Source organism: Polypterus senegalus, chromosome 16, assembly GCF_016835505.1.
Source record: "Polypterus senegalus isolate Bchr_013 chromosome 16, ASM1683550v1, whole genome shotgun sequence".
NCBI lineage: Eukaryota > Metazoa > Chordata > Cladistia > Polypteriformes > Polypteridae > Polypterus > Polypterus senegalus.
In genome coordinates, this window is record NC_053169.1 from 13,628,425 (window position 1) to 13,700,513 (window position 72,089).

A 72,089-nucleotide genomic window follows, 5' to 3' on the forward strand; every position below is an offset into this window, starting at 1 on the left:
TTAGATTCCACAACACATCTAACTCCCTCTTCTTCTAAGGTCTTCCACACTTCTTCTGGAATTTCAACCAGTCCTGTTGCCTTTTCATTTTTAATTCTTTTCAGGGTGTAGTTCAAATTCAGATAGTTCTGGGGTCTATTTATGTTAATCGGTTTCGTAGATTGTAGATTATAGTTTTTATGTCTTCTGCATTAGATCCCACAACACATCTACTCCCTCTTCTTCTAAGCTCTTCCACATTTCTTACTGGTATTTCCTCGACTCCTGTTGCCTTTTCATTTTTCATTCTTTTCAGTGCCTAGTTCAATACTTAAATAGAGCCCAGAACTATCTGAGTATTAATTATGTATATCGTTTTCGCAGATAGTAGATCATAGCTTGTAGGTCCTCAGCATTAGATCCTACAACACATCTACTCCCTCTTCTAAGCTCTTCCACGCTTCTGCTGGTATTTCATCTGCTCCTGTTGCCCTTTCATTTTTAATTCTTTTCAGTGCATAGTTCAAAATATAATTAATGCTCAGATAGTTCTGGGCTCTTTTTATGTTAATCAGTTTCATAGATTTTCGATCTCATTTTTTAGATTGTAGTTTGTAGATCTTCTGCATTAGATTCCACAACAAATGTACTCCCTCTTCTAAGCTCTTCTACACTTCTGCTGGTATTTCATCTGCTCATGTTGCCTTTTCATTTTTAATTCTTTTCAGTGCATAATTCAACATTTAATTAATGCTCAGATAGTTCTGGGCTCTTTTTATGTTAATCAGTTTCGTAGATTGTCGATCGTAGTTTGTAGATTGTAGTTTGTAGATCTTCTGCATTAGATCTCACAACACATCTACTCCCTCTTCTTCTCAGTTCTTCCACACTTCTTCTGGAATTTCATCCACTCCTGTTGCCTTTCCATTTTTCATTCTTTTCAGTGCATAGTTCAATATTTAATTAATGCTCATATAGTTCTGGGCTCTATTTATGTTAATCGGTTTCCAGCTATTTTATTCACTCATTACGTAGTTAGTAAAGTTAGTGTTGGCATTTTAGCTGAGAACTTGTCACTACTCTCTTCACTTGCCTTGAGTGAAGAGCACTTTACAAAAAGTAAACTGAACTAAATTGAATTACCTGGTGATTCCAAAGTGGCCTCACATCAGTGTGTGTTTGTGTGTGAATAACCCTGACCATCCTGTCCAGTGTTGGTTCCCGCTTTGTTCCTGTTGCTGCTGTGATGAGCATACACCCTCCACGACCCCGAGTTCGATTAAGTAGAAATGTAATTTACCTTTGCTAGTAGTTTATTCATTGTATTTAGTACTTTATTACTTTTTCTTCTTTGCTGGATATTCAAAAGATTGATTTGGTTCTTAGGAAAATACTTTTATGTTGAAGGAAGAGAGACGTCAAGTATATTGCCTTTCACATCAAATATTGACTTTCATCAGCAGTATTAGATTATAAGCTCTTTATAATTAAAAAGGGTTTCTCTTCTTATTATTCAATGAAAGTTCAGATTATTTTAGCTTCTGCATTTTTCAAAATCCATAGCAGAGAAATTAGTTTCAACAAAGGGCAACTGTAGAATTTTGATAGAACTTTGGTAGAAGTTTCAAAATGTAAGTATACACTCGCTGAGCACATTTTTCAGACCACTATACAAATTTGGGTTAGGGCCTCCTTTAGCTCTCAAAAAAAGCCAGCAGCTCTTCATGACTTGGATTGCACAAAATGTAAGAAACATTCCTTTGAGATTCTGGTCCATGTTGACACGATTGCATCCTTACAATTTCATCAGATTTGTTGGCTGTGAATCTCCTGTTCTTTAAACTTCCTAAAAGGTCTGCCTGCTACTATAAGAGATGGCCCTTCAGTGTCAACCTTCAAATCCTCACAAAGGACTTTAGTTTAGCACACCCTGACTAGAGCTGCTGATTAACTGTGCATACTGCATCTCTGTTGCTAGTCATTAACAATAAAACATAAGTAATATGATAGTGTCAGAGGTGCCATGGGGCGACGACCCGGCCGGGAAGCAATGAAGGACAGGAAGAGGGCATGCGCCAGCCTTGGCTCACGTGGGGGCTGCCACCCTGGTTGCTTTGTACAGAGCCTGGTTGCTTTGAAGCTCCACCCTGTAGGGGCCCATGGTCACCGCCAGGGGGCGCTCCCATGCCTTTGGAGCCCCTGACCTCAGCACTTCCGACACATCTGGAAGTGCTAGGGGGAAGAAGAGCAGGGACACCCGGAGTGCTTCCGGGTATGCAGCCGGAACTTCCACCACACAGGGACGTGTCGGCGGGTGATTGCCGGAACCCACCTGGAGCACATCCGGGTGATAATAAAAGGGGCCGCCTTCCTTCATTCGAGGCAAGAGTCGGGAGTGGAGTGGACTGAGCTGGAGAAGAGAGAAGGAGGCGGTTTGAAGAGAAAGGTATTGTGTGGCCAGGACTTTTGGGGACTTTGGGGGTTTGTGGTGCACTTTTGAACTGTATATATTTGTAAATAAACGTGTTTGTGGGTGAAATGAACGTGTCCACCTGTCTGTGTCTGGGCCAGTCTCTACAATAGTTATAATTTGATAGATATAATTTATTACTAACCCTCCCCTTGTAGCAAGTTTACATAGTGTTAACATCGCGTTTGCTTTCTCTACTGCCGTCACTATAATTCAGGGACTGGATAATGATAAAGCAATATATCCCTTCGGGCATTATAATGGATGACCAAGTCATGAGAGGACTCCATTGGGCAGGAATTCTAGCTACCCAGGGCAGGGTCATGTTTCTATAGTTACCAAAGTAGAAAATGGGACATTTTAGCGGGAAACTTTTTCTTTTTTTTTAAGGAGGATGGCTGACCAATGGGGGAGGAGGAAGCAGCAAAGCAAGGAGCTCGGCTATCTAAGTCTAGGAAGTCAGTGAGATTGCACTTCACCCAGGGACGTCTGCTATTCAGAAGAAATGAGACAGCAAGGTGAATCCCTGAGAAGATGCAAGGGTTTCGTTTAATGGCCCAGTGGTTCTCCAGGTGCTCCCGTTGATGAATTGGACTTGTTCTTAAATTCCTCGGGATAGCAAGAAAGCAGCCATATCCACCTGCTGTCCATTTTTTTCCCACTATGCTTTACATAGTGAGTAGGGAGCCACTTCAACCACCACTAATGTGTGGCATCAACCTGATTGATGCAATGGCAGCCATTTTGTGTCAGTAGGCTCATCACACATGAACATGTTAGGTGGTGAAGTCGTGAGAGAGATAGCCAATTAGTGACAGGGGGTAATTAGGGGGCCAGAATGACCAGGCCATGGTGGGTAATGTAGCCAGGACTCCAGCATACACCCTGCTCTTTATGAAGGATGCCCAGGGACCACAAGAAAATCAGACTTCTCATCCAAAGGACAATGCCATTTTTTACAACGCAGATTCCACATCACTGCAGTGGGGCATTGGAGTGCACATTCAGACCACAGGGTAAGCGCCCCCTGCTTACCTCATCAACACATCTTCCAGTAGCCACCCAAGATTTTCCTGGTTGGTCTCCCATCCAAGTTCTAGCTGGGCCCAAACCAGCTTCAGGTGGATGGCCTCTTCTGAAGTGTTGGTGGTATGGTTGGTATGGCTGTTGGTGCCCTCAATGCAGGATTATCCTACCTAACTGTCTCCAGAGTGGGCAATTTAGCAAGGATGTCGGGATCCATCCTAGTCTTTATGAAGGATTCCCAGGGATCTTTGATTATCACAGAGAGTCCGCTCCTCAGTTTTAGGTCTCATCTGAAGGATGATGACACTATTTTTATATCACTGCAGTGGGGCATTGGGATCCACATTCACACCGCAGGGTAAATAATGCCCCCCTGCTAGCCTCACCAACACCTCTTCCAAGCTTTTACAAGATGGTCTCCTATCCAAGTACTAGCCTGACCCAAAAAATGCTTATTTTGAGGTGGAAGATCTCTCCCGAAGTGCATGTGGTATAGCTGTTGGTGCCCTCAAAGCAGGATTATCCTGTCTAACTGTCTCCAGAATGGCCAAACCATGGTGGGCAATTTAACCAGGACATCAGGATCCATCCTAGTCTTTAGGAAGGATGCCCAGGGATCTTTAATGATCACGGATAGTCCACTCCTCGGTTTTAAGTCTCATCTGAAGGATGGCACTATTTTTCTATCACTGCACTGGGGCATTGGGATCCACATTCGGACCATGGGGTAAGCGCCCCCTGCTGGCCTCACCAACACCTCTTCCAGCAACCCAAGCTTTTTCTAGATGGTCTCCCAAGTACTTTTCCCGGGCTTGAACATACTTAAGCTTCAGGTGGATGAGCTCTTGTGAAGTACACGTGGTGTGGTGTGGCATGGCAAGGGCACATAATTCATTTAATGTAGTGAAATCGACACAATGCAAGTCACCTTTATTTAAGATCAGCACACTTTCTGAGGTCTGAAAATCACTGCAAGAGGAAGTCTGCAAATTTTGTGACAAGCCATTTTTTTATTATTATTATTATTTCATTTTCAGATCCTATCTAAAAAATAACTCAAATTGGTTTACAGAAAAAACATATGGCCTGTTTTGCACTGCATACTTATTATATTTTCCACCGCTGTTTTCTCTCATGATCAGTTTTCCTCACTGAAGGAAACATATGCCTTTGCACATTTGTGTTGTAATAGCCAGAGAAGGTCAGGGGGAGAGAAAAAGGTATAAATGAGGAGCTGCTAGAAACAGCATGTCCTCCCTGGAGCATTCCTCAAGAAATCATTCACTGTCTTGAAATTTGTGCTGAGCGAAATAACAAATACACAGAATATGCATATATATTGTGAACGAAGAGCACCGTCCTGGCATCTCTCTGGCCCTGGAATAATGCCAGGACGGTGGAGCTGTCCAAAAGGTGAATTGATTTTAATAAATAAAAGAGTCAAATCAATAACAGGGGAACTCACACTTGGAAAGTCAAACAAAGCCGTGTCCCTCTTAAGGGGTCCCAGCTTCCACCCGCCTTGAACTCTTATCTGACCCTGTGCCACCTGCCCGGCATCACAAAACAATTTCCAGCTCATCGCGCCTATGTTTCAGCCAGGGTTTGGTCCCAAGCTTGTATCTCATTAATATTTGATTGTGCTTTTAATTTTCTTGAATTATTATTTTTTGAATATTTGCGTTATTTTAGTTATGTTTGATAGAATGCCCAGTTCTACTCTTAATCTATATAAATAAAAGTCAAATACCACTGACTCACTCATCACGAAATCTCCCAAACCATGAGGACTTGGGACTTGAAATCTGGAATGTAAGTTACCCTCGGCCCATAGGTGCTCACTAAGAAACGGTTTTAAAAATTTTGTGATCCAAGCGCGTTCTGTCTGTATGTCTGTCTGCTTTGCACATGAAAATTACTTAATGGATTTAGATCGGGTTGTTTTCTATAATTCGCTTGAACTTTCTGGTTGATTTTACGACTTCTCTCATCTTGCTAATTACCAGAGTTTGCTTGCGGTACCGATATATTTATGCAAATCCAAGAGAGTGGCTAAGAGTCGAGAGCAGGGGGTCAGGGCCTTCCTCATTCACTAGCCAGCCTCTGTTCGAGTTGGTCTTCCTCGCACCACTTGTTGGAGTGCACTTAGCTAGCGATACCCGTTTGTTCAATACACATTAATATCTACAGATTGTTAAGGATTAAGGAGCTCCATGTGTTTTAGAGGGTAGCTGCTGATTGCCAGAGATATCACGGCCATGTGCTTTTCTCCCCATGCAGGGAATGCTTTCCCATCAGAGCTGAACACAATCAGATACAGTCCCAACGTCTATTGATTTTTAAAGCTTGTCCTGTTTTATTACTATGTGGGCGCAGCCACGGGGTACAGCTAGTAAACTATATGTGATGCGCATAGAATTATCATAATCTTCAATGAACCGACAATCTGTATTACTCTTTTCTTTCTTATTTCTTTTCCAGTTCTTCTGGGGTGGCGTTTTGCGCCACCGCCACCCGATCAAAGTCCTGTGCAGCCTCCTGTGATGTCTGAATGAAAGCGGATGCCCCAACGGTCCTTTAGTCCTCTAAGGCGAAGCCTGGAAAAGATGAAGAGCAATTTAAGAACATTTATTTTAGATAGAATGCCCAGTTCTACCCTTAATAAACAAGATACATGTGGTAATAAGATGATAAGAGATGGTGAGAGTGTTGGGGCCCCCTTGGACAACTCCTGTCTAATTGAAAATAAAGGATGTGAAAACGGAGAAGGAAGTCTTCTCAGACCAGAGTCCTATTCTGACTGTCGAGGATCTTCTGGTCATAAGCTGCCGGGCAGGAAGAGGCGGGTCTGGGTAGGAGGGCACTGGAAGTGACGTTATTGGGGAAGAGCCATCAGTCTTCTGGTCTGCAGAGGGAGGAAAAGAGAGAGCTTTATCGCACAGTGCCACCCCCTGGATTGGTGGAGAATTACCATCACCTGAGCCCTTAAACTCACCCATGTGCATGTGCATGACAATAAATACAGTAGATACACAGAAATAGAAGGCACTATATGATAGATAGATAGATAGATATGAAAGGCACTAAGATAGATAGATAGATAGATAGATAGATAGATAGATAGATAGATAGATAGATAGATAGTGAAAGGCACTATAATAGATAGCTAGACAGATAGACAGATAGTGAAAGGCACTATATAATAAATAGATAGATATGAAAGGTACTATATGATAGATAGATAAATAGATAGTGAAAGGCACTATATAATAGACAGATAGATCCTAATGCACAGAGTCCGATATTTGGTATCCTAATCTAAAATAAATGTAATTCAATTCCAAACTTTTACATTATATTTTATTAAAATTTAATAAAACATATCATAACAATTCTGACTAAAGTATGGCATTATGGTATTTTAAAGTCAACATATCTGGATCTGTAGAAGAAAGCCAGCTCTTCAGTGACATTTTCCTTTTTTTTTTAACATACTTGTAAGCTTACCAAGAGCTCTTCTTGTCTGGGATGATAGCCCCTGTTGTACAGAGAGGTTTAATTATGTCTACTTGTAGATAGGTGGAAATTAGAGACATCAAGAAATTGTACTGTGTGGCTGTTACATTTGGTTAAATATACTTATAAGGGCTCTTTTAATTTAGTGGGGTGAGTAACTTATTACTGTTATTGACTGAAACGTATCTGAGGAGAGCTGCAGTGAGGAGTAATGGTCTGATTTACAGAGGCTGTGGTGCTTTTTTTTTATATATAAAAACAAGTAAGAGATTTAATGATGTTTTAAAGTTGTTTGGCGCAAAGTCATTATTGCTACTTACTAGTCAGTCAGTGTACTGAACCTTTCAACAACAACAACAACATTTATTTCTATAACACATTTTCATACAAACAGTAGCTCAAAGTGCTTTACATATTAAAGAATAGAAAAATGAAAGACACAATTATAAAACAAAATAAATCAACATTAACATCAAATAAGAGTAAGGTTCAATGGGCAGGGGGGACAGAAAAAACAAAAAAACTCCAGACGGCTGCAGAAAAAATAAAATCTGCAGGGATTCCAGACCATGAGACCGCCCAGTCCCCTCTGGGCATTCTACCTAACATAAATGAAACAGTCCTCTTTGGATTTAGGGTTCTCACGGAAGGGCTTGATGATGATGATGATGGTCACGTAGACTTCTGCCTTTTAATCCATCCATCATTGTTGGTGCCTCATGAAGCTTTGAGTAGGTGGAGGTGGCGCAGGCCACCACCACAAAGAAACCGGAAAAAGAAACAGAAAAGAGAGTTGGGGTCAGTACGGATTTTAGAGCCACCATGAGTAGTTATTTTGAGGAGATTGAACATACAGAGTATCAGGATTAAGTTAAATTAAGATTAAAATGAAGTTATAAAAAGGCCATATTAAAGTAATGTGTTTTCAGCAGTGTTTTAAAGTGCTCTACTGTATCAGCCTGGTGAATTCCTATTGGCAGGCTATTCCAGATTTTAGGTGCATAGCAGCAGAAGGCCGCCCGCCTCACCACTTCTTTTAAGTTTTGTTCTTGGAATTCTAAGCAGACACTCATTTGAGGATCTGAGGTTACGATTTGGAATATAAGGTGTCAGACATTTCGATATATAAGATGGGGCGAGATTATTTAAGGCTTTATAAACCATAAGCAGAATTTTAAAGTCAGTTCTGAATGACGCAGGTAACCAGTGTAGTGACATCAAAACTGGAGAAATGTGTTCGGATTTTCTTTTTCTAGTTAGGATTCTAGCAGCTGCATTCTGCACTCGTTGCAAACGATTTATATCTTTTTTGGGTAGTCCTGAGAGGAGTGCGTTGCAGTAATCTTGTCGACCTTTGCCTTCATTTTTGATTTTTCTTTATTTGGATTATCTCCTTATATTTTCTAACTTATCTTCTGTTGTTAGCAGGGTTGGACACATTTTAGAAAGAAAAAATAAAAGATGGACTAACTGAGATTTGAGTTTTCAGCTCCCATCAGCTCAACCTGGTGACAGTTGTACCGACAACATGCTGATCATTCCTTTTGTACAATCTTCAGCTCTTCTTGAAGGACTTCACAAGCATACTTGGCACAGTTGGTAGATACAATTCCTCCAGTGTGTCCTGGGTTTGATTCTTTGCCTGGCACACCTTCATGAGAGATGCCCTATCTGTAAGGCCATAGCACTTCAACTGTCCATAGAATCAATCCAGAGAAGGCTTTGTGTTGTCCTCCGATGTCCTTCTGCATTGTTATGCTGTCATGGAGGGTGAGCAAGGCAGCTTTGCCCAAAGACCTGACTTTGGCTACATGAACATGAGTATAAGTTTTTGGTATACCCAGAGTTCATTGCCATAAGTGAGAATTATGGTGCAGGAAGCCAGTCAGTAACTGGAAAAGCCTTTTCTGAGAAGTTAACCTTTACCTCAGTTTAGATCAGCCTTTGCAGAACTGATGCCACAGCACAGATGTCTTGGTCAATCCCATGATTACTGTTATTCCCACTCAAAAAGAGGACCTTTAGTGCTCTTGAATTGCTCCACTCCCTGACCTTTTCCAAGAGTGCATGATGACCTCAGACCAAAGAGGACAGCTTTATCTCCAGACAGCAGAAGTATAACCTGTAGATTCCCAAACTGGATGCATAAAAACCCTTGACTGCTGATTAATATTGATAAGTTTGAAGTTACCGTTAATTACAAACCAGATCATGCATTAAGATCTCAAAATGATATTAAGATTCCAAATACAAACAAATCTAGGAGGCTCTGCCCCCTACTCAGTTCGCTCACTATTATCCGGGGACGACTGTTGGGCACCCGCTGTCTCGTGGTTGAGCTGCTTGATGGGTGTTGGGGTGCCGCTACATTAGAAAAAGTATAAAGAAGAGTATGCAGGGCATGGGCGAAAAAACGGTTAGGTCCTTAGTTATTATAATATAAATGCTTGAGTATTTCACTACAAGGGGCGGCACAGTGGGTAGCGCTGCTGCCTCACAGTTAGGAGACCGGGATTCGCTTCCTGCGTGGAGTTTGCATCTTCTCCCAGTGTCTGCATGGGTTTCCTCCCACAGTCCAAAGACATGGAGGTTAGGTGCATTGGCGATCCTAAAATGTCCCCAGTGTGTCCAACATCTCTACTTTCTCAGGAGTCTGAGGTAGGCCCAGATGTCACTTACTACCTTGAGCAGCTTCTACAGGGGTGCTGTTTAAGGTGCGCCACATCCTGATATGATAGCTGCTCATTTCAGGACCACAGAGCTCTGCCACGTGTGAGAAAACGGCACAGAAGATCACAGGCACGCAGCTTTCTGTGATTCACAACATCTATGGCCATTCGCCATCTCAGGAAAGTGAAAAATGTCAGGCGGGACCGCAGCCACCTTGCATTACCTTTTTTCGCTTTTCTTCACTCTGGGAAGCACCTGAAGTCCGTCCTGATGCAAAGTTTCACATTCGGAAACAGTTTTTACCCAACTGTGATAAGGCCCATGAACAATCGGTAACCTTACCACTTCATTAATTTATGGTGTTCAGGCTTGTTGGTGTTTTATCTTCACTGTCTGTGTCGGCGTGCTCGAGTAACCAGTTCATTCTACATAGGACTTGCACTTGTACATATGACAAAAAATCATTGAATCCTTGAAAAGTCTCTTTTCTCTCAGCTTTTATTTAGGCTGAAGACTCATAACTTTAGTCTGGTATACCCTGACTAGAGCTGCTGAGTAGATGTGCATAGTTCACCTCCATTTCTTATTGATTTACAATAGTTATGAATTATGCTGAGGTGTCACCATTGCACGGCTGCTCTCGGATCCCAATCCGGGTGGTTTGTCATGTGGTGGGAATGGCAATCAATCAACTAACCCTCCTCTGCTCTGTTTCCCCTCTTGGTACCCTGCTGTGGCACTTGGTGCCAATGCTATATGCCAAGCTGCTTTCCTCTCTATAGTAAACACATCTGAGATACTTGGAATCAATTAATTGAAAGATTTTGCCATCAGATTAGAAGGCCCAACATCGACTGTACTCTAGAGCAGGGGTGCCCAATGCGTCAATCGTGATCGACCGGTAGATCGCAAAGGTAGTGCAGGTAGATCACGCTGCATTCAAAAAATTTTTTTTTTTTAAATGATAGTCTATCATATATCCTCCCTATGGCATTTGCCACTTGATTAACATACAGCTCGCCCAGTCATGTGGTCATCCCACACTCACGATCAAACGCGCGAGCTACTGCAAAACTCCAGCTGTGATCTAGTTAGCCTTCCAATTTATCTCGAGTAAAGAAGGGATAAAAAAAAATGTTTGGGAAGGGTATGGGCTGGATGTGGAATTGGAAGAGGAATTTTTCTCACAATGTCATAATCGAAGTGCGTTTGTCTGATCTGTCAATCTATCATTGCTATTCCAAAGAAGGAAAATGTGGAAAGGCACTTTCAAACTGTTCATAAAAACTAAGAAACTGACGTCCTTCCAAAAAGCGATCTGAGAAAGAGAAAGGAGAGGGAACTAAAATCGCAGTTAATCGGACAGCCGTCATTTTTCACTCGGCTGAATTCAGAAGCAAAGTCACTCGATCATTAAGCATAGGAATTACCTCTCAGACAGTCTTGGACTCACAATCCCTCCTAACCCATTATCAGCTGTGTTTGGGGTTCTTCCAGAGGGTCTTAAAGTGGAGAAAGACAAACAAACTGTGATTGCATTCACTACACTGTTGGCACGCAGACTTATTCTGATAAACTGGAAGAACCCAAACTCTCCTCTTTTAAGTCAGTGGGAAACTGATGTGTTATACTATTTAAAATTGAAAAAAATCAAATACTCAGTTAGAGGATCTGTGCAGACTTTTTTCAAAACATGGCAGGATCTAATCAGTAATATTTTGAAATGATTTCATAAAGCACATAGAATTTGTTGATTTAGGTATTTTTAAAAGCCTTAAATTTTACACCGTTTGGCTTGCTCTCTCTCTCAAGGGTGGGGATCGATCTGTTCTTAGCATAATTCTTTTTTTTTTGTTAAAACTTGATTGCTATGTATTGATTGTAATAAAATTAATAAATAAAAAAAAAAAAAAAAAAATAGGAAGTCCTTCCAAGAGCTACCTCCTTGACTGCATTATTCGGCTCTACTTATTTATGCGAGTCAGCCTTTCCCCACATGAAGATAATTAAATCCAAATACTGTAGTGACCATAAATGTATTGAATTGTTAATGTGCTATAAAGGTTATTCAGTTATGCAAGGTATGACAACAAACCTTTTATGTATAAATTATACTCAGTATATATATATACAGTTAACCCTCGTTTATCACGGCAAATCCATTCCAGACTCTACCGTGATAAATGAATTTTCGCGAAGTAGGATTCTTTATTTATAAATCAAATATTTTCGCAGTTAGAATATAGAAAACCTGTTTACGACCTTCTAAATATGTTTTTTTAACATTATTAGAGCCCTCTAGACATGAAATAACACCCTTTAGTCACCATTACACTCGTATTACCCAATATATTAGACAAAATAAGAGAAAATAAGACATATTAGACGTTACAAATATCATATTACTAGACGCACTCGCCTTTTAAGGCGGCCAACTTTTATCCTCAATTTTTGTGCGCTCCATGTGTACATCAGGCATGTAAGTGTAGAGAATGAGAACATCAAAGTGTCCATTCATAACATCTCCCGTTTTTTTTTATCCCCTCAAGTGCCTGTCCAAAGTCGTACAATGTCAGCCCGAATCTGTACCGCTAAAGACGGAGTTTCATGCACTAAATAAGCTATAGATGAGAATAAGCAAGCACCATCTCCCCTGATATTTACTACGCGGTGAGGCATTTGTACTCCATCAACATTAATTATTTCCAGAGACATAATTTTGTCTATTTTTCCAGCGCATCGCGCACAAAAGCAAGGGAACGGTGACAGCACCAGAACTCTGCTCACATCGCCGTCGCCGTACCTCAAGCCGCAAGTAGTAAGTCGATAATAAGCTACGCTTTGCACTCACGGGACGGAAGGACAATCCCGAACGCTTTTATATAGTAGATTATTGTACTGTACATTTAATTGCACACAACCACTAACCTATGAAGGCACAACCTCAGTAGGAGAGTCTTCAGAGGTGGTGCAGTATCTTCAGCAGGTGCGTCGTTGTCTTCTTCCGCTAAAGGAGTACCAGGAGTAGGCAGTGGGTGTCTGGGTGCGCGGCTGAAGAACATTTTGATAGGCAGTTGTTGGCGCTGTCTTTTCATATGTGTGAGGAGGCTTTTGTAGGGTATTGCCATCTTTAATCATATCCAAGAGTTTCACCTTTCTCCTGGACAGTAAGCATTTTCCTCCGGCGCTTAGTTTTATTGTCAGAAGGCTTAGAAAAAACAGCACGTTTAGGAGCCATCGTAGTCCTCAGAAAGCGCATGCGTAGTGACGTAAGCGTGTATGAGAAAAAAATCACGATAGAGAGAAGCCGCAAATGTCGAAGCGTGATATAGCGAGGGATCACTGTATATATATATATATATATATATGTGGCACTTATAATGTAGGTAGATCATTTCAACCTGGTCATTTTAGAAGTAGCTCGCAAGCCGAAAAAGTGTGGGCACCCCTGCTCTAAAATGGCCAGCAAGGGGGTGGGCAGCTGTTGGGTGGAGGTCTCCAGGATTTGGACATGCTGAGCATGCAGTATTTTTAGAATTACAGTCCTTCCCCTTGTTTGTTGCTATTTACTTTGTTTTTTTATCCTTAATTAAAAGTGGCTTCCACTTTGGTGGCCCAACACCCTAATGCCGTGTGGTCTTTTGTCTTAAACTAACCAAAAACGCTCGATGAACTGAATTGTCCTCTGCCATTCCTCAAACTTGTTACGCAGAAGGCTGTGGCCATTAAAAGGGTCCCGGCATGGATTTCAAAACAATTCCCAACATCACTCAAATTTGCAGCCTTTTCCAGGCTTCCTTAACTTTAAGGCTTAAAGCTCTGTTCATATTGTCTACGTTATTTTTTTAATATCAAAGGTCTCCAATTTCAACACTTTCAATACTGAGAAAGCCTAAAGTAATTTTAGGATGTATCTTATTTTCTATATTCCTGTTTCCATTGTGTTTAAATGTCTGCCTGAAACTTACACTTTCTGTAATGAATTTCACTTTATAAATACAGATGAACAGAAAATGAAAACAATGTGAAGAATTTAGCAGGAACTGAAAGTCAAGATCAAAGGTACACTTTACCAGGTTCCAGAAAAAGTCGGATTTTATGCACCTTCACACAGAGAAATGCTCTCACTTTAAAATCCACCATCAAGAGTTTGCATGTTCTCCCCGTGTCTGCGTGGGTTTCCTCCCACAGTCCAAAGACATGCAGGTTAGGCGCATTGGCGATCCTAAATTGTCCCTAGTGTGTGCTTTGTGTGTGTGTGAGTGAGTGCCCTGCGGTGGGTTGGCGCCCTGCCCGGGGTTTTTTCCTGCCTTGTGCACTGTGTTGGCTGGGATTGGCTCCAGTAGACCCCTGTGACCCTGTAGTTAGGATATAGCGGGTTGGATAATGACTGACTGACTGATTAATAAAGAACATCACACTTCCTCTGCCCCTGTTGCAGCTCAATTTATTCACTTACAGTAGACCCGGGGTGTCCGACTCAGGTCCTGGGGGGGCTAGGGTGACTTCAAGTTTTTATTCCAGCCCCTTTTTCTTTAGTAAACCAATTACTAATGCTAATGGAACATTTTGCCGACTAGACCTGCATTTTAATAGTTTCACATTTTTTCTTTCACAGGCAGCCAAACAATAATTAGACACAAAACAAGCCAACAGGTAACCGGGCTAACTTAGACTGCATTTCAACCTGTGTTTTTAATATAATATATGTCTCCATAAAATGTCTGAGAATTAGGAAGTGAAGGTCTGAGAAATAAGGACCTGCTCTGGTCCAAAAAATATTTGGATGGTCATCTCAGAAAAAGAAAATCACTGGCGTTGTACGATGCGCAGGCCATTAAATTAAATAACTGGTGTCATTAAAGGGGAAATAAATAGAAAGATAGATAGATGTGAAATGCACTATAATATATATATATATATTAATTTATAGATAGATAGATAGATAGATAGATAGATAGATAGATAGATAGATAGATAGATAGATATGAAAGGCATTATATAATTATATAGAAAGAGATGAAAGGTGCTATATAATAGATAGATAGATGTGAAAGGCACTATATGATAGATAGATAGATAGATAGATAGATAGATAGATAGATAGATAGATAGATAGATAGATAGATAGATAGATAGATGTGAAAGGCACTATATGATAGATAGATAGATAGATAGATAGATGTGAAAGGCACTATATGATAGATAGATAGATAGATAGATAGATAGATAGATAGATAGATAGATAGATAGATAGATGTGAAAGGCACTATATGATAAATACAGTAGATAGATATGAAAGGCATCATATAACTAATAGATAGATATTAAAGAATAAGACATACACTCCTTGAGGACATTATTAGAAACACTCTACCATTGCTGAGTAGGTTCTCCTTTGGCTTTCACAACAGCCTGGGTGAAGATAGAAGCCAGAAGCAGTTCACTCCTCCATACAGCAGGTGGCACCGTCCCTCTTAAGTCATCTCGGTTTGGACACCTGCAGATATTTGGAGTGCAGAAGTGCAACCCTTGGGTTTGCCCTACAAAACCTGGAAGTGCTATCAACAGTTCATGCTGTGTTTCCGGAAGCATTCCTTCAAAGGAGTCTGCCACCTAACCCCAGTGAGTCGGAAGGTAGTTGGCGACACTCCCCAAAATAAAACTCTTTATTTGATCCTGAGACTGTGATGGGTGCATTTGTGTCTGTGGTTTGGTGCTCAGTGACACCGACTTGTGGTTACAATGGATAGTGTGGAGAATCAGCCTGGTCCCAGACAGACACGGGACACACAAGTCCAAAACACATGCGTTTATCCCTTTTCTTTTACAGCACCGCTCAGTGCACAGATCAGCCACAACAACAGACTCAGTCCTTTTCCTTCTTTTCTTTCTTTTCTCATTTCTTCTCTCCTTCTGCCTCTCCCGCAAGCTCTGTCTTCTACCTCCCGACCTCGAATGGAGTGAGGCGTCTCCTTTTATGTTGCACCTGGATGTGCACCCTGATGATTTTCACTTCCGCCATCCCAGGATTTAATAGATGGCCAGGCACCCCCTGGCGGTTGAGCTTCCATGCTGTTTTCCCGTGGCTCTGCCACCAACCAGGACAGCTGCCCTCTCGTGTCCCGGAGAAGATATTGTTTCTCTCCTGGTCCTTCCCTTCTCCAGGCGTCCCAGCCGTCCATTACACTGCCCCTCCTTCAGCTGAGGCTCATAAGGCGATGCGGCCCGTCCCACGAGGGCTGTTTTTTTTGCAGTCTACGGTCTTGTCCTGTGACATAAAAACAGGGAAAGGGTGCGGAGATGCTGTGCCGAGGCCCCACCTCCAGGTGTGCCATAAGGACAGCATCTCCACCCATGGCCGATATCGTGGCACTCGTAACACCAGCGTTCCCGTATAAAACCTCAAATAGAAAATAAGTTCACTCAAAATCTCATGAAGGATGTCCTGGTATAATTATTAGTTCTGAGGAGTGTTATGCTGCAATAGATTCTCTATGAATGGTAGGAAAATAAACCCACTTGTCCCTTTATGCCACACATTCAAGTGCACACCCACACTGGGCCAGCTTAGAGCAGCCAATGAAGGAACTTAACAAACTGATTTTATTTTATATTTTGCAGCTTTCCAACAGTATGGAGCAGAGGCAGATTACGTTGCACTTTAAGGGTCACACGGTGAACCTGCTGGCATGCGGGTCTTGACTATCATACAACACGTCCCGTACAAACAGGCACCCCTTCCTTTAAAATCTTTATTTTAAAAAGTGCTACTGAAATAACCTTCATGATCGGAATAACTTACAGCCATCAAATCTTTCAAAATATCTCCAACTATTCAGTCACAAAGATTTACTTGGTGCAGCATGCAATGGAATGAAGCCAAAGAAATGCCATCGCAAACATGTGGTTGTAGATACTGCTTTAAAAGACTAATAAATCCAGATGTATGCCCTATCATGGCAGGTGCGCCATCTGTCATCATTGAAACCAATTTCTTCAAATCTAATTAAAAGATTTTTGCAGCATTCCTGAATTCATCATGAATGTCGACACTGTGAGAGACGTTTCTCATCACCCTGGTTAGCTCTTTGTTCGTTTTTACTTTTTTCGGATAGGCAGAGAATCAATGCTGATATTTTATAGTGCCTTTTTATAATGAACTCTATACTATGTGACTCATCCATTCATCCATCCATTATCCAACCCACTATATCCTAACTACATGGTCACGGGGGTCTGCTGGAGCCAATCCCAGCCAACAGAGGGCGCAAAGCAGGAAACAAATCCCGGGCAGGGCACTAGCCCACTGCAGCTATATGACTCAGATTTGGGAAATCCACTTAACCCAATTCTGAACACAATGGTGCCAGACTATTATGGGACCACTCAGGCCTACACCCACACACTCCTGGTCACTGCCTTTGTGCGACACGTGTGCACTCCCGGTGTCCAGTTTTTGTCTGAGTGCTGCCCTTTCCCGCTGTTACACACGTGCACATGGGAGGCAGCTAGAAGGACCAAAAGAAGGCAATTCCATGCCAGGCCAGGGGGTGGCGAGGTGCAGTAACCCTTTCTCTTTTATCCTGCAGACCAAACACGGGAAATTCTGCCTGGGACAGCTGACATCACTTCTGGTTCTGTCCCCTCTGACATCACTTCCGGTGCTGGGCCCGCTGACATTACTTCCCCTGACCCGCCTTAAAACACAGCCAACTTCCTACTGTAAATCAGTTCTGTTTTGGACTCAATCTTTTTTACAACCTTTATTTGAGTATATGGGTGGCTGCCCCAAATCTTTTTCATGTGTCACGGCATATTATTGCACACTGCACATCCTAAAAACATGCTTGTTAGGTTGACGACCAACTCTGAATTGCCTGTTGCCAGTATGAATGTCATGTTGGACAGACACCATCTCTCTCTGGCTTGGTTCCTGCCTTGGTCCCAGTGCTACAGGGGTAGGCACCAGCTTTCAGTGACTCTGAACTGGGTAAGCAAATTAGAAAATGAAAGGAGGAGTGAATTTGTTTGTAAAATGGTAGCCAATAGTTCTAAATTTCATTACACTGTTGGTTAATTCTTACTAACTGACTAGAATGAATGTGAAAATGAACACTGCATGCCTCTTTAGACAAATTGTTAATTAAACAATTGTGTATACCTGTAATGGTATTAATTTTGTTACTATACTTTTGTGATGCACCACCTGCTGGAATGACAAATGCTATGCATTTTATTACTACAAATGTTAGGGTTATGCTACCTGTTTGAATGATAAATACAATGCATTTTATTACGGCAAATGTTAGTGATGTGCCATGTATTGAAATGACAAATCCAATGCATTTTACTACTACAGATATGTGTGATGCACCACCTGTTAGAATGACAAATGCAATACATTTCATTACTATAAATGTTACTGATGTGCCATGTATTGAAATCCAATGCATTTTATTACTTCCACTGTTTGTGATACATCATCTGCTGGAATGATGAATGTAATGCATTTTATTACTACAAATGTCTGTGATGCACCACCTGTTGGAATGACAAATGCAGTGCATTTCATTACTACAAATATAAGGGATGTGCCACCTGTTTGAATCACAAATGCAATGCATTTTAATACAACAAATGTTATGTGCCATCTATTGAAATGACAAATGCAATGAATGTTATTTACTGCAAATATTTGTGATACACCACCTGTTGGAATGACAAGAGCAGTGCATTTTCTTACTTACAAATGTTTGCGATGCACCACCTGTTGGAATGACAAATGCAATGTAGTTTATTAATACAAATGCTCTGTGCCATCTTTTGCATGTTCCACCTATTTGAATCACAAATGCAATGCATTTTATAATAACAAATGGTATGTGCCATCTATTGCAATGAGAAATGCAATGAATGTTATTACTGAAAATCTTTGTGATATACCACCCATTGGAATAACAGATGCAATGCATTTTCTTACTACAAATATTAGGGAGGTGCCACCTGTCTGAATGACAAATGCAATGCATTTCTTTACTACAAATGTTGCTGATGCGTTCCAATAGATGGTGCACTGCAAACCTTAACACTAAGGGTGTACTCACACTGGCAATTCGTTCCGTGCCCGAACACTTTTGTCCGCATGTAACCCCACAAAGTCTAATGACTAGTGTGATCAGTCTGTACTGTGTCCTGGCTCACTTGGAAGAGGTGTGCTCAAGTATAGGTCAGTAGCATTTGGGAACAGCGGGATCACTAAATGTGCCCGAGCATGAAAAACAGACATGACTTCATTGATGAGACAAGTCAGATAATGCAATTCTCATTTCTTTCAATACCATTTGAGTTAAAAAACAGGTTTTTATTCTCACCTTCTCACTTATTCTCATGCATGGGCACAGTTATTGAACAAACAGGCCTAGTGTGAGTACACCTTCAGATCTGCATTGATTACTTAGATTTAAACCCACCTGAGATGGACAGCAGTGCTAGAAACATTACACTAATATTTGTTTTTATATTTGCATATATCCCACTATCCATCAGCTTATTTGCATACATCCCATCCACCCACTCCTCTTGAATAACACTTAATTATTCCAAAGAGCTCATTCTTGTCACAGACTCACTGACAAAACCTTTGTCCATAAAAGACACCTGCCTGTTAAACTCAAATACACACAACCAGAACTAACATTAGCCTTCCCAACTGCCTTTACAATGCAGCTTATTCATTTAAAAATTGCATCTTATCTAAATAATCTTACATTGCTATATTAACAGATCACACAAAATTAAATATTATGTCTTTATCAAATTATGAAAGCACCATTTTAAACCATAATATGCATGGAAATAAACCAATAAAGCCAAATTCCTAAAGAAACCCCAAAATAAATGTGTAACAGAAAGACAAGGTATTGTCAAAGACAAAAGAATTAAAATTAGCTGAAAATAATATACAAGAAATAAATAATGCACACTTAAATTCAATTAATTCCATCAATTCTTAAATTAATAAATTAATAAATTCTTCAATTCCATCCGGGGGAGTAAATGCTAACATTACTCAAAGTTATTGTCTGTTTTTACATGCATTTTTATTACTATTTAATTTAATATTGTTTTTTGTATCAGTATACTGCTGCTGGATTATGTGAATTTCCCCTTGGGATTAATAAAGTATCTATCTATCTATCTATCTATCTATCTATCTATATTATATAGTGCCTTTCCTATCTATCTATCTATCTATCTATCTATCTATCTATCATATAATGCCTTTCACATCTATCTATCTATCTATCTATCATATAATGCCTTTCATATCTATCTATCTATCTATCTATCTATCTATCTATCTATCTATCTATCTATCTATCTATCTATCTATCTATCTAATAAGATATATACAGTATGTATAATTAAGAGAAGTGCAGTGCTTAAATGTAGAATTGTTTTTTAAGTCTCTAAATGTGAGTTCAGTGATAAAGTCAGCTGGCCAGGGTGAAGAGATAAGATAAAATAGAAAATTTGAGTTAAGCTGAAAAAAAAAAAATGCACCCCCCAGGGTCTACCAATCATAAATGCTCTTAAGTCGCTCCTCATCGTTTCCAGGCTTCGTCTTAGAGGATTCGATGCCGTGATTTACGTGGACCACTGGGACATCCACTTTCATTCAGAAGGCTGCACAGGACTTTGATCTGGTGCTGGTGGCACAGAAGGCCACAACTGATGAACCGGAAGAGAAAACAGAGAAAAGTAACGATTAATAAAGATTGCACGTTCATTGAAGAGTATGCTGTTTCTATTCATAGCTAGTTTATTAAGGGTACAAGGTTAGGAAGAGGACAAATGAAAAAATCTGGAGTGGTCTCCCCTTGACTTTTTTGTATACTCAGATAATGGAGATAGATATTTGAGGAGTAAACTGCAAGACAATGATTATGTTTTTATATTATGTACATTAAAAAACACCAAATCAAATTAATAATATATTGAACAATTATTATAAAAGTAAAGCTTTACAGGGTGGAATGGTGGCGCTGAGGCTAAGGATCTGCGCTGGTATCCCAAAGGATGCCGGTTCGAATCCCCGTCACTGCCAGAAGAGATCCTACTCTGCTGGGCCCTTGAGCAGGGCCCTTAACCTTCAATTGCTCCAGGGGGGCTGTACAATGGCTGACCCTGCGCTTTGACCCCCAAGGGCTATACAAAAACTAACAAATTCCTAATACAAGAAATTGTATAAGGTGAAATAAAGAACAAAAAAAAAAAAACGCTGAATAAATCGGACTTTGCAGCTGCATGAATAAAAGGTAACCAGGTAAAGTACCACTTTCAGTTACCGGAAATAGCTCAAAAGTTGACAGATATCTACATTTTATAGATTCAAATAATAATTGTATAAAAAATTTGGTTGACCTAAGTGAAAGCATATTCAACTTATGGTGTTTACACACACAAACACACACACACAGACACAATTCCAGAAATGGTATTTTCAGACTCAGGGAGGTCTAAAATATTAAGATTCATCAAATCTTGAAATCAAATGTTTGAACGATTCCAATACATTCTCTATACTTTGTGTATTTTTTGGACTCAGGGAGGTCTTAAACGTCGAGATTCATCAAAATCTAGAAATCAATTCTTGGATGATTCAAATACATTGTCTATACTTTGTGTATTTTTTGATTCAGGGAGGTCTAAAATGTCGAGATTCATCAAAATCGAATATTTGGACGATTCCATTTTTTTTCCCAATACTTCAAATAGGAGAAAGTAAAAAATGGTGGTTCAGGAGATTTTTAAAATGATTCTTGGTGTATCTCTATTAGTAACATATTTTTGGGGCCTAAAAGGAAAAGGTCACCTTGGCACTTCTTTTTTGCTTGGCTCTTGGATTATCAATATTATTAATTCATGAATAATAATAATAATAAGAAGAAGAAGAAGAAGAAGAAGAAGAAATGCACCTACTAAATATACACAGAGATATAATAAAGTAGCAAGTTATGTACACTGGACTATGTGCAAGATTCTAGGGGTACAAGTGCTAGACAAGTATTATGAACACCAGCCAGAAAAGGTCATGAACATCAACGCTATCACGTGGGATGTTCCAATAACAACAGACAGAACAATCCTAGTGAATTGTCCTGATATTCTACTGCATAATAAGAAAGAGAGAACCTTCCTGTTGATCGATATAGCCGTCCCAGACAACTTGATCATCATGTTAAAAGAAACTGAGAAGATCAGTAAATACAAGGATTTGGAAATCAAGATTAGCAGGATGAGGAACTGTAAAACTAGAAATGTGCCAGTTATAGTTGGAGCATTAAGTGCATTAAAGAAAGATAACAATGAAAACTTGAAGATGCACCCAAGCCATCCATTAGCTAGTGAAGTGCAAAAGATCACACTTATGGACACTGCACACATCCTTAGAAAGGTGTTAGGGTAAATCATTTTGGCTTCTTGTTGTAGCCTTGATTTACCAGCTAAAACCGCAAAGATATTATGTGAGAGGAAACAAACACTGAAAAATAATATTTCCTTATATTTAATTTAATTAATAATAATGCAATTAATTTAATTAATAATTTAATAAATAATAATAATGTTTCCTTATATACCGTATATACTCACGTTTATGTTCTCCTGCGGATAAGCCAGGGTTTGATTTTATCGTATAATTTCAGGTATATTATAATGTCAGTCGGATAAGTCGAATGTGGAACACTCACGCTATTGGTCCAAGAGATTAAGATATGCTAACGTCCACCTGAGAGAGTAACCACGGAGCACACTGCCTTTTTATTTTCTATGCATTGTGCCTACATGACCACACAGTAATACCCGAACCATTCCAAAGCAACGTTTTCTCTGTTTTGTGTTTTTCGTATCTCACACCCTCATACACCTTTATTGTAAGAGCATCATATCTATGATGGAGCGTTCGATCAGAAGAAAACATGAAGCTGGTTTTAAATTAAAAGTCATTTAAGTGCGAAAGAAAATTATTAACTGTGCTGCAGCAACAAAATTCAATGCGTCTGAGAAACTGGTGTGAGATTGGAGGAGGTAAGAAGATGTAAAAAAAAAATATTTTTGAAAGGGTGTATAAGTCGGGGTCTGATTTTATGATCGATTTTTCGGACCCGACTTATACGCGAGTATATACGGTAATACCTTTCTCACTACCCAAAGCGCTTTTTACATAGTGAGTGGGAAGCCACTTCAACCAATAGTAATATGCAGCATCCACCTGAATGATGCAATGGCAGGCATTTTGTACCACAATGTTTTCCGCACATTAACTATTATGAAGATCTAAGGTTACAACTTGGAATTTAAAAATATAGGCAGAAGCAAGATTGTTTAAAGCTTTACATACCATCAGTAGCATTTTAAAGTAAATTCTAAAAGACGAGGTTAACCAGTGTAACGATACTAAGATTGGTGTGATGTGCTCAGACTTTCTTTTTATGACTACAATTCCGGTTGCCACATTCTGGACCAACTGCAACTACCTGATGTCTCTCTTAGGTAGTCCAGTTAGGAGGGCGTTACAGTAATCTAGTCGACTAAAAACAAAAGAGGAGAGAAGAGTCGACCATCCTAGTGGAATCAAATTTGAACCTGGGCTCCTACATGACAACATACTGTGAAAATGACCTAAATTCAGGCAACCAAATTATTTGGGGTTCCATCTTGGCAGAACCCCGTTTAGTATAGACAAAGAAATGAAATGATAAGGAAAGCATTTAAAAGGTGAAAAAAATAACATTGCCATTGCCATCCAAACTAACAAGAATGCTCAGTCTACCAGTCGTGGGTCCACAAATGAAGGCCGACTTGATGACTTGGAAATGCTTCGGAAAAGACTGTTGCATCTTGGGTAGGTGAGGAAGTGATGCTATTCATCCTCCAACAGAACTGCAGAGGTAAAGGGAATTCGAGTTAACAACAGTGCCCCCTCTTGACTTCGGGTGGTATTGCTTACCAGGTGTAACCCTTGGAGACGTCCCCTACACGCATGCTTGACTATACTAATGTTCCCTTTATTGTATGCCATTGTTTTTGTTATATTGTCGCTCTATAACGTATCTTTTGTGCTGTTACTAATATGTTTATCTACTCTAAGGTAAATATGAGTAAGAATTCTAGTAACTGTGTGATATAAAATTCAGGATCAGTCAGTTAGTCAGTCATTTTCCAACCCGCTATATCCTAACACAGGGTCACGGGGGTCTGCTGGAGCTAATCCCAGGATCAATTAGTCCAAAATGACAAAAAAAAAAAAAAAAACACATGACCTGTATCCTCTAATTTATTTCCGGACACCTTTTTTTAAAATACTTTGACGCATCCCATGACATATTCAGTGGTCTGGGTCAATTAAAAATAAAATCAATTATTTACGATAACTCAATATGTGCGTGAATCGTAAAGGTTGTCAATGCATTATGTAACGAATGCAAGTTGGCATTCTTTGACGTTGGCTGCTGAACCTCACCTTCACCCTGCCACGTATTTATTAATTTATTATCCGAGTGCTTTCTAGAGAGTTAGCATTTCCTTCTCTTGGCAGCAGCCGATGACACCCAGCATCTGTGCGCTTTGATTTCAAAAAGTAACATAATAGAAAGAAAGGAGTTCATGGGCATTCACTCTCCTGAGAGCCGGATGCATTAAAGAGCAAACCATATTTTTCTGTACAGTCAAAATTATTAAGTGCTGATCTGTGAATTCACTAAGAGCGCTGAAGCAGCAGTTATAAAGCCAGAACAGGTGTATTGTTGTGATTTCTCCGATAAATATTCTTCAACTGTCTGGCGAAGGTGTGCTTTATCCTCCAAAACCATATAATAAAGAGAAAATGCTTACGTGTAGAGGTGACAATGAACTCCATCACATTGTAAGCTGCGACTGCATAAATAGATATTGTGAGGCGGGAAGCCATTGGGCCGGTAAAAAGAAAAAAGGAGCAGCTGAGCCATAAGGGCAGGTGCAGAGGGAGGAATGCAATCTACACCATTATGAAGAAATACTTGACTGGAGGAACAATACTTTAGGGCTCTAGCAAGGTCAGCCGCGTGGAATTTGATTTGGCAAAGTTCATACAAGTAAGACATCGATATCGACATACGACAAAATACGCACGATACTTCCACACTTGTGCTGTAGATTTAATTTTCAAATGGATAATTGTGCTGTCTTTACTCATCATTCTACACTCATAACGACCAAGTGGAAACATGTTTCCAGAAAAGTTTAAAAACTTAAAAATTTACTTAAAAATCACATATTCATAGAAGTATTCAGACCCTCTTGTTTGCTCTTTTTGCCCTTGAGTTGTGTCTAGAACTTGATTAGAGTCCACCGATTGGCACATTGAATTGAATGGGCATCATTTCAGTAGGGTATCAAAAATTAGAACTTCTATCTATCTATCTATCTATCTATCTATCTATCTATCTATCTATCTATCTATCTATCTATCTATCTATGTTTTACATATATTGTAAGGCAGCGTTTCTCAACCTTTAAGTATTTGCGACCTGAGTTTTCACAACAGTTTTAATCGCGCCCCTTAACATTTTTTTGAAATGCAGATGCATATTTTATTATACCTACTTAACTTTTATCGACATTTATCTAACTCTATATTTATTATTCTAGTATCAAGAATGTAGTTTAAGTTCATTTGTTTTGGTTTCAACAGACTTTTTTTCATATTTTTGATTCTTATTTTCTTTTTTTCACATCTTCGCGCCCCCCCTTTTTGTTACTTCGTGCCCCCCTAGGGGCCCACCCCACAGGTTGAGAACCACTGTTGTAAGGCACTATATTATAGGCAGACTAGTAACAATACACCTGACTTATAGTTTTCATCCTCTTTCTCTGTACATTTAGCATTCATTTGCTCAGAGGTTGATGTGCTTGCTCCCTCCTGAGCAGCTCTTCTTTTCTCCACCCTAGCGGCCTGCTTCTTCTCTTCTTCTGCCATCATCTTTTTGCATCAAAACTGATTAAGTCAGTGTTTTGTTTGTGTTGCAATTACTTAGTATGGCACTTAAGTCTTCAATCTCCCTCAAGAATGGATATGAAGAGGATGGGGAAGTGACGACGAAGGTGGTAGCGAATGAGAACAGCGCCCATATACATGCGCCGCACGGCCACCCTGCTGGCCGCAGCCGAGAGTTTATTCTACAATAAAATAAAAATAATAAGAGGAATAACCTTGGAGGTCAATCATCACCCCAGGTGGATGGTAGACGTCATGTAGTATATGTGTATCAAATTTCACCTCAATCGGTCAAATGGTTTGCGAGCAACAGGTGATTTAAAATCCTGGACAGATAAACGGACAGCCACGGTAGTGTGTTATATAAGAAGATACATTGATAGTAAGGCACTAAATTATAGATAGGTATATTAATAGTTAGGTGGGTGTAAGGCACTATATAATAGATAGATAGATAGATAGATAGATAGATAGATAGATAGATAGATAGATAGAGAGGTGCTATATGATAGATAGATAGATAGATAGATAGATAGATAGATAGATAGATAGATAGATAGATAGATAGATAGAGAGGTGCTATATGATAGATAGATAGATAGATAGATAGATAGATAGATAGATAGATAGATAGATAGATATGAAAGGCACTACATGATGGATAGATAGATAGATAGATAGATAGATAGATAGATAGATAGATAGATAGATAGATAGAGAGGTGCTATATGATAGATAGATAGATAGATAGATAGATAGATAGATAGATAGATAGATAGATAGATGTGAAAGGCACTATATGATAGATAGATAGATAGATAGATAGATAGATAGATAGATAGATAGATAGATAGATAGATATGAAAGGCACTACATGATAGATAGATAGATAGATAGATAGATAGATAGATAGATAGATAGATAGATAGATAGATAGATGTGAAAGGCACTATATGATAGATAGATAGATAGATAGATAGATAGATAGATAGATAGATAGATAGATAGATAGATAGATACTTTATTAATTCACAAGGGGAAATTCACATACTCCAGATGCAGCATGCTGATAAATGAGGTGGAATGAACCGATAGGGGGGTCTTTTTTATGAGGATCTGTAGATAATGGAGAGCATTGCATTACTGAACTTTACACAGCCCCTTGCTCAGTTAATTCCTTTCACCGCCTCTCAGGTTCACTGCTGCCCAGACTTTTACCTTGGCAGGGATCTGAGCCCATAAATGCTAACCGTGTCATTAATACAAAGCAACACGGACAAAAATGAAACCACTTTGAAATGCAGAGATTTCTTTTTCAACATAAAAGATGCTTACTTACAGACATTATGTAACAAATTCTAGATGAAGAAAGTGGAAAATAAATGCCAATTAGGAGGCTCAGCAGAATGCAGATCGTCTCATGGCAGTTCACAAGATGAGCTCTAATTTGTCAAGAGCAGGCATTAGGTTTTAGACAAATGTGGATTGCAGTTTCCCAAATATTTTCTTTTCCTTCTTCCTTTACATTTGTTTTCCTCCATTGGCTGGGTCTCTTTATATCTCTTTTAATACGGAGAGGTTAAATGTGCTTGCATATGGTAGAATTTTGTATGTTAATTGCAATGAAGGAGGCACCACTTCATTGTGGCGTATGTTGCCTCAATGGATTTATTAGAGCTCATTTTCACGAGACCATGAGGGATGGTCACAGGGTAAGCTCCCCTTGGCAAGCAAAGCATGTGAACGAATACAAGGGCTACGCTTTTTAGAAATGTCTGAGTAGCGTCCTCATTTAAAAGCACTCACCTCTCCAAACAGGAGGTCATCCAGGACAAGCTGTGGGTGTATGAGCTGAATAGGATGAGTGAAAATAAAGGCCCCTTTGGAGGCAGTGAGGAACTCTTCTCTGCTGTTCTTGACCCCACCACCTATGATTTAACCTTTTAAAGAAATCCCCCGTTACAAGAAAAATCACAACAGAAAGATGGCGAGGCTCAGGCAGTCTGATAGTTTGAAGCATTTATTGAAGTTTTTGAAACGAGAATAACAAACTGGGCCTCCTTCAATTCTGCAATGGGCTGACTTTAAGTCCAGTGTTGATCTGTGACATGTTCAGCTGCTGGGTTACCTTGTAATGGAAAAAAACAATGTCTGCATATAAAAAGTAAGAGCAAATAGAAAATGCCAGTCTAACTCGTGTCAAGGCTGTTCTTTGTATGGAATGGAACGTGTGCAGCGTCTTTTTTCCAATAGCTCTCTCTATGCTCCTTGCTCTCCCCTCATGAGGAAGCGGGGCAAAGTGTCACAATTTATACACAGTCAGGTCTGTAAGTATTTAAACAGAGAAATCATTTTGATAATTTTGGTTCTCTACACCACCTCAATGGATTTGAAACAAAGAAATCAATATGTGATCGAAGTGTAGACTTCCAGCTTTAATTTAAGGGGTTTAACTATGCAGGGAGTAGAGTTGGCGAAGGTGGAGGAGTTTAAATACTTAGGATCAACAGTACAGAGTAACGGGGAGTGTGGAAGAGAAGTGAAAAAGATAGTGTAAGCAGGGTGGAGTGGGTGGAGAAGAGTGTCAGGAGTGTGTGAATGCTGGCCCCGGCACAGACAGACGGACGACATATTTTGCTCCACACACTGTTTATTTACACTATTTACACAATATATAAACGTCACGTGCACTCACGAACCCCAATGCCTTTTGCACCGAATCCCCCAAAGTCCAGGGCCCACAGTCTCTGTGCCTTTGTCCTGGCCGCCTCCTGCCCCCTCTCCAGCTCTGTCCACTTCCACCCGACATCCACTGTTGACTGGAGGGAGGCGGCCCCTTTTATGGGGAGCCGGATGGGCTCCAGCTGCTTCCCGGCACTTAACGGTGGCCACACCCCTGTGTGGCGGAAGTGCCGGCTGCGCACCCGGAAGCCGTCTGTATCTCCCCGGTCGTCTTCCCCCCGGCACTTCCTGGTGTGGCGGAAGTGCCGGGCTCCCAGAATAAACAGGCACTGGGGCGCCGCCTGGCGGTGGCCACGGGTCCCTACAGGGCTGGGCTTCAAAGCCCCCTACCCGAGGCCCCCTGTCTAACCAGGACGGACGCCCCCACTCGTTCTGGAGGAGGCACACGCCCTCCTCCGGTCCTCTAAGGCGTCCCGGCCGGGCTCCATCCCCGGCCTAGGGCCACACGGGATGAACCGGCATCGGGGCGCCGCCTGGCGGTGGCCACGGGCCCCTACAGGGTAGGGCTTCCATGCCCTTGACCCGTGGCTCCCAACAGAACCAGGACGGACGCCCCCTCGCGTTCTGGAGGAGGCACAAGCCCTCCTCACGTCCTCCTCCACAAGTGATTTGTGACAGACGAGTATCAGCAAGAGTGAAAGGGAAGGTCTACAGGACGGCAGTGAGACCAGCTATGTGATATGGGTTGGAGACGGTGGCACTGACCAGAAAGCAGGAGACAGAGCTGGAGATGGCAGAGTTAAAGATGTTAAGATTTGCATTGGGTGTGACGAGGATGGACAGGATTAGAAATGAGGACATTTGAGGGTCAGCTCAGGTTGGACGGTTTGGAGGCAAAGCCAGAGAGGCGAGATTGTGTTGGTTTGGATATGTGCAGTGGAGAGATGAGGGGTATATTGGGAGAAGGGTGCTAAGGATAGAGCTGCTACGCAAGGGGAACAGAGGAAGGCCTAAGAGGAGGTTTATGGATGTGGTGAGAGAGGACGTGCAGGTGATGGGTGTAACAAAACAAGATGGAGAGGACTGAAAGAGATGGAAGAAGATGATCTTCTGTGGCAACCCCTAACAGGAGCAGCCAAAAGAAGAACAACTAAGCTGCTTAGAAGAAATGGACATTTTTATGCATGGCCCCCCTATTTTCAGGGTTCTCAAAAGTATCTGGGCAAACTACCATAATCATAAATATAATGATCACTTTCAGTATTTGGTCCAAAGTCCTTTCCAGTCGATGACTGCCTGAAGTCTGAGCCCATGGCCTTCTCCAAGCGCTGAGTTTCCACCCTACTGATGCTTTGCCAGTCCTTTACTGCAGCCGTCTCCTTGTTCGCTGGATTTTTGCCATCAGTTTTGTCTTCGGCAAGTGAACTGCATGCCCAGTTGGGTTGAGGTCAGTTGATTGACTTGGCCATTGAAGAATATTCCACTTCTTTGCCTCGAAAAGCACTTGGTTTGCTGCCCAAGGACGGTTTGGCTCATTGTCCATCTGTACCGTGAAGTGTTGTCCTATCAGTTTTGCAGCATTTGTCTGAATCTGGGGACTGGGTGGTCTCATGGTCTGGAATCCCTACAGATTTTATTTTTCTCTTCAGCCGTCTGGAGTTTTTTTTTGTTTTTTCTGTCCCCCCTGGCCATTGGACCTTACTCTTATTCTATGTTAATTAATGTTGACTTATTTTGTTTTCTTATTGTGTCTTTTATTTTTCTATTCTTTATTATGTAAAGCACTTTGAGCTACTGTTTGTATGAAAATGTGCTATAGAAATAAATGTTGTTGTTGTTGAATCTGAGCAGACAGCATAGTGCCCTGGACACTTCAGAATTCATCTTGCTACTTCTGCCAATAGTAACATCATCAATAAACACCAGTGACCGATTTCTATTGGCAGCCATGCATGATCAGGCCTTAACGCGACGTCCACCATGTTTCATAGATGATGTGGTATTCACCGATTACGGTCCTACAGGCTTGTTATGGCTTACTTTTAAATTTAGCATCCTAATCTTTCACCCAGCAGCCCAAATCTGCCTACTACCGCTGTTGCAGGGATTTGAAGTCCATTATAATAGCGGCGCTAGAGCGTCGTCTGCAGTTTTCTGCACTGGGTCGCCAAACTAGCCAAATAATTTCCATTTAATTATCGCTGATAAACCTGCAAATTGTAAACCCATGAATCGCAAGGACAGACCTGTATATTTAAAACTGTTCCTGTAAAAAACATATACAGGAGAACCCTTTCTTATCTTGTTACTCAGTGATGGCCCTGGTAGTTCCAAACTTCTACAATTTCACAATTACTGGGGCTGCTGTGCTCACTGGAATGCAAAAAAAGTTTAACGGTGGTTTAAACCCCTTTGCTTTGATCTATGCCTCACAACAATTTGATCACCACAAAATATATCAACAGGCCAGACTAGAAACTTACAAGTCTGTCCCAAAATAAACCTCACCGCAGGCAGCCAGGTCCCAAACTCTAGAGCAGGGGTCTCCAACCTATTTTACCCTGAGAGCTACTTTTACAAAATGAAAATGGCCGAGAGTTCCTCGTGTTTCCTAACGTTTATTCTCATGACTTATTTCAACCCAAACAAACGGAATGAGCTTGTTTTGCCTGAACATTTACAAAATGTTGGTGTCCACAACTCACATTATGCATTAAAACATCACAAAAAATATTGAGTTCACCTGCAAGTGCATTTTGTACGTCTGTGTGCATTTTCTAGTGTATCTCACACTATTGAATTAAAGCATGAATGCTGTCAACAGAAAACAATGCAATTCCAAATACACAGTGTGACAGATAGGGGCCGCTGTCGTCTCCTTTAACCCTCAGACTAGATGCCAGACACCGGATAAAAGTCCAATAAGTTGACTTTATTATTAATAACAGTGCACAAAACACCTTCCTCTCCACAATACTCAACAACAACAACATTTATTTATTTAGCATATTATCATACAAAAAGTAGCTCAAAGTGCTTTACAAAATGAAGAAAAGAAAAATAAAAGACAAAATAAGAAATTAAAATAAGATAACATTAGTTAACATAGAAAAGGAGTAAAGACCGATGGCCAGGGTGGACAGAAAAAACAAACAAAAAAAACTCCAGACGGCTGGAGAAAAAAATAAAATCTGCAGGGGTTCCAGGCCACGGGACTGGCCAGTCCCCTCTGGGCATTCTACCTAACATAAATGAAACAGTCGTCTTTGTAGTTAGGGTTCTCACGGAGTCACTTGATGTTGATGGTCATACAGACTTCTGGCTTTTAATTCATCCATCATTGTTGGAACATCACGGTGCTTTGAGTAGATGGTGGTGGCGCAAGCCAAGCCACCACCAAAAGGACACCGGAAAAGGAAACCGAAGAGAGAGTAGAGGTTAGTACAGATTTTAGAGCCACCATGAATAGTTATTATAATGAGTACACAATATATGATAAGATCATACACAATACTCCACAATAATCAATAATCACAATCCTCCTACTCCCAGACGCGTTGCCAACCTTCCACCCAGCTCAGCTCGTCATCTGAGGATTTCCCACAGTCCTTTATAGTCCTTGACCCGGAAGTGTTTCGCTCCCTCTGTCCATGTGACTAGGAACACTTCCGGGTCAGATAAAAAGTTCTCTTACTTCAGGGCAAATATTCTTTGCTCCTCCCTGCAGCTCCATCTAGTGGCCCCTGTGGTATCCAGCAGGGCTGAGGATGAAAACTCCATGGTCCATAATTCCCTGCTGGTATTCGGGGCACCTCCATGCTGCAGGGAGAGCTCCATCTGGCAGATAACTGGCAGGCCATAGACCACAACAGATATTCCTTATTCCTTTGTCATTTTGTCACATGTCACTGTGTCACTTTATTCTACCCTCCAGTCGTATGTGTGATGTGTTTTTGAGTTAGCCAGATGACTGGCACTGAGGTGTCTGGTGGAGTGGAGCCACTGAGGTTCACTCTTCTGGAGTCATTTCAATGTCCGTCTGTCCGTCTTGGTCTGAACTTTGATTTCATGACCTTCATGTCAGACTCACAGAGGTCTGGAGACCCAAACAAAGCTGAGCTGCTTGGTGAAGATTCTTATGGTTATCTGCCTCTACTAAGCTCCAGAAATGCTGGGAATGCTGTTGAGACTTTAACTGCACATTATTTTGACACTTTACTAATATATAATATAGAAAATCCAATGTCTGTCTGTCTCTATGTCTGTTCGCTTTTCACGAGAGAACTACTTCACAGATTTCTTTCTTTTTTTTCTTCTATAATTTGCTTGAACATTCCGGTAGATTCTGTGACTTCTCTCATTTCTCTGTGTAGCGCAGTTTGCTTGCCGTACCGATTTATTTGTGTGAATCCGAGAAACACGCAACTTCTTCCTCTCTCACTCGCCAGCTTTCTGTTCCTTAACTCCGCTTAGCTAACCAATGAGAGATCAATTGAATTCAACTTTGTTTGATATTTAAAATAAACTGTTACTTAGGTCTTGATGAGTTGGGGTCCGGATATTCTCTTAAGTGTCTGCTACATTGAAAAGATAAGCTTGCAATTTAGATTATGGATTGGGATTTTGTGTTAAAAGGATCGTGATATGATTTTTTGGAAAGATCGCCCACCCCTAATTTGAATAATCCATCCATCCATTTTCTAACCCGCTGAATCCGAATACAGGGCCAGGGGGGTCTGCTGGAGCCAATCCCAGCCAACACAGGGCACAAGGCAGGAACCAATCCTGGGCAGGGTGCCAACCCACCGCAGGACACACACAAACACACCCACACACCAAGCACACACTAGGGCCAATTTAGAATCGCCAATCCACCTAACCTGCATGTCTTTGGATTGTGGGAGGAAACCGGAATGCCTGGAGGAAACCCACGCAGACACGGGGAGAACATGCAGACTCCACGCAGGGAGGACCCGGGAAGCGAACCCGGGTCTCCTAACCGGAGGCAGCAGCGCTACCACTGCACCACCGTGCCGCCCAATTTGAATAATCAAGTTTTCAAATTTATGTAGGATTCATTAACCCTTTGGCGAGCTGCTTGGAAAGCGGTGGAGAGCTCGACGTGTTGGAGACCCCTGCTCTAGAGGCAGGCTTTAGTCCAGCACAGGCTGAGAACAGCTTTCAAAATGTGTGAGTCTTTCTGATTAAATACATGAAATATTTGATGAGAGATGCACACTTAAATAAATCAGCACATTTTTAGAGCATTTGTTTCCACTTTTTTTGGTTCCTAAAACTTTAGAGGTAAAGTGCTTTTGTAGTTTAACGATTGCATTTTTGTTTCATTGCCATTAGGAAGGTTACTAGTGAAAGCAAGAAACTGTGTTATTTAAATAGCTTTAATGCAGTTCTTTTTTTAATTCACCCTTTCAAATGAATTGCTGGAGACTCAAATGCCGGGTTCTCTTTAATTAGAGGTCATAAGATAAGTTTAATTAGATTCCAGGTAGCAGGCGTGAGTGCATTAAAAAGACTCTCCAAAGAGACACTGAAGTTTAGGCAAAAAAATAAAAAAACCTTCATTTGGTACTTCACTATTAGTGTAAAAAAAGATTATATTGAGGATTAATTGCAATAAAAAAGTCCTCTTTATCCTGATATGTCAGATTTTTAACAAAGTGTCTAATCTGGATTATTATGCTACTATGTTTAGAACGACTCAGTAGTGGACTGGCATACGCGTGTGCATAGTGGACAGTTAAAGGGCTCTAGTGACTGCAATTCTACCACCACACCAGGGGTTGGCGCTGTGTCCTAAAACCTTTTTTCTCTTCCTCCCTCTGCAGACTGGATGATTGGCCATTCTAACACCATTGATGTCACTTCCGGTGCCTGTCCAATTAGACCTGCCTCTTTCTGCTGAGAGGACTGAAATCTTTGTCAATTCAACTATATGGGGTTACCAGGCTGCTACCCCAAATCTTATAAAAATTGTACTGTTATTTTTCTAACAATATACTGTATATATATATATATATATGAATATATAAATATATACACAGTATATATATATATATACAGTGGTGTGAAAAACTATTTGCCCCCTTCCTGATTTCTTCTTCTTTTGCATGTTTGTCACACAAAATGTTTCTGATCATCAAACACATTTAACCATTAGTCAAATATAACACAAGTAAACACAAAATGCAGTTTTTAAATGATGGTTGTTATTATTTAGGGAGAAAAAATCCAAACCTACATGGCCCTGTGTGAAAAGTAATTGCGCCCTTGTTCAAAAATCACCTAACTGTGGTGTATCACACTGAGTTCAATTTCCGTAGCCACCCCAGGCCTGATTACTGCCACACCTGTTTCAATCAAGAAATCACCTAAATAGGAGCTGCCTGACACAGAGAAGTAGACCAAAAGCACCTCAAAAGCTAGACATCATGCCAAGATCCAAAGAAATTCAGGAACAAATGAGAACAGAAGTAATTGAGATCTATCAGTCTGGTAAAGGTTATAAAGCCATTTCTAAAGCTTTGGGACTCCAGCGAACCACAGTGAGAGCCATTATCTACAAATGGCAAAAACATGGAACAGTGGTGAACCTTCCCAGGAGTGGCCGGCCGACCAAAATTACCCCAAGAGCGCAGAGACGACTCATCCGAGAGGTCACAAAAGACCCCAGGACAACGTCTAAAGAACTGCAGGCCTCACTTGCCTCAATTAAGGTCAGTGTTCACGACTCCACCATAAGAAAGAGACTGGGCAAAACGGTCTGCATGGCAGATTTCCAAGATGCAAACCACTGTTAAGCAAAAAAACATTAGGGCTCGTCTCATTTTGCTAAGAAACATCTCAATGATTGCCAAGACTTTTGGGAAAATACCTTGTGGACTGATGAGACAAAAGTTGAACTTTTGGAAGGCAAATGTCCCATTACATCTGGCGTAAAAGGAACACAGCATTTCAGAAAAGAACATCATACCAACAGTAAAATATGGTGGTGGTAGTGTGATGGTCTGGGGTTGTTTTGCTGCTTCAGGACCTGGAAGGCTTGCTGTGATAGATGGAACCATGAATTCTACTGTCTACCAAAAAATCCTGAAGGAGAATGTCCGCCATCTGTTCGTCAACTCAAGCTGAAGCGATCTTGGGTGCTGCAACAGGACAATGACCCAAAACACACCAGCAAATCCACCTCTGAATGGCTGAAGAAAAACAAAATGAAGACTTTGGAGTGGCCTAGTCAAAGTCCTGACCTGAATCCAATTGAGATGCTATGGCATGACCTTAAAAAGGCGCTTCATGCTAGAAAACCCTCAAATAAAGCTGAATTACAACAATTCTGCAAAGATGAGTGGGCCAAAATTCCTCCAGAGCGCAGTAAAAGACTCATTGCAAGTTATCGCAAACGCTTGATTGCAGTTATTGCTGCTAAGGGTGGCCCAACCAGTTATTAGGTTCAGGGGCAAATACTTTTCACACAGGGCCATGTAGGCTGGGATTTTTTCTCCCTAAATAATAAAAACCATCATTTACAAACTGCATTTTGTGTTTACTTGTGTTATATTTGACTAACGGTTAAATGTGTTTGATGATCAGAAACATTTTGTGTGACAAACATGCAAAAGAATAAGAAATCAGGAAGGGGGCAAATAGTTTTTCACACCACTGTATATATATATATATATATATATATATATATATATATATATATATATATATATATATAGTGGCCACCAGAGGGCAATCTCGCTGTCCAAACCCAACACAGATAGACGCAGAACACACACACGCTTTTGTTTTTTCCTTTTTTCTTGTGGGAAACACCTTTCCCTGTTTCCCACCCGTACAGCACAGTTCCAGACACGACACAAAAGCACAATTTGCTTCTTTCTTTTTCCTTCTGTCTCTGTCTGCCTCTCCTCCCCTCCTAGAAAGCTTTGTCCTCTTCCACCTGACTCTCGCTCCCTGAATGGAGCAGGTCGGCCACTTTCATAGGGCACGTGGAAGTGGTCCAGGAGCTCCACGGCCTTCTTCCGGCAGCAATCCATTCTGTCGGCACTGAGGGAAAACCAGCATGGCTGCCCCATAGGACTACAACTCCCAGCATGCCCCGGAGGTGCAGGAATGGGAATACTAGCCTAGGAATACTGCCGCCCAGAAAGTCAGGGGAAGAAGGTACTCTGGAGGAGGCAGTCTCCCCCTGTACATGGAAAAGATGTACAAAATCAGCACTGTATAAAAAAACATGTCACGTTGAGGCTGAAAACTTTTTAATTATGTTTTTAATTATCATGTAATCATCATTTTTTAATAGTCGGATTTGATTGTAACTGTTTAATATTATGTTGCACCACTCTATTTTTATAATGTCCTAATATTTAAAAGCAACTCATATTATTATTTCTGCATGAATTCCACAGAATGAAGCTCTTTTGTTATATTGGGTCAATAACCTTTTTACTTTTTCCACACAGCTAGTTAATTGACAGCTCTAAAATGTTGTTTCCTACAGTTCCTACTTTTTTGTTTATTGTTTTAATTTGTATTAGTGAAAGATAAAAAAAGACACAATTCCCTTCCAAGGCTAAACATTCTATTGCAATTTGTAACTGAATTTTACTTTCTCTAAAACAATTATCTGTACTATACTCGAAAGGAACTCTTTTTGTTTGATGAATGCCAGGAATGAGATTCTCAAGTGACTCAAATACCTTAACCATCATACAATGGTGGGGCACAACGGGTGTTGTGTGTCTCCGTCTGCACTGAAATCTGGGAGTGCTGGAAAAAAATTAGTGGGAACCCTTTGTCCTTGACACACAAGTGACCCACACTGGACAGCTTCTTAACCCTTTACAGCACATACAGTACATGATGAACCTTCCTAGTCAGCGTCTCGATAGCCCGGCAGTCCTCACTGCTGATAATTTTCTGAAAACAAAAAAAAAAAATTATGAGATCACAGTAAGCAGACAGACAGACAGAGAGATGATCTATCTATCTATCTATCTATCTATCTATCTATCTATTATATAATGACTTTCATTTATAACTATCTATCTATCTATTATACAGTGCCTTTCATCTCTATCTATCTATCTATCTATCTATCTATCTATCTATCTATCTATTATATAGTGCCTTTCACTCTATCTATCTATTTATCTATCTGTCTATTACATAGTGCCTTTCATTCTATCTATCTATCTATCTTATATAGTGCCTTTCATCTCTATCTATCTATCTATCTATTATATAGTGCCTTTCACTCTATCTATCTATCTATCTATCTATCTATCTATCTATCTATCTATCTATCTATCTATCTATTATATAGTGCCTTTCATTCTGTCTATCTATCTATCTATTATATAGTGCCTTTCACTCTATCTATCTATCTATCTATCTATTATATAGTGCCTTTCACTCTATCTATCTATCTATCTATCTATCTATCTATCTATCTATCTATCTATCTATCTATCTATATATCTGTTATATAGTGCCTTTCACATCCATCTATCTATCTATCTGTTATATAGTGCCTTTCACATCTATCTATCTATCTATCTATTGTATAGTGCCTTTCACTCTATCTATCTATCTATTATATAGTGCCTTTCACTCTATCTATCTGTCTATTATATAGTGCCTTTCATTCTATCTATCTATCTATTATATAGTGCCTTTCACTCTATCTATCTATCTATCTATCTATATAATATAGTGCCTTTCTTCTCTATCTATCTATCTATCTATCTATCTATCTATCTATCTATCTATCTATCTATATAATATAGTGCCTTTCTTCTCTATCTATCTATCTATCTATCTATCTATCTATCTATCTATCTATCTATCTATTATATAGTGCCTTTCACTCTATCTATCTGTCTATCTATCTATCTATCTATCTATCTATCTATCTATCTATCTATCTATCTATTATATAGTGCCTTTCACTCTATCTATCTGTCTATTATATAGTGCCTTTCATTCTATCTATCTATCTATCTATCTATCTATCTATCTATCTATCTATCTATCTATCTATTATATAGTGCCTTTCACTCTATCTATCTGTCTATTATATAGTGCCTTTCACTCTATCTATCTGCCTATCTATTATATAGTGCCTTTAACTCTATCTATCTATTATATAGTGCCTTTCACTCTATCTATCTATCTATCTGTCTATCTATCTTTCTATCTATCAATCTATTATATAGTGCCTTTCACTCTATCTATCTATCTATTATATAGTGCCTTTGATTCTATCTATCTATCTATTATATAGTGCCTTTCACTCTATCTATCTATCTATCTATTATATAGTGCCTTTCACTCTATCTATCTGTCTATTATATAGTGCCTTTCATTCTATCTATCTATCTATCTATCTATCTATCTGTTATATAGTGCCTTTCACATCTATCTATCTATCTATCTATCTATCTATCTATCTATCTATCTATTATATAGTGCCTTTCATTCTATCTATTTATCTGTCTATCTATCTATCTATCTATCTATCTATCTATTATATAGTGCCTTTCACTCTATCTATCTGTCTATCTATTATATAGTGCCTTTCACTCTATCTATCTATCTATCTATCTATATAATATAGTGCCTTTCACTCTAGCTATCTATCTATCTATCTATTATATAGTGCCTTTAACTCTATCTATCTATCTATCTATCTATCTATCTATTTATCTATCTATCTATCTATTTACATCTATCTATCTATCTATCTATCTATCTATCTATCTATCTATCTATATAATATAGTGCCTTTCATCTCTATCTATCTATTATATAGTGCCTTTCATCTCTATCTATCTGTCTATCTATCTATGTTTTCCTGTTTTTTAGCGTTCACATATTTTCAGGTTTATATAAATGAGATGAGACCACTGGTCCTTTCATAAAAGATCCATCGACTAACCGCTAGTCAGTTCACATAGAAGCCTGGCTGAAGTCAGGTGAGCCTCTCCTCGTCAGATCAGGTAGGTTTCTGACTTGCTCCATGTCTTGTTTTGGAGGTCTCTCCCATTTGGCCAGGAAGGAATCCCACGTTCATAACACTCACACGCTCTTCTACATTTTTCTGTCCCAATCACCATTTAAATGTCTTTTGATAAGCCCATCTTACAGTTTCAAAATGGAGATGTAGACATTTTTATAAATCGTTCACACTCACTACGATGGACTGGTGCTCCTTCCTGGGATTGTTCCTGCTTTGTGCCCGATGCTGGCTGGGATGTGTTTCAGCCTCTCAGCAGCCCAGATTTAGATTAGTGGGTTTAGAAAATGGATGGGCAAGAAAAATTTCAGTTTTTGGACAACCCCACTGAGGTTAGACCCTAGTCTTTCAGTGGGTTGCAGAAGACTTAGAATAAAGAGAAAAAGTGAAATCAGATGAGGAAAAAACAAAAAAAATCAAAAAGTGTGGGCCTTTCGTTATTCTGTTAGAAATGACACCTGAAGCATTTTCCAGTTGTGCCACTGTCTGAAGGGTAAGGAGATGTCCTGTTCCAAAAGGTCAGGGACAGAAGGCTAATTTTCCATTGGGTTTGCATTGTTAGTCCATGGCAACGTCCCTTTTGTTTCCTTAGTCTGCAGTGGTGAAGCAGCACAGGCTGGCATGCCATTATACACTCGACTTGCTCTCTTTCCCTTTCTTTTCTTTGGCTTCCCTCTTGCACTCACCCGACTAATTGCCTGGTCAGTAATCCTTGCGTGTTTGCTGGCGCCCAATGCTTTGTTGCATAAACACTTAAGTAATGCTTTGTTTTCACATTTTTCTTTTATATAGTTTACAAAGTATGAACGTTGTAAGAAGATGACTGCACTGGCTAGCCGATATGCGGTTTCAATGAAATAAAATGAAGTGTGGTACTTTAATACAATATTGTTTTGCCTGGCACTAGGAAGTGGCATCGTGTTAGACAGGCTTGAATTGCACTGTGCTCTGCACACATGATAACGCCAAGCCGTTCTACTGCTGTCATTATACTGGAGGAGATGTTCTTATTCACAGTAGTTAACACTTCTACCTACTGCTTCCAGGAGAAGGATTTGGACCTCAGCCCGCTGCTCTGCTCGCTGTTGATTTGAAACCTTATCATTATGTCTGTGGGTTTTGTATCCTGTCGCCCAGGTATGTTAGCTCGAAATTTGCCCAGAATTCTTCTAGGTGGGAATGGGATTGCTAATCGAATGGACTGGCATGCCACGTGATGGGCTGCTGCCCCTTCCAGGTCAGTTCTTATTTCGTGCTCTGTGATGCTGAGGTAAACTCTGGCTCTCTCTGTAAACATGAAATTTGATCTTGAGAAAGTTTGATAAATGAGAGGAGAACATTCAGTCTACCAGGCTTGTTTGTTTAGCTACTGGATAAGCTGATCCAATATCTCAGAGTTCCCTTAACTCTTTGAGGGCTGAACGACACAGCACAAAAAGCAATGGTTTTACGCAGAAATCAACATCAAATGTCGGTTACCGCAGGCTGTGGCTGCCAGGAATGTGCAGCACGCAGGCTGCCATGCCGTCTTTGTGCCAGGCTGCGGTCACAGTGCATCATACCTCTTGTCATTGTAAGTGGTGGTCCACCTGGGTGAATATTGCCATAGGCCAGGGGTCTCCAACTCCAGTCCTGGAGAGCTACTGTGGCTGCAAGTTTTCATTCTAACTGTTTTCTTAATTAGTGACCAGTTTTTGAGGCTAATTAACTATTTCCCTTTATTTTAATTGACTTTTCTTTTCTCTCTGAATTGTCCCTCCCAAGATTTCTTCCATTTTTGTTTTATCATACAAGGTTTTCTGGGGAGTTTTCTCTTGTCTTCTTAGAGAGTGAAAGCTTTGGGGGACAATTAGAACACACCGCGGAACCATCCATTCACCAACTCAATGGCATACAAAAACCCTGCATCAATGACGAACCGAAGATTTCAAACTTTGATTCATCGGTCCAGAAGACTTTCTTCCAGTCTGCAGTAGGTAACAGCTGGTATTCCAAGACCCTACTTTGTTCTTTACTGCCACTCACCTTGTCAACCCTGCAGTACAAAGTCTCTTCTTCACAGTAGAAAATAACATTTGGCTTTTGTCGAACCTGCACTGTTAAACTCTGCTTGACACTGGTGTGCTGTGATCACACAAGCTGGTGACCCTCAGAAACTCGTCTTGTGATTGGCTAGTGACTTTGACTCTACCAGATCTCCTCCAAGCAGAGTTTCTTCCAGTGTTTAATTGTCTTTGGATTGTGTGGGGCACCACTGGACTCGGTTTGATCCACAGTTGACCTTCAGTGACCACATAAAACATGTGTGTAAGGCATCGTTTTACCATCTACGAAAAATTTCCAAACTTCGCCCCCTATTAACCATCCCAGATGCAGAGAAACTTGTCCATGCCTTTATCTCCTCAAGGCTGGACTACTGCAATGGACTTTTTGCGGGAATTCATACCAAGGACATACAAAAACTTCAATATATCCAAAATAGTGCTGCAAGAATCCTACTAAGAGTAAGGAAATTCGAACATATTACTCCCATCCTCAAATCACTTCATTGGCTCCCTGTTTCCTTCCGGATTGAGTACAAAATTCTTCTACTGACCCACAGATGTATCTACGGCCAGGCACCTTCTTATCTTCAGGATTTGATTCACTTAAAAACTTCCAATCGGATCCTCAGATCATCTGGCAGCATGCAGCTTCAGACTCCCCTTACTAAGCTCCGTACTATGGGGGGTCGAGCTTTTTGCTCTGCTGCCCCACAGCTCTGGAATCAGCTCCCTGTTGAACTGAGAAATACATAAAACCTTGACATTTTTAAAGCAAATTTGAAGACTTTTTTATTTAGGAAAGCATATAATTGCTGAGATTGTTGATTTAATCTAGTCTTTTAAACTTTTAAATTTTGTGTTTATTGCTTTTGTTGTAGCACTTTGAGATCTTATCAATGAAAAGTGCGTTATAAATAAAATCTATTATTATTATTATTATTATTCACTGACACTTGGCTTTTGTCGACCTGCATGGTTAAGCTCTGCTAGACGCTGGTGTGCTGTGAGGCACCTGTGATCACTGAAGCTGGTGACCCTCAGAAACTCATCTTCTGATTGGCTGGTGACTTTGGCTCTGCCAGATCTCCTCCTATCAGAGCTTCTTCTAGTCTTCAATTGTCTTTGGATTGTGTGGGACACCACTGGACTCTTTTGCAATTCCCCTAAATCAGCAATTGTCAACCTGTGGGTCGCGACCCCGTCGAGGGTCGAATGACAATTTGCCAGGGGTCTCCTAAGACCATTGGAAATATGGGTTAAGTCTATTCTAATATGTAAAACTTGTTATCGTACAAATTTTTTCCATTGGTAGTGTGGAAAAATACAAAACAGCTTGATCAATTTGGTGTGCGTGACAAGAGCCATGCAGACCACTGCTTGCCCATGGTGTACGTGACAAGGGTCATGAAGACCCTGCGTGCCCAAAGTATGCGTGCTAAGTGCTACTTAGTAAAAATATTAGGTTAGGAAGTAAAAATATTAGATAGGAAGTAAAAATATTAGGTTTGAATACACAATGGGCGGTCGAAAAATCGAGAGTACACCTTATGAGAAGGATTTAGGAGTCTAGTGGACTCTAAGCTATCAACTTCCAAACAGTGTTCAGAAGCCATTAAGAAGGCTAACAGAATGTTAGGTTATATAGCGCCTTGATGTGTGGAGTACAAGTCCAAGGAGGTTATGCTCAACCTCTATAATGCACTGGTGAGGCCTCATCTGGAGTCCTGTGTGCAGTTTTGGTCTCCAGGCTACAAAAAGGACATAGCAGCACTAGAAAAGGTCCAGAGAAGAGCGACTAGGCTGATTCCAGGTCTACAGGGGATGAATTATGAGGAAAGATTAAAAGAGCTGAGCCTTTACAGTTTAAGCAAAAGAAGATTAAGAGGTGACCTGATTGAAGTGTTTAAAATTATGAAGGGAATTAGTACAGTGGATCGAGACGGTGACTTTAAAATGAGCTCATCAAGAACACGGGGACACAGTTGGAAACTTGTTAAGGGTAAATTTCGCACAAACATTAGGAAGTTTTTCTTTACACAAAGAACGATAGACACTTGGAATAAGTTACCAAGTAGTGTGGTAGACAGTAAGACGTTAGGGACTTTCAAAACTCGACTTGATGTTTTCTTGGAGGAAGCAAGTGGATAGGACTGGCGAGCTTTGTTGGGCTGAATGGCCTGTTCTCGTCTAGATTGTTCTAATTCTAATTCTAATACTTCTTGTTTTAAGGTTACTACACAAAAAACCACAAGTGTGGGCTCATCCAGCCCCAAACTAAGGAAACTAACAGATGTATTCCACCTGTAGATTTCTGTTAGTGCTGATTCAGGCTAATATTTTGAAATACTTGTGTAACTAAAGTCATAAGACAAAAACCCTATAAAAGATTTGGGACACCGACCACTCAGGGCAGATGAAGGGCAGGTGTCCTAGGACTGTGCTTCTCTGTCATCTTACCCTTGCCTGGTGTGTATTAATAAAAGATTTTTTACTAACTTTAATTATATCTCTCTGTTTTCAGTCACAAGAAACGACACTAGAGAAAAAGTGTCCACAGTAGTTACTAGTTTTTTACTATAATTGCCATTCAAGGATAGATGTTGCAAACAATTGAATCAGAATGATTTCAAACGTTTCAATTGTCGTAACTTTATTATTTTTAACTGTTTACATTACTGCACATCATCCATCGTTGTGGGGATGTACGCACTTCTTCTTCCATTTCCAACAATGTATCTTTGAGAAACAGGGTTTTCCAGCTTGTTGGTTATCAAGTCTAAATACAGAAGTAGACTTGTTGTAGAAGATGATCTTCGTTGTGCTCTTGCAAAGACTGCCCGAGAATTTCTGATCTAGTGAGAAATAAGCAGCCTCAACCTTCACACTGACATTGGCTTTTTACGCGTACTGCCGCAACAATTCTGTAGCAATGTAGTTTACTGTTGTTACATTAAGACTGTTACCCATGCTACGCCATGCTTTTCACATTTTCACATAAGTTTACAACATGAATACAGTTCAATACACAATGAAGAAAAACAAATAAACGTAAGTTATAAAGACAAAATGTCATTTATTTGTAATTAGAAATAAATATTTCACAATATATAATTACATATTGTTTTGGTTGTTAATAACTACGCTTTAATTATATTCAATTTGTAACAATGAAAATACATCCTGCATGTCAGATATTTACATTACTATTCATAACAGTAGCAAAATTACAGTTATTAAGTAGCAATGAAAATAATTTTACGGTTGGGGTCGCCACAGCATTGGAAATTGTATTAAAGGGTCGCGGCACTAGAAAGGTTGAGAACCGCTGCCCTAAATGAAAGGAGTACACATCTAAGGGTAATAATGGCCAGTCTTATTTCATTTGTTAATTGACGTTTTCTTGCCATTAGTACTTCAGAGGGTGCAGTAACACAGTCAGTTCCAGCTCTGCTTTAAGGCACACTGTGGGTTTTTAAGTAATCAGCAGAACTCAGGACACCTGTGCAAATTGTTTGCTTCAACTTGTAAGGTTTAATTGATCTTAAGTGCTTCAGAACATCTGTAGGTTGTTCCCCGATAAAGGCCCATCTCTATATACATAAAAACATCTGTCTCTCTGTATGTCTGTCTGTCTGCTTTTCATGAGAGAACTACTTAACGGATTTAGATCAGGATTTTTTTGGATAATTTGCTTGAACATTCCCGTTGATTTTGTGATTTATCTCAACACGCTAAGTATCATAGTTCGCTTGCAGTACCGATTTATTTGCACAAATCCGAGAGACACAGGGTGGGCCAAGGGAAGGGGTGTGGGACCCTCCTCGCTCATGCTTCAGCCTTTGGGCGTAACTTACCTCCACTTAGCTAGAGAATGAGAGAACTACTTAACAGATTTAGATCGGGTTTTTTTCTATAGTTTGCTTGAACATTCCGGTTGATTTTGCGACTTCTCTCATCACGCTAAGTATCATAGTTCACTTGTGGTACCGATTTATTTGTGCGAATCCGAGAGACACAGGGTGCGCTGAGGGTAAGGGGAGGGGCCCTCCTCACACATGCGCCAGCCTTGGGGCATGTACCTTACCTCCGCTTAGCTAGCAAACGAAAGAACTACTTAACGGATTTAGATTGGGTTTTTTATATAATTTATTTTGAAAATTCTGTTTGATTTTACAAATTGTCTCATTGCACTAAGTATCATAGTTCACTTGCGGTACTGATTTATTTGCATGAATCCGAGAGACACAGGGTGGGCCGAGGGGAGGGGGAGTCTAATGGTGTGGGGGTATTTTCTTGGCTCACTTTGGGTCCCTTAGTACCAGCTTAGCATTGTTTCATTACCACAGCCTACCTGAGTATTGTTGCTGACCACGACCATCCCATTATGACTGCAGTGTACCCATCGTCTGATGACTTCTTCCAGCAGGATAACACCCCATGTGACAAAGCTCACATCATCTCCAACTGGTTTCCTGAACATGACAATGAGTTCACTGGACTCAAATGGCCTCCACAGTCACCAGATCTCAATCCAATAGAGCACCTTTGGGATGTGGTGGAACAGGAGATTCACATATTGGATGTGCACCCGATAAATGTGCAGAAACTGAGTGATGCTGTCATGTCAATACGGACGACCAAAATCCTGGAGGAATGTTTCCAGCACCTTGTTGAATCAATGCCATCTATGCTATTCAGTTCTGAAGGCAAAAGGAGGGTCCAACCCGGTACTAGCAAGGTGTACCTAATAATGTGGCCAGTAAGTGTGTGTGTGTGTATATACATATATATATATATATATATATATACTGCTCAAAAGAATTAAAGGAACACTTTTTAATCAGAGTATAGCATAAAGTCAATGAAACTTATGGGATGTTAATCTGGTCAGTTAAGTAGCAGAGGGGGTTGTTAATCAGTTTCAGCTGCTGTGGTGTTAATGAAATTAACAACAGATGCACTAGAGGGGCAACAATGAGATGACCCCCAAAACAGGAATGGTTTAACAGGTGGAGGCCACTGACATTTTTCCCTCCTCATCTTTTCTGACTGTTTCTTCACTAGTTTTGCATTTGGCTACAGTCAGTGTCACTACTGGTAGCATGAGGCGATACCTGGACCCTACAGAGGTTGACCAGGTAGTCCAACTTCTCCAGGATGGCCCATCAACACGTGTCATTGCCAGAAGGTTTGCTGTGTCTCCCTGCACAGTCTCAAGGGCATGGAGAAGATTCTAGGAAACAAGCAGTTACTCTAGGAGAGCTGGAGAGGGCCATAGAAGGTCCATAACCCATCAGCAGGACCAGTATCTGCTCCTTTGGGCAAGGAGGAACAGGATGAGCACTGCCAGAGCCCTACAAAATGACCTTCAGCAGGCCACTGGTGTGAATGTCTCTGACCAAACAACCAGAAAGACTTCATGAGGGTGACCCAAGGGCCCAAATGTCCTCTAATGGGCCCTGAGCTCACTGCCCAGCAGCATGCAGCTCGATTGGCATTCGCCATAGAATACCAGAATTGGCAGATGCACCACTGGTGCCCTGTGCTTTTTACAGATGAGAGCAGGTTCACCCTGAGCACGTGACAGAAGTGAAAGGTCTGGAGAAGCCATGGAGAACATTATGCTGCCTGTAACATCATTCAGCATGAGCAGTTTGGTGGTGGGTTAATGATTGTCTGGGAAGGCATATCCATGGAGGGTCACACAGACCGCTACAGGCTTGACAAAGGCACCTTGGCTGCCATTAGGTATCAGGATGAAATCCTTGGACCCATTGTCAGACCCTATGCTGGTACAGTGGCTCCTGGTGCACGACAATTCCTGGCCTCATGTGGTGAGAGTTTGCAGGCAGTTCCTGGAGGATGAAGGAATTGATACCATTGACTGGCCACCACACTTTCCTGACCTAAATCCAATAGGACACCTCTGGGACATTATGTTTTGGTCCATCCAATGCCACCAGGTTGCACCTCAGACTGTCCAGGAGCTCAGTGATGCCCTGGTCCAGATCTGGGAGGAGATCCCCACAACACCATCTGTCATCTCATTAGAAGCATGCACCGATGTTGTCAGGCATGTATACAAGAACACAGGGGCCATACAAAGTGCTGCGTACAATTTTGAGTTGCTGCAATTAAATTTTGGCAAAATGGACTAGCCTGCCACATAATTTTTTCACTCTGATTTTTGGGGCGTCTTTGAATTCAGGGCTCTGTAGGTTGATCATTTTCTTTTCCATCAAATGATTTGGCATCCTTTCGTTCCTAACACATTACCCAGTCTATATCAGTATAGATATCCAGGAGGATTTCTTTTTCCCATTGAGATCTGATGTGTTTTCAAAGTGTTCCTTTAATTTTTTTGAGCAGTTTATATACATACAGGGTGGTCCAGATGTAATTATGCAGATCCAGATCATCTGGATGACTTTGATTTATGCAGGGACGATTCCAGTTCAATGCATTCTTCATGTCGTCAGTTCGCACACTTCTCGACAGTCCGGGATTTTCAGGTGATTTTCTATATAATAAACTTAATAAGTTATAGCGTAATGAAAATTGCATAATTAGATCTGAACCACCGTATATATCTCTGTTTGTACTGTATTTCTCTTGTCTGATTATGTACACCATGGTTACTGAAGGGGTGTATACAGTATAGGGGCGGCACAGTGGTGCTGTGGTAGTGTTGCTGCCTCACAGTTAGGAGACCTTAGTTCACTTACCAGGTTCTCCCTGCATGGAGTTTGCATGTTCTCCTCGTGTCTGCATGGGTTTCCTCCCACAGTCCAAAGACATGCTGGTTAGGTGCATTGGCGACTCTAAATTGTCCCAAGTGTGTGCTTGGTGTGTGTGTGTGTGTGAGCCCAGGGTTTGTTTCCTACCTTGTGCCCTGTGTTGGCTGGGATTGGCTCCAGCAGACCACCGTGACCCTGTAGTTAGGATATAGCAGGTTGGATACTGGATGGATGGATGTATACTGTATATAAGGTTCAACTATGTCCTGAATTCAATGGATGAACAATGAAGAACCCATGCTGGAGATATCTACAAGACATAAGAATCTCAGCTCATGAAAGAACTGCTTGTATCATCCAATCAAACACAATTAAAGGTTTTTTTGGGGGCGGGGCTCTCTTCATTCACACGCCAGCCTTGGGTTGTGTACCTTACCTCCACTTAGCTAGAGAATGAGATTACTTAACAGATTTAGATTGGGTTTTTTCTATAATTTACTTGAACATTCTGGTTGATTTTGTGACTTCTCTCATCGCGCTAAGAATCATAGTTCGCTTGCAGGAGCGATTTATTCGCATGAATCCAAGAGAGAGGCTGCGGGCAAACAGGAGGGGAGTGGGGCCCTTCATACTCACGGGTCAGCCTCAGGGCTTATCTTACTTCCACTTAGCTAGCAAACAAGAGAACTACTTAACGGATTGAAATTGGGCTTTTTCTATAATTTGCTTGAACATTCTGGTTGATTTTGTGACTTCTCTCATCGCGCTAAGAATCATAGTTCGCTTGCAGGAGTGATTTAGTCTCGCTAATCCGAGAGACAGGGAGGGGGAAGCAGGACGTCAGGAATGAGGAGCCAGGCAGGGTCCTCCTCACTGTCCTGTTTCACTAATACGCAGGTGGAGCCGCGGTGGACGGCTAGTTTGTAATATCCTGAAATTTCTGTTATTTTCAGTTTTTGCTAAACCTAAACTTTAAACCTCTGGCCGTTTACTGCTTACCTTTTCACCATTTTAGGTCACTCATTGCATTTCAACAGATTACATCTGCAGAGGAACTGGAAAAACTGAGAATTGTTCTAAAACTTTTATATGAACGAGGACATCGTCCTTTTTGTGTGTTGTAAATGGCAACTAAAAGACGTTGGTGTCAGGAAGGGGGTAATTGGAGGGGAGCAACTGGCCAATCTGGAAAATGGCCATTAAAACATGCAGATAGGCAGTACATAATAAAAAATTATTCTATTGGTCCTCTATTTGGAGGCTCTTTCACTTCTTCTTTATTGTCTCTCATGTTTTATATCAGCGTGAAGCACAAACATTGACAAAGTAGCAGCACAATGCATGTACATCAATTTACAGCACTGAAAGACGCTTATTTTAAAGAGAAGTAAGCAATGAAACAATGAAACACCCGGCCAACCCGGCAAATTATATTTACACTCAGCAGGTATTGTAATTTGAAAGGACTTGGGGAAAGAAAGAATGTTTTCCTCTGCTGCTTTTATCTCCTTTTGTCCTCTCGTGTCTGCCAGAAGAGGGAGAACAAACTTGTGACGAAGGGGGGGTGTCCCATTTAATGTATGGTGCTGTATTCAGAGTCCGTTCGTGTTGTAAATCTACCATAAGAGAAATGCCAGTAAGAATCTCTTCGTATTGTCACAATAAGCCTGAACTTGAGCTGGGGATTTTCTTATAGCAGGCCGCTTCCAAACATTCCTATCTAAGTCTGGAACTTTAGTTGCTGCAGCCATTGTTTTCTTTACAGCTTCTTGGAATAGTACTAGGGTGTTGTATCATGTGAGTCAGGTTAGGGATGTAGTGAGAAGTCAAGCTAAATGACCCCTTTTATTGGCTAAAAAGATATGCAGGCTTTCGAGGCAACTCAGGCCCCTTCTTCGGGCGAGATGCCATACAAAAACTGGAGTTCCCTGTGTTTATATACACACCAGGACCGATACAGCATTGGAAAACCTTTATGTGAGAAATCTTAAATGTAAAAAACGAATAGACTGCCGCTAGCTAAGATTCATTTAGCAAAAGAAGAGAACAATGTATCGTCAAGATCTTTGGATAAGATAACTGTCCAACAACGTCTTTTAAAGTTTCTGATGAGTTTTTCCGTACAATGTGGGTCTGTGGTCAGGTTGTCAGTCCGAGAGATGTAAACCAATCCTCATATCTGGCCATAAAATTCTTGTCTCTATTTAAACTATGTTGTGAGAAGTCAAGCTAAATGACACCCTTTTATTGGCTAACTAAAGAGATTACAATATGCAGGCTTTCGAGGCAACTCAGGCCCCTTCGTCAGGCAAAGATGTAATACAGAAACTGGAGTTCCCTGTGTTTATATGCACACCAGGACCGATACAGCATTGGAAAACCTTTATATGAGATATCTTAGATGTAAAAAATGAATAGACCTTGTGGACATGTTGGACCCGGACACTGACAGCACACAATGTACCAATCCCCGTAAAACACAGTCTCTCTTGACTCCTCTCTGCTTCTTCGGCCTCCTCCGACTCCTCACTGGCAAGCTCCGTCCTTCTCCCACCCGACTCCGGCTCCCTGATTGGAGTGAGGCCGCCCCTTTTATTCAGTCCCTGAATGTGTCGCAGGTGGCCCCTGATTAACATCCGGCAGCACTTCCAGGTGTGTTGGAAGTGCTGCAAAGGAAGTCAGTCCTCCTTCCGACAGCACTCCCAAGTGTGGCGGAAGTGCTGCATATTCAAGTCCAGAGGCTATCCAGATAACCCCCTGGCGGTGGCCACGGTGAGGGTTGGATCCCCCATCTCAGTGGCCCCCGTACAACCCAGGGGCGTTTGGCCCCTTGTGGCCCAGGGAAAACACGTGCCTTCCTTTCAGTATTTCCGTACATCCGGCATCCCGGTGGGGCAAGGTCCCCGGACATCTGTCACTACCTCTTTGAGCTAAGAGAGGAGAACAATGGATGGGCAAGATCTTTAGATAAGATTACTGTCCAACAAAGTATTTTGAAGTTTCTGATGAGTTTTTCCATACAATGTGGGTCTGTAGTCGGGTTGTCAGTCTGAGAGATCTAAACAATCCTCATATCTGGCCATAACACTCTTGTCTCTATTTAAACCATGTTGTGAGAAGTCAAGTTAAATGACCCCTTTTATTGGCTGAATAAAAAGATTACAATATGCAGGCTTTCAAGGCAACTTAGGCCCTTTCGTCAGGCAAAGATGTAATACAGAAACTGGAGTTCCCTGTGTTTATACAGATACCAGGACCGATACAGCACTGGAAAACCTTTACATGAGACATCTTAAATGTAAAAAATGAATAGACCTCTTCAAGCTAAGATTCATTAAGCAAGAGAGGAGAACAATGCATGGTCAAGATCTTTGGATAAAATAACTGTCCAATAAAGTCTTTTGAAGTTTCTGATGAGTTTTTCCATACAATGTGGGTCTGTGGTCAGGTTGTCAGTCCAAGAGATGCAAACAATCCTCATATCTGGCCATAAAACTCTTGTCTCTATTTAAACCATGTCGTGAGAAGTCAAGTTAAATGACCCCTTTTATTGGCTAACTAAAGAGATTACAATATTGCAGGCTTTCGAAGCAACTCAGGCCCCTTCTTCAGTCAATATGTAATCCTGAGTTGCCTCGAAAGCCTGCATCTTGTAATCATTTTAGTTAACCAATTAAAGGGGACATTTAGCTTGACTTCTCAGTTTCTTCTGAGTAATTCTGCTGTTTCCATGCCAACAAATAATAGACAATGCTGATACATCTTATTAAAAAAAAAAACGTGTGATTGAAAAACTTTAAAGCAGGAAAATTATCCCGAAAAATAGAATCCTTATTGGCATTTAAAAAAAAAAAACTATACTGTTCATTTCCTCCACTGTAGCTAGCAAACATGCCCATATACGCTCCCGGCCAGCATGTCCACATGGGGCCTATGGTGGTCCCATATGGGCTTGAAAGTGGGACCCATCTGGGCAGCCAAGCTGGGACCCTCAACCTTTTTTCCACAGGTTACCCCAACATGTGGATATTAATGGATACCAGGCAGATTACGAGAAGGAACCTTGTGAGTAAACACATTTGCCCCACATGGGTTTGATGTGCGGAATATAGAAGTTCCTGTGTTGGTTGCAAGTGGACCTTTCAAGGGTCTCTTGTGGGCTGCATGGGCCACCTTATTTTATAGTAATCACTTCTAACCCCCCTCCTAAAAAAAGAATACAGAGCCCAACCAAAGAATACAGTTAATATTGTTTATTAAATAAATTAATAGCAAAACAATCAAATTATTAATAAGAATAAACAGAAATTGAAGTAGTAATTTAATATAAATGTTTTTTTGTTTCATGTATTTTAATATTATTCAAAAATGCTACAGAAATATTGAAGGCAAAATAAATTGTATTAGAAATTACAGTGTCATATATACACTTTAGTATTATTTACATAATGAATGTATTCATGAAATTACTGAATAACAGTAACTTTCACAGTTTCAGTTAAATAAATGATTTGTACATAATATAAACATCTACGCGTGGAAGTGTGTCTGTCTGTCTGTCTGTCTGTCCGGCCCGGAAGTGAGATGTGGAGTCGGGCTAAGAGTGAGGCAGGCACATCGGCAAAACAAAACCTTTGAAGAAAGAGTCACTCTCTTAGCCGCTAATACAGAAGCGAGGCGAGCACATCGGCAAAACCAGACCTCCGAATATAGACAGTTACTTAGCCACTAATGCACAAGTGAGGTGAACACATCAGCAAAACGATATCCCTTTTATGTTTCCTCCTGTCGCTAATACACATGCGAGGTGAGCACATCGGCAAATCCAAACCTCAGAAGATAGACAGTTACTTAGCCACTAAGGCACAAGTGAGGTGAACACATCGACATAACGAAACCTCTGAAGAAAGAGTCACTCGCTTAGCCACTAATACAGAAGCGAAGCAAGCAAAGCGGCAAAACCAAACCTCCAAAGATAGACAGTTATTTAGCCACTAATGCACATGTGAGGCGAACACATCGACAAAATGAGACCCCTGAAGAAAAAGTCACTCGCTTAGCCACTAATGCACAAGTGAGGTGAACACATCAGCAAAACAATATCTCTTTTATGTTTCCTCCTGTCGCTAATACACATGCGAGGTGAGCACATTGGCAAATCCAAACCTCAGAAGATAGACAGTTACTTAGCCACTAATGCACAAGTGAGGTGAACATATCAACAAAACAAAACCTCTGAAGAAAGACTCACTGTCTTAGCCACTAATGCACAAGTGAGGCGAACACATCGACAAAACGAGACCTCTGAAGAAAGAGTCACTCGCTTAGCCGCTAATACAGAAGCAAGGCAAGCACATCAGCAAAACTATTCTCTTTTACGTTTCCTCCCATCACTAATACACAAGCGAGACCAGCACATCGGCAAAATGAAACCTTTGAAGAAAGAGTCACTCGCTTAGCTGCTAAGGCAGAAGTGAGGCGAGCACATCAACTAAACCAAACCTCCAAAGATAGACAGTTACTTAGCCGCTAATGAACAAGTGAGGCGAACACATCAACAAAACGATATCCCTTTTAGGTTTCCTCCTGTCGCTAATACACATGCGAGGCGAGCACATCAGCAAAACCAAACCTTCGAAGATAGACAGTTACTTAGTCGCTAATGCACAAGTGAGGCGAACACATCGACAAAACCAAACCTCCGAAGAAAGAGTCACTCAATTAGCCGCTAATACAGAAGCGAGGCGAGCACATCGGCAAAACCAAACCTCCGAAGATAGACAGTTACTTAGTCGCTAATGCACAAGTGAGGCGAACACATCGACTAAACCAAACATCCGAAGAAAGAGTCACTCACTTAGCCACTAATGCACAAGTGAGGTGAACACATCGACAAAATTAATCCTCCAAGGAGAGAGACACCCAGAGTAGTTCCTATCAATCACCTGACATCTCAACATTTCAGTTTTTTTTCTGAAAATTTCAATAGTTTCTAGGAACCCGGGCTTTTTACAGCATGGGCTTACACAGCTAATATATAATAAAGTTTAACAACAAGTTAATAATAAATAGTACAGGAAATACTTTAAAAAATGTAAGGGTAAATAAGAAGCTTGGCTGTGGTTTAGACCAAAAGTCACACTTGTACATGGACAGCTATAATTTAACAAACAGCAAACAATAAAGATAAAATCGGAAATGAATTCATTCAGATGTAGGCAACCCTCCTCCTGGAGTGCAGATGTCCTGCTGGATTTTGTTCTAATCTTCCAATACCACTTGTGGCTCCTCCTACAATAGGGGTCAAAGTAGCATGTAATAGGCAGAGTGAAGGGTGGGATAGGAGGGTTGGAATAAATTCTTTTTGGCACTCTACACTGAGGGTTGCCTGCTCCTGATGGTTGATGGAAGCATTCCTAATATCCTTCTCCCAATATACCTAACATCTCTCTCTGTACATGTCCAAACCAATGCCTCTTTGGCTTTGTCCCCCAACCTGTGCTGACCCTCTAATGTCCACATTTCTACTCCTATCCATCCTCATCACACCCAATTCAAATCTTAACATCTTTAACTCTGCCATCTCCAGCTCTATCTCATGCTTTCTGTTCAGTGCCACCGTCTCCAGTCCATATAACATAGCTGGTCTCACTGCCGTCCTGTAGACCTTCCCTTTCACTCTTGCTGATACCCGTCTGTCACCAATCACTCCTGACACTCTTCTCCACCCACTCCACCCTGCCTACACTCTCTTCTTCACTTCTCTTCCACACTCTTCATTACTCTGTACTGTTGATCCCAAGTATTTAAACTCCTCCACCTTCACCTCCTCCACTCCCTGCATCCTCACCATTCCACTGACTTCCATCTCATTCACACACACATATTCTGTCTTGGTGGTCCTACTGACCTTCATTCCTCTCCTCTCCAGAGCAGATCTCTACTTCTCCGGGGTCTCCTCAACCTGCTCCCTACTCTCACTACAGATCATGATGTCATCAGCAAACATCACAGTCCACGGGGACTTCTCTCTAAATCTCGTCTGTCAACCTGTCCATCACCATTGCCAAAAAAAAAAAATCAAAACTTTTAATAAAAGTTTGTACACTTAATGAAACCTTGACTTATTATTTTTTTTATTTGCCATAGTTTATTTGTTCTGTCTTCATTTCATGAAACATTAAGACATTAAACTCTGCGTATTTACATAAGAGCTGAAAACACTGAGGTGTTCTAAGTCTTTTGACCAGTAGCGTATGGAAACAGATTTGCTAAAACACATCCCAATACAACACATTACTCCATCTCTTAAAAAGCCTCATTGGCTTCCTGTAAAATTCTACGTTGATTTTAAAATTCTTTGAGTTGCCTTCAAAGCACTGGATAACCTTTCTCTGACCTCATACCCTCAGCCGCACTCTTAGGTCTGCCATTTTTGGCCAACAGTGGCATTTCTGAAGACGTTTGTTTATATATACTAAGAAGAAAATGGTGCTTTGGTTATATATCATGAAGTCAAAATTTTAGCCTCAATCCAATATTAGTCTAGCAATCTGAGAGCCACAGATGCAGTCAAGCCTGCTTCATGCTGACCAGAGCAGCCACATCTCCAGGTAAGTACAGAAAGAAAGATTTCATACAATACAATACAAAACAATACAATACAATTTATTTGTGTATAGCCCAAAATCACACAAAGAGTGCTACAATGGGCTTTAACAGGTCTTGCCTGTTGACAGACCCCAAACCTTGACTCTCTAAGAAGACAAGGAAAAACTCCCAAAAAAGCCCATGTAGAGAATAATAAATATGGAAGAAACCTTAGGAAAGGCAGTTCAAAGAAAGACTCCTTTTCCAGGTATGTTGGGAGTGCAGTGGGTGTCAAAAAGAAGGGAGTCAATACAATACAATACACAGAAAAGAATAAATCTTCAATACAATACAATAGTGCAATAGAAATATTACAAGTACTGAACAGAATTCAACAGTAGATGATATCACAAAATGTGATTCGAGTCCTGGAGACCTTGGCCATCAAGCTGCCTCCCCCTATTGGCCATTCCACAGCTGAGTCAGTGCTGGGCCAGCCAATCAAATGAATGGACTCCTTTACCCAATGACTCCTGCGCAGGATCCTCCATCAGAGATGACTTTTCCTTAGGCAGGTAAAACAATTTGGCAGGTGGGGAGTGGCACCACGTCCCACATTTGAGTACCAAGAAGAGAAACAGAACAGGTGAGGGTTAGTAACCAATTCTAATTATCATGTTACTTATGTTTCAGTGCTAATGACTAACAACAGAGATGCCGTCTGTACAGTTAATCAGCAGCTCTAGTCAGGGTGTGCTAAACTGAAGTAGTGAGAATTGAAAGCTGAGACTGAAGGGGCATCTCTTATAGTAGCAGGTAGACCACTCCACAGTTTAGGGGCCCTGTAACTAAAAGCTCGACCTCCCACTGTTATTTTATTAATCCTTGGAATCCTAAGCAGACCGTCATCTTGAGATCTTAATGTGCGTTCTGGTTTGTAAGTCATGATAAGTTCAGATAAGTAAGCCAGACCTTGGCCATTTAAGGCTTTAAATGTTGTAACAATTGTCACCAGGAAACATCAAAAATGTTTGGGGGAGCCACCTGTATATTTTGCCCTGGCTGCAAATTGGTAAATTTGTCATAAAAGTTATTCTTTCAGAGTCCAAAACAGAACTGATTGAAAGGTGTAAAGATGGCGGCTTTAAAGTCCAAGACCGGAAATGACGTCATTGGGACCGGAAGAGACATCATAATTGGCACCAGAATGGAAGTGGCATGATCGTTGGTGGAGGAACCAGAAGTGGCATCATCGGGGACCAGAAGTGTCATCATCATCGGCACCGGAAACGGAAGTGACACCATTGTTGGCATCAGAACCGCAAGAGACATCATCATTGGTGCCAGATCCGTGTGGGATTTCCCATAGATGGTCTGCAGAGGATTGAGAAAGTCAGTGCACATCGCTACCCCCTGGTCTGGCATGTAACTACCATTGTTCAGCCCCTTTAACTACCTTGCCTCCCATATGCACATGTCTGACAATGTTCAAAGGAGGATTTTGAAATCTGTCCTAAACTTAACCGGGAGCCAGTGTAAGGACTTGAGGACTGGAGTTATGTGTTCGTATTTTCTTGTTCTTGTAATAATTCTTGCAGCAGCATTTTGGATTAACTGGAAGCTGTATAAAGAACAGTTTGAACATCCAGTGAACACCACATTGCAGTAGTCAATCCTACTAGAAATAAATTCATGGAATCATTTCTCAGAATCCTGCTTATTTAGAAAACGAGAACAAGAGTCAAAGATTTGGAGACACTGAGGTCGACACGGAGAGTCCTATGGTGAGGAGAGGGTCCTTCCATTACAAAAGAAGGTGCTGGGGTCTAGCGTGGCAACAGTGGGTGCAGTTTAGGGTGCTAGCCCTACTGCGGAAAACACTAAATACCATCCATGCATCTATCTGCTATCCTTGCCGCTTTCTGCTCAATTCAGGGAGAACGCCTATCATGCCAACCTTATGTTCAAGGCAGCAACCAACCCTGGAGAGATCCCAATCCATCGAAGAGAAATGAGCACATTTCTAATTAATTAACGTAATGAAAGAGACAAACTTTTGCTTTTTTTCATTTCTGTCTTATTCCATAAAGAGGTACTGTAGATACAGTCACACAGAGACCCATGCGCAGAATCCAAGTGAGGACTAATCTGTGCTGCACAGAGCACCTTGCAGATTTATAACACTTTACTCAATTTTAGCCATCCATGCTGGATGCTAGTGAAGCATTTAACACATTTGCTTGTGGGTGAACTGTGATGTTCCAGTTGGCAGCCTAAGCTTTTTCAAGCTCCATTTGAGTAATCATACATTATCTGCAATTATTTACAGTATCCTTCTTGTTTTGCAAGCCAATGTGTTTGGAAAAAAGTCGGCTTCTAACAGCACTGGCGTTGGTTCAAAAAAGAAAAAAAAAAACCTGTTTTGTAAGAGTGTCCTTTTTTTTACCATTCATATGTAGTTTGTTATTTAAAAAAGGGTCTTTGGTTATGTAAAGCAGAGGGGCAAATGCACAATTTTCTAGAATGATTTCTGGGCCATTATGTAAATTCAGAGTGCTCTTTATTTCGATATCTTTTCACGTTTCCATCCTCCTTTGAAAAAGACTCACCTTTAAGATGGTAAAATGGCAAACTGGAAGCTCTTGGTTTAAAGTAAACAGTGCCATTGAGGTGCCATCCTTGGCAGCATAGGCTCCTTCCTGATCAACCAGGCTCAAAGGTGTCATCTTCAGAGCTGGCGAGCTGCGGATGGTTTGGGGCTGCAAGCTCTGTGAGTGGTCTGCTGTAACCAAAGGTTTGAAGTGTGCCACTCGGATCTGTGAAGTTTACTCTAGAAAATGGGTAGTCCAACGTCTGTCTGTCTGTCTGTCTGTCCGCTTTTCACAAGAGAACTACTTAACGGATTTAGATCAGGTTCTTTTCTATAATTTCCTTGAACATTCTGGGTGATTTTTTAACTCCTCTCATCGCACTAAGTATTATAGTTCGTATGCGGTACCGATATATTTCCGCGAATCCGAGACGGTGACTGTGGGCCAAAGGGATGAGAGTGGGGCCCTCCTTACTCATTCATCAGCTCCAGAGTGTATCTTACCTCTGCTTAGCTAGCAAACAAGAGAACTACTTAACGGATTTAGATCAGGTTCTTTTCTATAATTTCCTTGAACATTCTGGGTGATTTTTTTAACTTCTCTCATCGCACTATCATAGTTCTCATGCGGTACCGATTTATTTGTGCGAATCCGAGATGGTGACTGTGGGCAAAAGGGACAGGATTGGGGCCCTCCTTACTTATGCATCAGCCCCAGGGTGTATCTTACCTCTGCTTCACTAGCAAACGAGAGAACTACTTAACGAATTTAGATCGGGTTCTTTCCTATAATTTCCTTGAACATTTCGGGTGATTTTGCGACTTCTTTCATCGCGCTAAGTATTATAGTTCGTATGCGGTACCGATTTATTTGCGCGAATCCGAGACGGTGACTCTGGGCCAAAGGGATGGTAGTGGGGCCCTCCTTACTCATGCGTCAGCCCTAGAGCATATGTTACCTCTGCTTAGCTAGCAAACGAGAGAACTACTTAACGGATTTAGATCGGGTTCTTTTCTATAATTTCCTTGAACATTCTGGGTGATTTTTTTAACTTCTCTGATCGCACTATCATAGTTCGTATGCAGTAATGATATATTTCCACGAATCCAAGATGGTGACTGTGGGCAAAAGGGACAGAATTGGGGCCCTCCTTACTTATGCGTCAGCCCCAGGGCGTATCTTACCTAAGCTTAGCTAGCAAACGAGAGAACTACTTAACAGATTTAAATCGGGTTTTTTCCTATAATTTCCTTGAACATTTCGGGTGATTTTGCGACTTCTTTCATCGCGCTAAGTACCATAGTTCACTCGCAGTAGTGATTTATTTGAGAGAGCGACTGTGGGCTAAGGGGAGGGGAGTGGGGCCCTCCTCTTACACACGCTAGCCTTGGGGTGTGTGCCTTACTTCCGCTTAGCTAGCGAACAGCAGAACTACATAACGGATTTCGATTGGGTTTTCTTCTATAATTTGCTTGAAAATTTTGTTTGATTTTGCAACTTCTCTCATCACGCTAAGAATCATAGTTCACTTGCAGGAGCGATATATTTGCACTGATCTGAGGCAGAGGCTGCGGGCCAAGGGGAGGGGGAAGCGTGACGCCAGGAGGGGGGGAGTCGGTCTGCCTCTGCGTTTTGGAGCATAACTTGCCTCCGCTTAGCCAGCAATATCTTTTTGTTTATTGATTTTTAAAGTGTGTCTTGTTTCACTACTATGCGGGCGGAGCCGAGGGAGACGGTTGGTTGAAAATAAAATAGAGCTGAAACCACGCAAATACACCTGGCAGTGAGATGAACAGAAATGAGTGGACGACGACCCAGGCCTGCTGTTTTAATGTGCTGTTGTGCCCTCTTTGGTGATGATCTGTAATGGTCAGGAGTCGCCATCTGCTATTTTAGAGGTTTCCCTGTGAACACATTCCATGGGACGGTTCTTTCAGGCCGGGATTTTAGTTGATTAATGTAGGTCTGACCCATCACCTCAGATGCAACCCAGCACTTCAGGTCTGACCCATCTCTTTCAGGCCATAAGTGATTGGTAGCAGGTGTACAGATAGGGAAAAAAGGTGCTCTTTGGGCACAGTCCATAAATATTACAGCTCAAATGGTAATTACCCATACCTGGCAAATTTCATAAATATGCAAATTACGTGAGTATTTATAACGGTGAGAAACCATCAAAAAGCCAGAAGCCGTCTGCAAAATACCGCCTTGCACTCTGCCAAATTGGCATACATTCATCAGAATTCCCCACTGAAGAACTGGATGATGAGTGTACTGAGTCCAATGGCTTCTGTTTGGCCTGGATATGTATGTATAAATTATTATACTACATTGTATATTGGAGGGAAAGCTGCATTTTAAAGCAAGTTAAATATACACTCACTGGCCACTTTATTAGGCACACCTGTTCAACTGCTTGTTAACCCAAATATCTAATCAGCCAATCACATGGTGGCAACTCAATGCATTTTGAAAGTTCAAACCGACTATCCGAATGGAGAAGAAAGGGGACTGAAGTGACTTTGAACGTGGCATGGTTGTTGGTGCCAGACAGGCTGGTCTGAGTATTTCAGAAACTGCTGATCTACTGGGAATTTCACACACAAAAGTCTCTAGGGCTTACAGAGAATGGCCCAAAAAAAGGGAAAATGCCTTGTTGATGGCAGAGGTCAGAGGTGAATGGCCAGACTGGTCTGAGCTGATAGAAAGGCAACAGGAACTCAAATAAGCACTTGTGACAAGTTAGGTATGCAGAAGAGCATCTCTGAACACACAACACAGTGAACCTTGAACCAGATGGGGGGCTACAGCAGCAGGAGACCACACTGGGTGACACTCCTGTCAACTAAGAACAGGCAGCTGATGCTACAAATCACAGAGGCTCACCAAAATCAGACAATAGAAGACTGGAAAAACATTGCCTGTTCTGATGAGTCACAATTTCTGCTTCAACATTCAGGTGGTAGGGTCAGAATTTGGCATCGACAACATGAAAGCATGGATCCATCCTGCCTTGTATCAACAGTTCAGGCTGGTGGTGGTGGTGGGGGGGTGTAATGGTGTGAGGAGTATTTCCTTGGCACACTTTGGGCCCCTTAGTACCAACTGTGCATTATTTAAATACCACAGCCTATCTCAGTATTGTTGCTGACCATGTCCATCCCTTTATAACTGTAGTGTGCCCATCTGATGATGGCCACTTCCAGCAAAATAATGTGCCATGTCACAAAGCTCAGATCATCTCAGACTGGTTTCTTGAACATGACGATGAGTTCGCTGGACTCAAATGGCCTCCACAGTCCCCAGATCTCAATCCAATAAAGCACCTTTGGGATGTGGTGAAACGGGAGATTCGCATTATGTATGTGCGGCCGACAAATCTACAGCAACTGCATGATGTCAATATGGAGTAAAACCACTGAGGAATGTTTCTAGCACCTTGTTGAATCTATTCCACGAATAGTTACATCAGTTCTGAAGACAAAAGGGGGTTCAACCTGATACTAGCATGTTGTACCAAATAAAGTGGCCAGTGAGTATATATATATATATATATATATATATATATATATATATATATATATATATATATATATATATATATATATATATATATATATATATATATATATCTCTGCTTCTCACAACTGAAAGAGGGCCCCCCTGGCAGATGTTTGCCAAATGGTAGACCAACCACATGCGTTACCTGGTAGGTAACCACCCATACAATCAGGTTAAGACTCAGAATACGAATGCAATGAATATAATTACTCCGATCTACAGGCTGTCAAATAAACGAACCACACACCGTGGCGCAGCGTAAAAGAACTTCGTCTCTGATACTGACGTCCAAGGTTCGATCGCCACAAGGGGAGCAATGGAGTGTGTATGCCTGATGAGCCCAAATAAGGGCAAAACACGTCACGTACTCTCTTTGCATTATTTGACAGTAAACTGTGCAACATTCCATGATCTGCTTCTCGCAACTGAAAGGGGGCCCCGTGGCGGATGTTTGCCGAATGGCAGACCAGCCACATGCGTTACCTGGTAGGTAACCACCCATACAATCAGGGTGGGACTCAGACTACGAATGAATATATATATATACACCTCATCTGGGGTGTGCCGGGGTCTCACATTATTTTAAACATCCAGTTAATGTTACTACAAGTTTGTTTACTTACTTATCTGAACTTTTCATTATCCATCCATCCATTTTCCAACCCGCTGGAGCCAATCCCAGCCAACACAGGGCACAAGGCAGGAACCAATATCCCGGGCAGGGTGCCAACCCACTGCAGGACACACACAAACACACCCACACATCAAGCACACGCTAGGGCCAATTTAGAATCGCCAATCCACCTAACCGGCATGTCTTTAGACTGTGGGAGGAAACTAGAGCACCCGGACGAAACCCACGCAGACACAGGGAGAACATGCAAACTCCACGCAGAGAGGACCCGGGAAGCGAACCTGGGTCTCCTAACTGCGAGGCAGCAGCGCTACCACTGTGCCACTGTGCCGCCCAACTTTTCATTATACAAACCCCATATCCGAGCACACATTGAGCTCTAAAGATGCCAGTCTACTGAAGATTCCAAGGATTAATAAAATATCAGTGCGAGCTCGAGCTTTTAGTTGCAGAACTCTGAATCTGTGAAACAATCTGCCTGCTAATAAAAGAGATGCCCGTTCAGTGTCAGCTTTTAAATCCCGGCTGAAGACTCAATACTTTAGTCCGGCATACCCTGACTAGAGCTGCTGATTAGCTGTTCATACTGCTGCTGTGTTTGTACTGTGTCACACGTGTGTGCGTTGAGAGCAGTTTAGTGTAATTTTCCAGCCAGAACACAAGAGGGCACTGTTAACTAACATCTTATCTCTTTCTCCCTCTGCAGACTGGAAGTTGACAGCTTTAACACCCTTGACTTCACTTATGATCTCCGCCTGCCTGGACCTTCCTCTTCCTGCCTGAAGTCCTTATCAGTGGACGCTCTGCCATCTTTAAGCAGTCTGTTTGGAGACTTTCATCTGCAATGGCTTTTTCTTTAATTTCAACGTGTTTTGTGCCCCAACACTTCACAGTTTTCTGGGTTTTTTTCTTACAACTGAAATATAAGTAAAGCAACATTTATAAACTCTTACTAACCTCCCTCTGTTCTGTTGGTCTTCTCAGTATCTGGATGTGGCCGTTGGTGCCAGTGCTCTACCAACGTCATCTCAGATAAAGGAGCATTGGACTCATTGGGTGGAGAGATTCTCTCATCCGATTGGATGGCTGGCACAGACTCCACTATAGAAAACCAAGGAATGGGTGGGAGGCCAGTTGGCAGAGGTCTCCAGGATGGTGACTCCATGTTTGACTTTCTCTTTTGTAATTTTAATCTCCTCCACTGTCAACTGGCCATAGTTCACTAATTAATTAATGGGCAGATATTGCTGGTTTCTATTTTTTGCTTAATGAGTTCTACTTGGTTAACTCTGTGTGTGTGTGTGTTTTAATTTTTATTTTATTTGAAGGAACTAACATTGCATATAATCAAGTTGTGCTTATACAACAAATGACTCCTTAGTCAAACTAGAAAAACAAAAAAGTAATGAAAAAGTCATATCCGCATTTATATGTATTTAGTCATTAGTATCATTAATACTTGTATTTTAACTGAGAAATGTTCACACTGCTCTGCTTCTAAACTCAGTGAAGAACGCTATACAAAAATAAGTTGTGTTGTTGTTATTTGAAATTAAAATCTCAAAATCTAAAAGACACTTTGACTTAACTGGCCATTTATCGTGTAACATGCTGTAGCCACCAGGGGGCGTTCTAGCTGCCCAAACATCCAACACAAACAGGCACAGACACAAGGTAGAAGCCCAAAGAGTCTTTTATTGAATAAAACTCTTCTCAAGAAGCGTTTCCCACCACCACCACAAGCACAAGTATATGTAATAAGCACTGCGTAGCACAATAAACACTCTTTGTCTTCCGTCACTTGGTCTATCATTGCCTCCTGCACTTCTCCTCATAAGCTTCGTCCACCTTCCACCCGACTCTGGCTCATTCTTGTGAGGCTGGCAGCTCTTTTTCTCTTCCAATCTTCCTTACACGTGATCCCAAAGCATGGAAACCCCATGATGTAGGGTTCCCCAGTCCCTGCAGTACCCCCTGGTAGAACCCACAGGACCCAACATGGCTGAGTTAAGGAACCCCATGTCCCATGGTGCCCTGTGGGAATCTGAGACACTGCTGCAACCCAGGAGGTGGGCTGTCTCTGAGAGATAATGCCTTGTGCACACTGTCTCCCCAAGTCCTTCCATCTGAGGGGCTGGGTTAGGCTGCCGGCCATCCAAAATCCTCCTTTTAACATATAAAGCATTAAATGGCCAAGGTCCAGCTTACTTGTCTGAACTTATCATGACTTACAAACCTGAGCGCACATTAAGATCTCAAGATGCCGGTCTGCTTAGGATTCCAAGGATTAATAAAATAACAGTGGGAGGTCGAGCTTTTAGTTACAGGACCCCTAAACTGTGGACTGGTCTGCCTGCTTCCATAAGAGATGCTCCTTCAGTCTCAGCCTTTAAATCCCGGCTGAAGACTCACTACTTCAGCTTAGCACACCCTGACTAGAGCTGCTGATTAACTGTACAGACTGAACCTCTGTTGTTAGTCATTAGCACTAAAACATAAGTAACATGATAATTATATTTGAATACTAACCCTCACCTATTCTGTTTCTTTTCTCGGTACCCAAATGTGGCAATTGGTGACACGGCCCACCTGCCAAGTTGTTTGCCTGCCTATGGTAAAGTCATCCCTGATGGAGGATCACAGGAATCATGGGAAAGAGGGGTCCTTTCATCAGAGCAACGTTTCAGCCGTGGCATGGCCAAATGGGGAGGCAGCTAGATGGATGAGGTCTCCAGGACTCTAAAAATATCCAAACCTAATTTATGTCATATCATCTACTGTTAAACCGTACTTCTAAAATTTTTATTATTATGCTGTATTAAGGAATTGTTCTGTTCTGTGTATTGTATTGTATTGACCCCCTACTTTTGACACCCACTGCACGCCCAACCTACCTGGAAAGGGGTCTCTCTTTAAACTGCCTTTCCCGAGGTTTCTTCCATTTTTCCTACAAGGTTTTTGGGAGTTTTTCCTTGTCTTCTCAGAGAGTCAAGGCTGGGGGGCTGTCAAAAGGCAGGGCCTGTTAAAGCCCATTGCGGCACTTCCTGTGTGATTTTGGGCTATACAAAAAATAAACTGTATCCCTCACAATGTGTTGTATCTGACCCTGTAATTAAACATAATGTGACGTTAATGCAAATAAAATGGCAGGCTGCAAATTCTGCACTAATCGCCGAACAAGACGTAGGGGTTGGCTCTGCTTAAACTGTTTGAATGGCCTCATCGAGCGCCCTGAGGCTCAGCTAAACTACTCTGAAAATTACAGGAGCCATCAACCCTTCATCCTCACTCGTGATCTGTGGAAAATGGTTTATGAGCAGGTCATGAGCCAAAGAAAGCAAGCCGAGGAGTTTGAAAATATCAGATTTTTGAACTCATACGTGGTGTGGTGAGGTGCTTCCAATTAAAATGCATAAACACGAATTGGCCGTCTTCTAACAGTATAAGCAGGGAGATATGCACAGCAAGCCTGTTTTTGCCAATTTGTGATTGTATTTTGTCAGCATTCATTAGTATAGATAAAGAAAGATGCCTTTTTTTCTTTGCCCAGTCCCTTTCCCAGAAAAATGTGGATCCTTTCCCTATTTTATTTTTTCTTTGTTTTGTTAGACTACAACAGCATTTTCCAGGATTTCGACAGCCATGCCAACCTGGATGGCGAGGTGTGAGATGCGATAAGGTAGAGATTTAGAAATATGCCATCTTCAGGGCTCTAAAAGCCCACTTGAGGGACTTACCTGGAATGTTTCAATCAATTAAGAAAAAGAATTCAAAACTGTAGATGAGTGTGAGCATTAATTTTAAACAGCAGCGGAATGAACAAGTAACACCTCCATCGACCATGAAATCCTGTAAAAGATGTTTTCACTTAAAATTGAGGGTGTCTTTCACAGTCTGCATGTTATCGTAATTATGATTGCTGTTTTTTTTTTTTTTAACGTGAGGTGACAAAAAATGTTAATTTTTGTCTTTTTAGGTGGCAATGTATGATAATCGACATGTCAGCTATAGCCGAGTTCTTAACACTCATCTTAAATGGAGCAAAGAATTCAATTAGGAATGTGCTGGTCTTAGCCAGGATTCCTCTGTCAGCTTTGGTCTTCGGCGAGCGCATTTTCAGCCACAAATTAGATACGTACACGCTGCCATTTTTTTTTCAGATAATGCACCGATTCTACCCTAAAATGTCTGACAATACAAAATTATTAGTCACACCTGAGGATCATCTTCAGGGCTCCATAGAGGATGTTATCATTTTCTCAAGATTCCTCTTCTCGCTGGGGTTCAGCTTTAGCGGAGCTACATAATGATAGGAATATTCTGTGTTTGGTTTACTGAGTTACGTTTCGTTTCATCGTCCCGTTTACTGTCCGTTATGTGTGTGTGTGTCACTAAATGTTGTCCCTGTAAGTGAAAAGGGGAAGGATGATGGAGTGAGACTGCAGCCCCGAGACGAAAATCACCTGTTGAATCCACCAGTTCCATCCGGGACATTCGATATTTAACCCTAATCCATGAATGGGGGTTGCAGATTTTCAAATTTTTTCCCTTTTAAGGTAATACGACGGCCATGAAATTTTCTGACTTTTCATTTTGTGTTGTCTTGAAAAATGTGCCAAAATCCGCTTCTCAATAGCTTAGTGCAAATACATGCTACAGTAGCACAAAGTAGTTGGGGCTGTCCGAGACCCCCCCATTCATGGAAACGTTACCATTTTTGTACAACCGTTTTTACTTCACTTTATATTTTATATTTGAATTTTGTATTTAAATTTGTATTTTCTTTGGTTTAGATTTTTTTAATCCTGCATGAGACACTGCTGGTGTATAGTTTGTTGAGGAGCAAGTCCAGTTGATGTGTTTATGAACAATGAGTCAACGACCAACAAAGAAATTCAATGCAAGCGAAGCCCTGGCTGAAATAATGAAGGAGTTGTCGGATTTCGATACATCAGGCAACTCAAATGAAGAGGACAATGATGATGGAAGTGACACTGTGTCAAGTGATGAGGAAACAAAAATTGATCATTGTGACATTGAAATGGAGTTATGTTCTGGTGACAGTGACTCAGAGGAGGAAGAGGATGATAACATCAACAAGCGATGAGGAATCCGCTGAAATGATGTCACGTGACGGCAGAATCAAATGGTCGATGAAGAAAACTTTCAACAGAAGAACGCCAAGTTGAAACATTGTCCGTGACAACCGAATGGGAATGCCAGCTTCCGGAGTCCATCCAGAACAAGAAATATCGTTGTCGACTCTTCCTGTGCGAGTTACGTGAATCTTTGACGAAGCCATTGATTGAGCGCCGTTCTGAAACGCAACAAGCACTACGACACAGTCTGAAACGTTCTGTTGAGAGTACTGGAGTTGCTGTTCCACTGAAACAGCCCCGTGGAGATGCAGCAAATGTAGCTAAGAAGCGACGCTGTCACATGTGCCCAAGGGCAAAGGAGAGAAAGATAAAGGCCACTTGCTCTCAGTGCAAACTTCCGGTTTTCCAGGAACATTCAGAGCGTTCCCTTGTGTGTCTGGTCTGCAAACAAGTTGAAGATGAGTGACTGTTCTGTATGCGAATCAGACGTGTAACTGACGTCTTGTTTTAGTGCTACTATGACGGTTATCTTACATTATTTGGTGAACACTAAACACGCATTACTATTACAAAGGTAACATGTAAACCATTGACAATTTACATCACATTTACTTCATTTCAGAGGTAATAAAAATTTCTGAAGTTACTGTATTGCTTTTTAGGCAGATTTAACCAGTTTAAAATGGTCTGCAAGACCCCCCCATTCATGGAAACCTTATAAAAATGGCATTCATGGATGAGGGTTAAACGAAAGGAGCAAAAGGCAAAAGAGAGGTGAGGAGATAGATAGCTAGATAGATACTTTATTAATCCCAAGGGGAAATTCACATATTCCAGCAGCAGCATACTGATAAAAAACAATATTAAATTAAAGAGTGATAACAATGCAGGAGACAGGAAGAAAAAGAATAATTTCATGTATATTTCTTCCGTCCTATAAATCCAGAAGGTCTCCCGCAGCTCCTGGTGGTTCATTTGAAATGTGCTTGAGAGTTTGGTGAGTGCATCTTTGTATAGTTCTGTGTTTTTATGACTTTTTTGACCTCTTTGCTCCATTTTTTGACCATTCTTTGAATATCTGTATTGGGACTTTTTTGTGCTACAGGCTTTTCATAATAATAATAAGAAGAAGAAGAATCTTTTGCATGTGTGTAATATTTTCTCACTACTCAAAGCACTTTTCATAGTGAGTGCGGAGCCAGATTTTGATGAATCTCGATGTTTTAGACCTCCCTGAGTCTGAAAACACCATTTTGTTAAATTGTGTGTGTGTGTGTGTGTGTGTGTGTAAACACGATAACGAGTTCGCTTTCAGTTACGCCAACTAAATTTTGCATACAAGCATTAGGTACAAAACATAGATTTCTATCAACATTTGGGCTATTTCCGCTAACTGGAACTGGTGCTTTACCTTTTATTCATGCAGCTGCACAGTCCGATTTATTCAACTTTACTTTTATAATAATTGTTCAATATATTATTAATTTGATTTGATTTGTTGTCGATGGTTCTTTAATGTACAGTACAATACAATACAATTTATTTTTGTAGAGCCCAAAATCACAGAAGTGCCGCAATGGGCTTTAACTGGCCCTGCCTCTTGACAGCCCCCCAGCCTTGACTCTCTGAGAAGAAAAGAAAAAACTCCCAATAAAACCCTTGTAGGGAAAAAAATGGAAGAAACCTCAGGAAAGGCAGTTCAAAGAGAGAGATTCCTTTCCAGGTAGGTTGGACATGCAGTGGGTGTCAAAAAGAAGGGGGTCAATACAATACAATACAATACGCAGAACAGAACACAAGTAATCCTCAACACAATATAAAAATTAAAATATTACAAGTATGGCGCAGAATTTAACAGTAGATGATATCCCATAATACGATTTGAATTTCTTCAGAGTCCTGGAGAACTTAGCCATCAAGCTGCCTCCCTCTATTGACCATTCCACAGCTGAGTCAGTGCTGGGCCAGCCAATCTGATGAATGGACTCCTCTTTCCGATGATTCCTGTGATCCTCCATCAGGGGTGACTTTATCTTAGGCAGACAAAACAACTTGGCAGGTGGGCTGTGGCAAATTTGAGTAGCAAGAAGAGAAACAGAATAGGTGAGGGTTAGTAACAAATTAGAACTATCATGTTACTTCTGTTTTAGTGCTAATGACTAACAACAGAGATGCAGTCTGTGCAGTTAATCAGCAGCTCTAGTCAGGGTGTGCTGAACTGAAGTAGTGAGATTTGAAAGCTGAGACTGAAGGGGCATCTCTTATAGTAGCAGGCAGACCAGTCCACAGTTTAGGGGTCCTGTAACTCAAAGTTTGACCTCCCACTGTTATTGTACATAATATAAAAATATGATCATTGTCTTGCGGTTTACTCCACAAATATCCATCCCCATATCTGAGTATAAGAAAAATTCTAGGTGAGACCACTCCAGATGTTTATTATATGTAGCTCTTTTTTGTTCATTTTCTTTTTTTTTTTGACGTTCATTAGCAGCTCTTGCCACTGTTTTTCTATCACAATCTAAAATTTGATGTTCTTGAACAGAATTTGCTTTGCTGCCTTTCCGTTATAGCCGTCTGTGTTGAAGGGTGAGTTAGCAGCACTCAAAGTGTCACGGGATGGTACGGAGTGAGGATGTGTGCAGTAGGATTAATGATTGGGCGAGAGCCGTGGAGGGGTGTGGTCAAGGCAGAATAACACGAACACTATAATAGAGATTAAGTAGATAGGACTGGCGAGCTTTATTGGACTGAATGGCCAGTTGCCATTTAGATTGTTTTAAAGCTTCTAATGCCTGCTGCACATAAAAAGAAAAAAAAATGAAACAAAATGGAGCCTTCAAAGAACAGAACAGTATCCCCGCTGCCAGGCACAGGGGTGGATTACAGGTTTTGTAGTTGCTTTGCTGCCTCTGGCTGTTGCCGCATTGAAACTGTGCATCATGAAATTTGAACAATATCAAGCTCATTTGGAGGGCCATATAGAACCCAGGGTCATAAAGCTTGTTCTCCATCGAAGGTCATTGATCTTTTAGCTTGACGATGACTACAATGCACACTTCAAAAAGCACTCAGAAAGGGTTTCAAAACAAACGTTGGGCTGTTGTAAAGTGGTCCTAACTTGAATGCCTTTTCTTTTATGTTTTCCTTTTATTATAGATTATCAACTGCTTAGAAGATGGCCACTATCTCTGCTACAAGTTCTTCTTTTTTTATGAAAAATCAAATAAGCTGTGAACATTTCCGGGCTGTCACTTAATCCCACACGCATCCTATCAGCTTCACACTTATAGTTACAGGAACTTAGGGTGTCGCCCTATCTGTTGTGCTTTATGAAATCTGATGGATGTTATCGACAATCTGTCCTTGGAGCTGCTTAAATATCCAGGTACGCTTATAATCACAGTTTACCTAACACTAGAATTACCAAAGCCTATGAAAAAACCCTGGCCCACCTTAAATCCCTTCGCACCTCACCATCAGCGACTTTTGTGTTGTAAATGTGTTGATCAGCACAAGCAGCAAGCAGCCTGCTATCCCATCACCCCACCAATGCAGAAAGGGCAGAAAGTTCTCTCAGCTGAAGTCTGTTTACCTATGTGTGAGTTGCCTGGAGTTGTATCGGGTAAATAGTAGATTGTTATTTGTAATACATGCATTTCATGTGTGTTCCGTGTCTACAACAATCTATGTAAACTTATCGTTCAAACAGAAACGTTTTTCATGTTTTAGTAGTAACTGACAAAAGGTAGACATGAAGTAAAATAGTGTGAAGCCTGAAGTCCAAATATCAAATAAACACTTTCACAAAAGGTACAAATATAACAACACAATTCATTCAAGAATATAACTGCAAAAAAATAACTCACGTTAGTGTGCGACATTGACACACCCTTAATACGACCGCTTCAGTGGTGTAGCAGTAAGAGCTGCTGCCTCGTAATTAAGACTTTCGTAGTCCTATCCTAGATGCTTCCATTTTGAATAGTGAGCTGCTCTTATTCTTACTATTATAGAATAAAAACATACATTTGATTTGAGTCTGTAACAGCCGGTGTAAATTTATGGTGCTTGTAAAGATTAGCGTTTTTTTTTTATTTTATTCAGTTTTATTCTCTCAGTCACATTGACGCTCAACCCCTGGTTGAGACACAACAGTGTCACCCCCAGATCCTTTCTTTGTGCTCCCTGGAAGTAAAGGTACAGGAGTCAAACAAGGAATTGGGGAGCCAGTGAGCCCTCATTTTATGCCAGAAGGGGTGGGGCTTAATGACAGAGAGCTGATTATTTGTCGTCTGGCTGACATCCCTCTGCACTGTAGAGAAAATAGATGTGGAACCAGCAAGAGCGCCCCCTCATGTCCCGGCGGTGGTATTGCTTAGCTGTCCAGAGCCCTTTGGATGTCTCCT